The 72,089-nt window shown below is 43.7% G+C and overlaps 1 protein-coding gene across 1 annotated transcript; it reads right to left on the bottom strand.

Moving 5' to 3' along the window:
* Positions 1-48,397: 48,397 nt before the first annotated feature.
* Positions 48,398-57,543, bottom strand: THO5 (THO complex, subunit 5). The gene is made up of 8 exons (XM_039120191.3): positions 57,143-57,543; positions 56,753-57,043; positions 53,550-53,886; positions 51,210-51,547; positions 50,252-50,511; positions 49,280-49,859; positions 49,087-49,200; positions 48,398-48,978 (listed from the first exon to the last, which is right to left on the bottom strand). The coding sequence occupies exons 1-8, from the start codon at positions 57,329-57,331 to the stop codon at positions 48,721-48,723; spliced, it is 2,367 nt and encodes a 788-aa protein (XP_038976119.3). The 5' UTR covers positions 57,332-57,543; the 3' UTR covers positions 48,398-48,720.
* Positions 57,544-72,089: the final 14,546 nt, after the last annotated feature.

Here is a 72,089-nt window from a genome sequence, read left to right as displayed (position 1 = left end):
AGGCCAACCTAACAGCATCTTTCTTCAAAGTAGGCCAATGGTAACCTTACCTTAGTACCTTTTAAGCTAAAGCTCTGTCATCCAAATGGTTACCACATATCCCTTCATGCACCTCATGCTTCATCTATCCTAAGGCATCTCAAGTATAGTAGAGTGAAGGATCTTTTATAGAGGTTCTCCTTGAGAAGCATGTACCTGGAGGCTCAAAGCTTGATCCTTCTGGCTTCCATTTTATTCTTAGGAAGATTTCCATCTCGAAGATAATTGATCAGGGGATCCATCCAGCTTGGCTTGTCATCCACTTGCAGCATGGATTAATTATCCTCCTCAATTCTTCTACTCTTTAATGCCTCGATGTGGATTATACGCATGAGGTCAGTAGATACCGAACTAGCTAACTTTGATAGTGAATCAGCCTTACTATTCTCGAACCTCGGTATCTGGTGGATCTTGAGTACTTCAGGTCGTAGACAAGCTACCGCACCTTGGCCAAGTAGTAGACCATCATTTTTTCTTTGGCTTCATAATCCTCTCTAACTTGGTTCACCCGTTGGGAATCCTAGTGGTCGCATGCATGTATTTTTAAAGATTTTACAGCGAAAGCATGAATTAAACTATTTAATTCCTATGCATGCTAGAGATCATATCTCTACAACAAAAATAGATCCAAGACTTTAAACATTTATCCTAAATAAGTATGCATGATTCTATGTCTAATATGTAGTCATGCAAAATTTCAGCAACCTAGTTGATTTCTAATCCTAATTTTTAATGAGATCAGATCTCATACCTTTTTGCTTTGAGAACTTTGATGATGCCTTGATCACCTTGTGTAGCCGCACACGCATCCGGCCTTTACGGATAGTCTACGCAAAGCTCTAGGAAGATCCACAACTGCAGGAGTGCTAGCTCGTGCAGAGGTGCTGCAGTGGCTGAACTTTTCTCCCTCGAAGCACTCAACTTTTGATTCTTCTTCGAGAGGATGAAGGATGGAGATGAAGGAGAAGAAGGAGGAGAGAGGGCGGCTGGCTCTCATAATTTTTTTAGAATTTAGAACCCTTTCTAAAAACCATCTCTTACAAACCCTAGGCATGGGGGTCCTTTTATAGCCAAAAGACCCCCCACGCCTCACACCTCTTTTGGCCAACGAATTTGGCTGATAAAATTCCTAAAAAATTTTGGTGAATCGGCAGCTAATAGATGAAAAAATTCTCTTTCAATCTTGTGCCATGAATCCCTAAAAATCAGGGGGTTATTGTGCCCCAAACTTCAGCCGCACGCCACCCTGCTTGATGCACCATGCAGTCCCTACAAATTAGGGATTTAATTCCTATCTTTTTAGGAAGATTTGAGGCGCCTTATTTTTCTAAAAAATAGCCCCACGCCTCCTCTTTCTCACGCCAAAAATTGGCCAAAAAAAAAGAGGATAGGCACTACTGCTTTTAGGGATAAGGATGAGGTATCTTTCTTCTCCAAGAAAGAAAGCTAAGGTCCTAAAATTTAGGGATTCTTCTTCTTATCAATTTCTGAATTTTTGAACTTAGAATCCTTATCAAATAAGGACTTTTAATAGGCTTGAGTCAAGCCCAATCCAATTGGGCAAGTCCGATTAATTGGGTCGAGCCTAATCAACTCGGATCGAACCCAATCCAATTAGGTGAAACCCTGATATAGCCCAAATTAAATTTTATTCAATTTGGCTTAACCTAAGCTCAATCATTCAAGCAATTTAGTTCATTAGCAATTTAATTGCTAATTAATCCTTTAATAATTTAATAATTATTTTACTGTAACTTTTGCTTAGGGTAATTTGTCAATCGAATTGACCGATGTACCTCTAGACAATTCTTAATCGTCGATCAGCCATTTGATCAACTTAGAAACTTCTATGCGTGTGACCCTATAGGTTCGAACCTAAGTCGGTAACACAAGAACGACTTTTTGTACTAATCGAAGTGACCATCTAGCAATGGTAACCGATGTTCGGATAGGCCGAATAATTGCAAAGCAATATTCTAGAACCCTTGGACTTGGTTACCGTATAATTCATCCTTATGACACCAAATGCTTAGGATAACTTCAGAGTTCTGTCAACTCGTTAATCAATACATCCAAAAATTTGATTCAAACTTAGAAATTCTGTGACTCCTCACAAGGATTATCCTGGCCAAGGTTTTGCTAAATTGAACACAAGGGCATTATCTTCTATCATCAGGAGGGGTCAATTCCATCTTGACTCACACACCGACTTTGCAAGTACTTGACTGCACCCAGTGATCTTTCGTCCCTAAATTAGAAATTCAGCTGGTCCGGTACCAAAGTACAGTGAGTTGCTTGCTAATCACTGTGGTGATCTCAGATCTGAGGGACATATATACCCATATCCACTTGAAACATCTCTTGACAGCAAAGCGTTCTAGAATGATCACGTTCAGTGAAGTGTACTCCTATACTTCACCTGTGTGACATATCAATGTCTCCACACTTCTTGGTTAAGAGGACAACCAACGTATAATACAACGACCTAATCTTAATAATGCTGTTGTCCTAATAACAACACATCATTTGATCGCGAACTATTTTAAGAACTCGTAGATAAATCTTCCTTTATTATAAAGGAGTCCTAAGAACTTCATCTCATAACAAGAGTTCATTTGAAGATGTATAAATAAAATGACAAATAATGTCAAATAATATTTTATTAATTAATCAATTCATATACAAATTCAATCATCAACAGGCTGACGATTGACTTTTAGGATACAATTTCCAACATCACCATGATCAGGGAGTAATTGTATATCCTAAGTTGTTCTACCCCAAGCTCTCTGGCGAGCTTCAATCCGGATATCAGGGTTTCATACTCAGCTTCGTTGTTGGAGGCTAGGAACCCGAACTAAAGCATATATTCAAATGACTTTCACTTTGGGCTTATTAGCATTAACCCAACCCCATTTTTAGTAGCATTGGACGATCCATCGACATACATTGCCAAGGTCGGGAGGTTGCTGGCCGAGTTGGGTACTTATTCCACAATTTCTTCTCTTATAAGGGTGCACTCAACCAAAAGTCCACAAGGACTTAAGCCTTGATAGCAAGTCAAGGTCGGTACTAAATGCTGAATTCTCCTAGTTCCAAGGACCATTCGGCCAATCTTCCCAATATCTTGGGTTTCTGTAGAATCAGTTGGAGAAGCTAGTTGGTTAACACCATGATGGTGTGTGCCTGAAAATATAGCATTAGTTATCAAGCCGACATGAGCAGGGTATAGACCAGCATCTCCACCTTTTGGTACCTCATCTCGACATCATGGAGCAATCAGATAACATAGTAAACTAGCTTCTGCCTCTTCCCTTCCTCTCAGAATAGGACCAGGTTGATAGCTATTGTGGCTCTTCTCCAAGCTCTAGGCAAGAAAAGAGTGGATGGGATCCAAGAGCCTTTTTGAGCTCATCAAAGGCATGCTAGCATTTCTCAGTCCACTCAAAATTCTTGAGGTTCTTTAGGGCCTTGAAAAAGGGAAAACACTTATCTATTGACCTCAAAATAAATCTACTCAGGGCGGCAACTCATCTTGTGAAACCTCTTTCACTACTTTTGGCATAGCCTTCTCTTGGAGGGCTTTGACGCTTTCAAGGTTCACTTCAATTTCTTGCGACATCACTACAAATCCCAAGAAAGGATACTTTGAAGGCGCACTTTTCAGGATTGAGCTTCATCTCATACTGGCATTGAACCTCGAAGGCCTTTTTTAGGTTGATCATATGCTACTTAGCCTTCAAGCTCTTCACCAGCATGTCATCTATGTACGCCTCGATATTGCAACTGATCTAATTTTGAAGATCTTGTTTACTAACTGCTGGTAAGTGGCCCCAGTGTTCTTTAGGTCGATGGCCATAGCCTTGTATAGTCTCCTCTTTGTGATAAAGGCATCTTCTCCTTTTCCTCCATATGTATCTTAATTTGGTTGTATCCGGAGAAGGAATCAATGAAGCTAAGCAGCTCGTGCCCTAAGATAGCGTCCACCTCGATGCAGATTCTTTTGGGAAGCTATCCTTGAGAGCGGAAGCTATCTTTTGGGCAGGCCTTGTTAAGGTTGATGAATTTGATGCAGATTCTTCACTTTGTGTTTGCTTTACATTGCCATGTTGGCCAGCCATTCCAGGTAGCGAACCTCCTCGATGAAACTGGCTCAAAGAAGCTTGTTGACTTCATTGATGGCTTGCTGCTTTTTAAGGGTATAGCTGCATTTCTTCTACTGAACAGATTTATGGATAGGGTCCATGTTAAACTAGTGGACCATCACTAAGGTACTGATAGCAAGCATATCTATAGTTTTCCATGCAAATATGCCTAAGTTAGCTCAAAAAAAAATGGACTAGTTGAGCTCATTCATACGTTTCAACAAGAAGACAACTTGCACCATCTGAGAAGGGTCTTCTTCTCATAGGGGTACCAAGATCAGGCCCTCCACAAGTGCCCCACTTTCCTCTCTTAGCTCATCTCAAGCATCCAGACCTTCAATGGGGAGTGCTACTTTGTTATACGTCTTAAGGGAGGTTATATAGTATTACCAAGCAACTACTTGATCTTCTCGGACTTTTCCAATCCCATATTCTATCGAAAACTTCATAACCAGGTGGTAGGTGGAAGTGATTGAGAATCAGCCACTCGATGTAGCATTATAAGTAGAGGGGACTGGAATGGCTAGAAAATCTACCATCACCATCACTTGGCGAGGTGAGCGCCCGGAAACAACAGGCAACATGATGATCCCCTCTAGTTGCACCAAGTTTCCTATAAAGCTGACCGGGGCGGCCTTGATTGGTTTGAGCCAATCCTTTGGAATTTTTATTCTCTCTAACACCCTGTATTATAGAATGTCTGCAGAGTTGTCATTGTCTATGAGGATCTTTTCACCTCAAAATTCGTAACGGTCATCAAAACGATCAAAGCATCATCATGAGGAGCTTGGATGACTCAAAATTCTTCATCAAAGAAAGTGATAACTTTTTCTATTCTTGACTTCCAATGAAGCAGATCTTCCATCCTAATCTAGCAGATATAAGCTTTTCAAACTAAGTTGCTTTCTCCTCCACTAGCGGGTCTATCTATTATGACCTCAATAACCCCGACCATGGGTTGGTTGCTTGGAGAGCACCAAGCTAGGGGCACTTTGCAGGTGAATGCTGATCTCCTCATCTGTTCTCCCTTTAGCCATGCTCGATAAACTGGTCGAAGTAACCACACTAGACGAGCTTCTCGATTTCATCAGCTTCTCGATTTCATCCTTCAGCTGTTGGCATTCCTCCATGTCATGCCCATGATTATGGGAAAAAAGATTGAACTTATGTCGGTCTATCCAACATGGTTTGCCTTCATCCTCTTCTTCCATTGAACATATCTCTCCCTCTAGATACTCATAAGAATTTTGCTTTCTTAGGTATTTGGAGCACTATAATTCCCATACCTTCGAGGTGGAGTTCTTAGACAGTGCATGGTCTCCTTTTGCTCCACGAACCTCTTCCTCTTGTGGCGAGCCTTCTCGTCATCTCTGCTCTTTCTCTTACTCTATTCGATCTTCATCACATTTCCTCCGAGCACTCATGGTCTCTTCGGGATTAATGTATTTCTCTACTTACTTGAGAAGCTTGGCAAGCTCCTTAGGGGGCCTCTTAGAGAGAGAAAAGTTGAATTGACAATTTCTTAGGGAGTTCATTAGGACAGCAATGGCCATGGATCGGTCGAGGTCACGAACCTCCAATGCCTTAGAAATGAAACACTTGATGAATCCGTAGAGAGTTTCATCCTTCTTTTGTTTAATGTTCATCAAGGTTGTTGCCCAGTAGATACAACCCAAGAGGGGGGGTGAATTGGGTCTTTTAAAACTTTTATGCTACTTCTAAAACTTTTTGATTAACTATGCTAAGTTGTATAGATGCACAGTGAAAGTTAAACTTAGCAAGGGTTTGATGTATAGACTTCGACTTGATTAAATATGCTTGCAACTAAAGGATGTGCGGATAAGAATTAAGCAAGCAATTTATCTAAGTAAGTAAGTGTGTTAGTTAGACAATAACTAGAGGCATTACAAACACAGAGGACATATAGTGGTTCGGTGCACCCCAGCACCTACATCCACTCCCCAAGACCTCTTGGGAATTTCACTATAATCCTACCGATTACAGCCGGTTGTTTTACAAGCTCACAACCCAACTTGTTGTTTTACGAGCGCACAACGAACTCGGTCGGTTTTCCCAGGCTCACCGACTAGAACCAACCCCGATTGTTTTCCCGGGCTCACAATCAAACCCTTACACATTGGTTTTACCCTCGGCTCACCAACAAACCTAAACCCCGTTGGTTTTCCCTTTGGCTCACCAACAAACCTTAATCCCGTTGGTTTTCCCTTTGGCTCACCAACAAACCTTACACCATTGGTTTTCCCTTTGGCTCACCAACAAACCTTTAACCCCTTGATTCAATCCCTTGATTGAATCAAGTTACAAGATATTAAAACAAAGAATAAAAATAAATCAAAGCTTCTTAAACAAGCAGATATGACAATATAAACAAATAGAGTAAAGAGAAGCCCTCAAACGAGTTTTGAAGATGGAGGAGCTCGGCTTCTTCTTTACTTGATCCTCCTCTGATTTGGCATGAAGTAGAGGATCCCCGAGGCAGCACACGGATGGAGAGGAAGCTTTCGGATTCACTTGGATGCTCTTCTTCTCTCTATTTCGTTTTGGATGGCCCTTTTGTGCTTATGGGAGATTTCCTTTGTAATCTCTTTGAGATCTCTTTCCTAGATGATCTCTCCCACTTCCATGAGTTCTCCCCTAGCTCTCTTCTTGTTTTTATAGCTTTAGATGGCGTGGAAACAAGAATATAGCCGTTAGAGACAAAAATAGAGCCGTTGGACACAGTCTGCACTTCCTGACAATATTACCGTTGGGATCGGAGTCGACTCGCGCGATCAGGAGTCGACTCGCCTGTTGCAGGAGTCGGCTCGTCCACTGAAGTCCGTGGATCCAATTTTGAATTTGATCCACTCGAGTCGACTCGACTGTCCTGGGAGTCGACTCGAATCTCAGAGCCCGAACTCCCGATCCTCTGTCTTTTGGCTCGTCCAGTCTTGGAGTCGACTCGAACTTCCTCGGAGTCGACTCGGCTCTCAGAGGCAGTAACTTGGTCTTCTGTCTGTTGATGGTCGCGGAGTCTCGGAGTCGACTCGTGCAATGCGGGAGTCGACTCGAATCTCAGAGTCCCAAAAATGCTCTCTGACTTTTTCTTTGTGTTCCGCTTAGAGTCGACTCATGCTTTCTTTGGAGTCGACTTGCCAATCATTGGAGTCGACTCGCGTGCCACTGGAGTCGACTCGAATCTCAGACCCGAAAACTACTCTCTGACTTTTCTGCCTGTGACTCCTAGGAGTCGACTCATACTTCTCCGGAGTCGACTCATACTTCTCCGGAGTCGACTCGAATTCCACTGGAGTCGACTCGAAGACTGTTCTTTTGAATTTTTCCTTTGATTTTACTCCTCCAATTTGAATCCTTTGAACTTTAAACTTTGGACCAATAAATTGTAGCTTTCTTCCAACTTGAGAGCTTTGGAGGCCTTCTTGTGTTCTTCCAACTTGCTATGTTCCTTGCAAAATAAATATCTTTCTCCTTGCAACATAAACATTAGTATCTATACTTCAAGGTTTTGTGATCATCAAAATCAATCTATGAATCAATCTTTGGGTCATCAATCTCCCCCTTTTTGATGATGACAAAACTTGGAGTATATGCAATATAAAAGATATTGATTTCTAGAAGTAATACATAGCTAAGTTGCATGAAGTAGAAAACATATATATTTAAAAAACATACTTCATGATAATGCTTTAGATTTAATCAGCTTAACACAATCAACATATTTAAATTTTAAGCTGATTTGTATTCACTTCAAAGTAATAAAGCATTCTGAGTATATAGCATATACTTAGATATTTCTCCCCCTTTTTGACAACATCAAAAAGATAGTGAAACATTAAGTACAAAGATCAGAGCAGAACACATCGAGTGTGAATTCAAGAGGTTTTTTTAATTTGATACCACAGATAGTTTTCTAATCAAGTGTAGGTGGAATCTTCCTTAGGTTAATTCAAGAAGTACCACAAATGATATTCAAGGAAAAATATGAGTGGAAATCTAACCTCTCTTCACTAAGTATGAAAGCTTGTTCATTTAAGACCTTTTGCCCAAACTATTAAGTATTTTATCAATATGAGAGCAATTTAATTAATTTTCAGAGTATAAGATCAAAACTTATATACTTGAAAAACATATCATCATGTTGGATCATTAATTCTTAATGACTTCAAAGTTCTTTTATGATAATAAGAGCATTGGGGCACAAATACCAAAACATGCAATTTTTGATACATCTTAGAGCTCATTTAAAGACTTTCTTTTATTTCTTTAGAAAATAAGCACAATTTGATACATAAAAATGGGAATTGGCACAAAATTGAAGTTCTAAGGAGCAAGCCAATTAGGACTCATTAGTGAATTTCAAAATAGATTTTCTAAGAGATACTCAAGAAAATTTAATACATTGTTCTCCCCCTGTTTCATTAAATTAGAGGCTCTCAAGATTTGTAATTTGGTTCATGAGTGATGCATAAGATATACTAACCAAATAACACGCCTCAAGGTGTATCATAAAGATTTTCAGATTTAAGTTTCAGATGATACATATTGGAGAGTATTAGGATTACTTTTTATTTAGTATTCTTTCTCTCTCCTTTAGCTATAGATTTATGCAATTAAGGCCAATAAGACCTCTCCTTCTGAAATTTTCTTTCTCCCCCTCAATTGATCATTCCATTTAAGAGTTTAGAATCCTAAGATAATGTTCAATAAGATTGTCAATCTCAAAAATATATTTCAGCTTATTTTCATAAGACTCAAGGTTTGAGACAAGACAACCTTTATAGAACTCATCTCAAGGTATAAACTTATAATTAAAGCAAGTATTGTAATATAAGGAGGTTCATTAAAAACAATCCATAAAAAAGATACTGAATATCTGAAGCTCTCCCTCAAAAGATGCATTCTTCTTTAATCATTCTTTTCTATTGTTGAATTTCAGATTTTAATGATAAACGTGAATAAGACTGAAATTCTATGATATCGAGAATGTAGAGTAATCTAGTATTATTCAAAATTTGTGGCAATTACTCTTTCTAATCCTTCAAGAACAAGTTATGCTTTCTCTTAATCTTAGAGAAAATGTATAGAAATATTAAACAGAAAATGATTCATTTTAAGCTCAGTTTCTTTCAAAAGCATTTACATTTTCTTTCTTTTAGAATCATTTGAGTGAGCTGAAATATTTCGAGCTTTAAGATCATTCACTCTATATATATTCTGATGGAAGTCTTGAAGAATGTAGGAGAGAAAAACATATAGATGATCATTGAGGTATATAGATTTATAGAACTCAATTACTTAATCACAGTTTTTCAGCAATGTATACATGAAACACAATAAATCCCTTTTTAATATCAAAATAAAATTATATATTTAGAAATTTTTGTTTGCAATCAAGATCATCGAAAGACACATCATTTGAACCAATATTAGTATACTTTGAAGATAAGAAATGATATGTTTCGGATGCGTATCGGAGCAATCACCAAAGGCATCAAAATTAATTCTGTTTTTCTTAAAGTAAGACTTTATTTAAAAATCACATTTAGTTTAAGCTTTTATACAAAATCAGATTCTGAATTACATAGGATTTTTAATAGAGGCTTTCAAACTCATACTTTGAGATATGTATCTTCCACATTATAGCTCATCTTAAATCATTAAGATTGAAAACACATATTTCAATAACATTAGAGCACTTTCAGAATCTTTGTATTTAATTTTGAGTTTTGATACAAAATGGAGGATATTTTAACAAGTATTAGGATATTATGTATCAAAGTTAGGCAAGTAGAAAGATAGATCAAGATTAATTCATTCTGCCTAAATAGAGATATCTTTCTCTTCTCCTTTTTACAAATTTATTTAACTTTCAGATTTTAAAGATGATTGTGAACGACAAATCTGAAATTTCTTTTCAATAATACCCAAAAATTTATGCAGTATTTCAAACATTCAATTAAATTATCTAAGCATGGAGCATTACAAAATATTGAGAACCCATAATTCAAAACATCATTCCACATGCAACATATATTATGTGTTAAGTCATGCATTAAGAACAAGCATGTCAAGGATCAAAATCAATTCTTTTCAAATAAACTCCCCCTATTTAAATATAATCTTGCATTGATTTCATCCTTAAAGTGTATTTCCAAGTGACAAAGAAATTGAATTGATTCTTCTTATATATTTTCATTTACTTTGTCTTTCATTTTTACTTTCTTATGCTCTATACTGTATTTGCTCCCTATCCGGTGGAGTTGAAAGGGGCACGAGGTACTACCACTAGCCTCCCCATTGGCACCATCCCTATGATAAGCAATATAGAAAGGTTAAAATGTTCACTCCAAACTCTCCATGTTTAAGTGTAATTAATTATGGATTTTAATTTGATACCAAAGAATGCTCACCCAAGTCTCATAAGTGTGCCGAATATATTATGTTTGTTTTGCTTTTTCTTAAGATTGGAGTACTTGCCTTGCTTAGATTTTTCATCTCTTGAATAATGTCCATTTTCTTTTCTTTATCTCTCTCTCTTTTTGTTATTCTCAAGTAATTTACATGAAAGAGTAGAATAAAGAGATAATCTTATGTATCATATAGATGTATATTATGCAAACAACATTTTCATTGTGCTCAAGGATTCATAACTTCTCACAAGTTATTTTACATCAAAATTTTAAGCATATACTTGTGTATTTCATGGTTATGACATAGGCAAAGATATATTTTAGTTTGGGCAAACCATGAAATAATTTCTAAAAGTATAAGTCAGTCAATACACATATAGACATGATATCAAAAATTAATAATTAAAAAATTTAATCATGCCATAATAAGATTTAAGTTACTGACTTTGCTCAATTAATTTGTGAGAAAGGTATCTAAAATTACCTATTCATTATATGTTCTTCAAGCCAAACTAGATTTCTTATGTGTGAACTTTTGACTGAAGAAGATCCTCTCTCTTGTTTGCATGTGAATGTTTAGTGTATCTTACATGAAGATATCCTTCAAGTTGAAATTTCTCATTTTTCTTTCTTGAAGAAAGGTCATTAGTTTCTTTAAGATACAAAGCATTCATCCAACATATATATATATATATATATTTTAATGAGATGACTCAATATGAGATATGACAATAGTTGCATGTTGAGTCACTTTACTCAAGAGATTTCCTAAATATAAGCAAGCACATATCACTTGAACTAAAGAGATAGATTCATTAACCAAGATAGTTCAAGGACAAGCATGTGAGGCAATAGACAGATTTATCAAGGTCAAATCAATTTCTTATTTCCAAAATCAATTTAGTTTAGATTCTATTTGCTTAAGATAATTATCAAAAAGATATATTAGCTAGGTTCTAATCAGCTTATCTTAAACGGTTGTTTCTTTAAAGTTGGATTCAAGTCTTGCATAAGGTCACATAATAAGCATACATTCAGGTCTACTAGCTGTATGATAAAATAATTATTCTATCATGCTTCAATACAGCTTTAAAACAATAGATCTACTTTGCTCATCCTTTTCAAATTCTACAAGATGGGGTCATAGATATACCTTCTTCATGCCAATCTTCTATAGGAGTTTTCTTGTGGACTAACGTTGGTCAATGAAGATCCCCTTTCCTGTTTGTCTTAATTTGGAGTTTGAGAGAAGATGTTAATTCATTCATCATACGTATTTCAAACTCTCCTTACATGAGCTAAGTAAAGTCTTCATATAACTCTTTATTAGTAGAACCAAAAATGATGTCATCAATGTAAACTATGAGCAAGTAAGATATCACAAATTCTTCTTTTTGATGCAAAGATTTATCACTATTACTTTCTATCAAAAAGGTTGCTTAAGCTTTTGTATCATGCTGTTGATGCTTGTTCCACATTATATATTGCTTTAACATATTTGTAATGAGTGTTTTCAAATATGGTGGTTATTTTTCATAGATCTCCTTTTTAATGAAGTAACCACATAGGAGTGAATTCTACACATTCATTTGACAAAATATAAAGCTCATGAAGCAAGCACATGATAATGATGATCTTTACTTCTAATCATGCAAGAATCTTTATCAAGATCTATTTCCTCTTTTCTTGATTTAGTCTTTTAGTAGTCATCAATTTTTCTTCATTAAGTGCATATCTGAAAAATCCAATTTGATTCTAATTATTAACAAGTTTTCAGATTGTTATATATAAAAGATTAACGGTATACATATATAATTTAATTTTAGTATCTTCATAATAAATCATTAGTCTCATAAGGAATAGAATGAATTAATATTTCTACAACTTGAATCTTTTCATTGAACGTTCTATATGCATTGCTTCATGAATGATATCCAAGGATAGAAGTATCTTTATCAGATTTGGCATTACTTTTCTAGAGAACATATCAAGCATAACATGTACGACTGAAAAATATGAGAGATACGCAATAGTTCATTTTCTATTTTTCAGAAGATCAAAAGAAGTTTTCATCAAAAATAGATCTAATAGAAGTCATATGTATGACAAGTATTGATGATAGCTTTTAAAAATCATTTAAGTAGATGACTATCATACAACATTGCCTTTTTCAATTCTTCAAAGATTCTATTAATCCTATTTTACTTATAGTGTTCTTGGTGCTGAAATAATCGAATTTAATATTATTTTCTGTATAACTTTTATCAGGATTTTAGTTTTCAACACTGTGCCATGATACTCATTATCTTCACAGTTTGGAAACCTTTTTCATTTGAAACACTTTTACAAGATTTAGCAAATACAGAAAAATACTTCAGTTTTATTTGCCAAGAACAAATCCAATGTAAGCTTTTGAAAACTTAGAGATGGAAACAACATTTTTAGATTTAGAAATGATTTTTGGTTGTTTCCTTAGTTAGCATGCATAGCAAAACTTTGACCTTTAAGAAGATAATTTAAGTAAGCCAATGGCAAGGTCTATTGAGATTAAGTACATACTAGCATGAGTTGATTTTGTATGCTAAAGATGGTTTCTTTAATCTTAGTATTCATAGTACATATATTCAAAAACATACCAAGTATCCATTATCATATTGATGATCAATAAAAATAATGCCATGGATAAAAATTCTTAATCAAGCATATAGAGGATTCATAGAGTTATTTTTAATGAATTAATTAATCATTTAGCAACTTATCCAATAGTGAGTGGAGCATACAAAAAAAAATGAAGTGATTTGTGTTACGGGGGAATTTAGCCACCATGCCCCACGTGACCGGCACGCGCGCCCAGAAAGACTACGGCAGTCCCTTGATCCAGCAATCCGACCCCGAGTCGGATATCTTCGGCTCTGCAGCCCGACCCCGAGTCGGCTGCCCCTTGATCCAGCAATCCGACCCCGAGTCGGATATCTTCGGCTCCGCAGCCCGACCCCGAGTCGGCTGCCCCTTGATCCAGCAATCCGACCCCGAGTCGGATATCTTCGGCTCCGCAGCCCGACCCCGAGTCGGCTGCCCCCTGATCCAGTCATCCGACCCCGAGTCGGCAATCTCCCGACAACGACAGGCTGTTCCCCTGAGGCACGCCGCGGCCCCCTGCTCCACTACTCCCTGCAACGGTCGCATCCGGCGCTGCTCCACGATCCCCTGTAACAGCCGTACAAAGCGGAGCCCCACTACGCCCTGTCATGGCCGTACCCAGCGCTGCCCCACGACGCCCTGTAACGGCCATGCCAGTGGCAACTCCATCGTGCCACACGATGACCAACCCCCCAGAAAGACCCCCCAGCCTAGTATATATGCGGCTGGGGGGGAGAAGGGGGAAGGTAAGCAAAGGTTTTTCAGAGTATTCTCTTACCTGCTGCTGCTATCTCTCCTTCTCCTTCAATTTCCTCTGACTTGATCGTCGGAGGGCCCCCACTACCCCAGTGGTGGTGCGAGGCTTGCTTGCAGGTTTCCCGGTGGAAGGTGGAGCGCAATCAACCCAACTCCAAGGGAACCCCGTTCACACCGCTGTGCCAATCGTTCTCGGTTTGGACCACCAGCAACAGTTGGCGCTAGAGGAAGGGACGGATCTTAGAGCGATCGTAATGGCACGGCGAGGTGGTCGTGGAGCTTCCAATGCTTCCGGTCGCGGGGCCTCTCGCGCCTCTGGCCGGGAAGCCGCTGCATCTCCAACACGCTCTCAGCAACACTCCACCGCCCCACCGCCCATTCAGACGGTCGAAGTCGCCCAGTTCGACCAGCTAGCCCAGCAGGTTCGCACCCTCGCGGAGGCGGTGCAGAATCTGCAGGGTGCGATTTTCCGGGCGCCGCAGCGGGCTCAGGAGCCGCTGCTGCCTGAGCGTTCGCCTGCCCTCATCAACCCGCGCTCCTTCCTCTCCCACGAGGAGGAGCGCCGGCGCGAGGAGGATTCTCGAGCACGCTCCATTCTGCCAGGACCTTTCCATCGGAGTTGCGCGGGGTACGAGAGGCGGGCCCGGGCGCGTTCCCAGACCCCCCAGTCCTCAAGGAACCCGCGCTCCAGTCGGTCTCCCTCTCGCCGCTCCTTGTCTCCCACCCACCGGTCGCGCTCCCTGGATCGGCGGGTGGACGATCTCCACCGACAACTCCAGGTCCTGAAGGGCCATTCCAAAGATCCCTTCGCCGACTTGAAGATGTTGTGGGATGGGGTTCCCAGTTTAGTCCCACATCGGATAATCAGCGGAAAGGTCTGTGCCTTAAATGGGGGGTGCAAACACCTCTTCTCACCGAGGGCCCTTTTGTAGGACAAAACCGTGAGGGTAGGGGTAGTACCTCCGCGGACCTCCGCGCCGGCAGGGCTCGGGACTGTCATTGGGACTGTCATTGGGCTCCGGCTCTGGGCGACCTCCCGCAGACCCGAAGCGGCAATCCCAGAGCGGACAATACCTCGGCGAGGACGCGGATGCTTTCCCTGCTCGTCCGGTGTGCGGGCTGGTGTCGGGGTTCCGACCCCACATCAGATGGCGCTAGAGGAAGGGTCTCGGCCACGCACAGACCTTCCCGCTCGGGGGGCAGTGTTGTGGGATGGGGTTCCCAGTTTAGTCCCACATCGGATAATCAGCGGAAAGGTCTGTGCCTTAAATGGGGGGTGCAAACACCTCTTCTCACCGAGGGCCCTTTTGTAGGACAAAACCGTGAGGGTAGGGGTAGTACCTCCGCGGACCTCCGCGCCGGCAGGGCTCGGGACTGTCATTGGGACTGTCATTGGGCTCCGGCCCTGGGCGACCTCCCGCAGACCCGAAGCGGCAATCCCAGAGCGGACAATACCTCGGCGAGGACGCGGATGCTTTCCCTGCTCGTCCGGTGTGCGGGCTGGTGTCGGGGTTCCGACCCCACATCAGATGGCGCTAGAGGAAGGGTCTCGGCCACGCACAGACCTTCCCGCTCGGGGGGCAGTGTTGTGGGATGGGGTTCCCAGTTTAGTCCCACATCGGATAATCAGCGGAAAGGTCTGTGCCTTAAATGGGGGGTGCAAACACCTCTTCTCACCGAGGGCCCTTTTGTAGGACAAAACCGTGAGGGTAGGGGTAGTACCTCCGCGGACCCCCGCGCCGGCAGGGCTCGGGACTGTCATTGGGACTGTCATTGGGCTCCGGCCCTGGGCGACCTCCCGCAGACCCGAAGCGGCAATCCCAGAGCGGACAATACCTCGGCGAGGACGCGGATGCTTTCCCTGCTCGTCCGGTGTGCGGGCTGGTGTCGGGGTTCCGACCCCACATCAGATGGCGCTAGAGGAAGGGACCCGGCCACGCACAGACCTTCCCGCTCGGGGGGCTGTGTTGTGGGATGGGGTTCCCAGTTTAGTCCCACATCGGATAATCAGCGGAAAGGTCTGTGCCTTAAATGGAGGGTGCAAACACCTCTTCTCACCGAGGGCCCTTTTGTAGGACAAAACCGTGAGGGTAGGGGTAGTACCTCCGCGGACCCCCGCGCCGGCAGGGCTCGGGACTGTCATTGGGACTGTCATTGGGCTCCGGCCCTGGGCGACCTCCCTGGGCGACCTCCCGCAGACCCGAAGCGGCAATCCCAGAGCGGACAATACCTCGGCGAGGACGCGGATGCTTTCCCTGCTCGTCCGGTGTGCGAGCTGGTGTCGGGGTTCCGACCCCACATCAATTTGAATATATTTTCTTTTCATACCCAAAAAGAATATCACTTATATCACAAAAATAATTAACACTTTCAAGTTATGTTTTAATCAACTAATAAAGTAATTTCAATACGAGAAGATGTAAGAATTACTTATTTCATTCTTTCTTTCATTTAAATCATTCTTTTTAATTACATTTTAAATTCAATTCTTTAACACATGTCTAGAGCACCCATTGTTTAGATAACATCTTTCATTAGAACCTTGGATAGCTAGACATGCTTGCTGAAAGAATAATCATATTTTCAACTTAGGAACCCAAGCTCTTTTGGGTCCTTGTAGGTTAGCTATAATTGTTCCTTTTGGAACCTATATTCTCTTAATAGCTATTTTGTCCATGAATTTACAGATTTTAGGATTACAAGGGATGTATTTCTGTATCCTCTTGTTGAATTTAACACACTTAGATCGAACATGAGTAGTAGGAAAACTTTTAATTTTCTGTTTCTCCCTTTTTGGTTCATCAAATTTGTAATGTATAGATTTAGGAACAACAGAAGAGATTTTACTTAGCTTTTGTTTATAAGAATCTGTTTTAGAGTAATTAAAAACTGTTTTAACAAACATATTCTTAAAAGGTTTTTGGGTGTACCAAGGCTGATATCCTAATGTAACTTTATCAAATTCAGCTCTTTGATTATTTATCATTAGGTTCAATTTTTCAGAGCTGAGGGTAAATCTTTCAACAACAGGTTTTAATCTGTCAACTTCTTTAGTTAATCTTCTGTTATCTTCTGAAAGTAACTCATTGTTTTTCTTAAGTTTATCATGACTTTCAGTGAGAAGTTGATCTCTTTGATTTAGTTCTTGATTTTCTTTAATTAAGATTTCAGTTTTACTGGTTAGTTTCAGTTTTTCATCTATTAGAATTTGATTTTCAATCTTCAAGTTTTTGTTCTTACAAATAAGTTTCTTATATTCTAAATACAAATCAAAAAAGGCATCATGGAGTTCATCAAATGTAAAATTGCTTTCAGTTTCAGCATGTACCTCTTGTGCCAGCAAGCATGGATTTTCAATGTGATACTGCTCTCCTTCTACACATGATGTTTCAGATTTGTTAGTGCATTCATATTTGTCTTCAAGCATATTCCATATTTCTTTAGCAGTCATGCAAGAAGATATGCAATTAAACTCATTCCTATCTAGTGCACAATATAGTAGGTTCATGGCTTTTGAATTTTGTTGAGCCATTTTCTCATTATGACTAGTGTTTGTGTGTGTTCCATTGACTATAACGCTCCATAAATTATAATCAACTGATTGTATAAAAATGCGCATGCGTATTTTCCAATGTGTATAGTTTATGCCATTAAATAGTGGAGGTGTATCAATTGATTGTCCTTCTCCTAGAAAACTATCTATTTGAGTTGTCATGATCTTTGGCTCTAGTCGGTTAAGACTACAAATAATATTTGAGCACCTGCTCTGATACCACTTGTTGCCCAGTAGATACAACCCAAGAGGGGGGGTGAATTGGGTCTTTTAAAACTTTTATGCTACTTCTAAAACTTTTTGATTAACTATGCTAAGTTGAATAGATGCACAGTGAAAGTTAAACTTAGCAAGGGTTTGATGTATAGACTTCGACTTGATTAAATATGCTTGCAACTAAAGGATGTGCGGATAAGAATTAAGCAAGCAATTTATCTAAGTAAGTAAGTGTGTTAATTAGACAATAACTAGAGGCATTACAAACACAGAGGACATATAGTGGTTCGGTGCACCCCAGCACCTACATCCACTCCCCAAGACCTCTTGGAAATTTTACTATAATCCTACCGATTACAGCCGGTTGTTTTACAAGCTCACAACCCAACTTGTTGTTTTACGAGCGCACAACGAACTCGGTCGGTTTTCCCAGGCTCACCGACTAGAACCAACCCCGATTGTTTTCCCGGGCTCACAATCAAACCCTTACACGTTGGTTTTACCCTCGGCTCACCAACAAACCTAAACCCCGTTGGTTTTCCCTTTTGCTCACCAACAAACCTTAATCCCGTTGGTTTTTCCTTTGGTTCACCAACAAACCTTACACCGTTGGTTTTCCCTTTGGCTCACCAACAAACCTTTAACCCCTTGATTCAATCCCTTGATTAAATCAAGTTACAAGATATTAAAACAAAGAATAAAAACAAATCAAAGCTTCTTAAACAAGCAGATATGACAATATAAACAAATAGAGTAAAGAGAAGCCCTCAAACGAGTTTTGAAGATGGAGAAGCTCGGCTTCTTCTTTACTTGATCCTCCTCTGATTTGGCATGAAGTAGAGGATCCCCGAGGCAGCACACGGATGGAGAGGAAGCTTTCGGATTCACTTGGATGCTCTTCTTCTCTCTATTTCGTTTTGGATGGCCCTTTTGTGCTTATGGGAGATTTCCTTTGTAATCTCTTTGAGATCTCTTTCCTAGATGATCTCTCCCACTTCCATGAGTTCTCCCCTAGCTCTCTTCTTGTTTTTATAGCTTTAGATGGCGTGGAAACAAGAATATAGCCGTTAGAGACAAAAATAGAGCCGTTGGACACAGTCTGCACTTCCTGACAATATTACCGTTGGGATCGGAGTCGACTCGCGCGATCAGGAGTCGACTCGCCTGTTGCAGGAGTCGGCTCGTCCACTGAAGTCCGTGGATCCAATTTTGAATTTGATCCACTCGAGTCGACTCGACTGTCCTGGGAGTCGACTCGAATCTCAGAGCCCGAACTCCCGATCCTCTGTCTTTTGGCTCGTCCAGTCTTGGAGTCGACTCGAACTTCCTCGGAGTCGACTCGGCTCTCAGAGGCAGTAACTTGGTCTTCTGTCTGTTGATGGTCGCGGAGTCTCGGAGTCGACTCGTGCAATGCGGGAGTCGACTCGAATCTCAGAGTCCCAAAAATGCTCTCTGACTTTTTCTTTGTGTTCCGCTTAGAGTCGACTCATGCTTTCTTTGGAGTCGACTTGCCAATCATTGGAGTCGACTCGCGTGCCACTGGAGTCGACTCGAATCTCAGACCCGAAAACTACTCTCTGACTTTTCTGCCTGTTGCCCAGATAGACAACCCAAGAGGGGGGGGGGGTGAATTGGGTTTTAAAATAATTTAGATAATTTAAAACGTTATGGATGATTAATTAAAAACTATTGCAAGTTATTTAATTAATTACTATGTGCTGTGAGTAATATGAAATGAGAAGAGGGAGAGACAATCAATCACAAACACAAGTTTTATAGTGGTTCGGAGCTATCCCTTGCTCCTACGTCCACTCCCCAAGTTTCTCTTGGGAATTCACTATAACCCCCTTGGATTACAGCCGGTTGTTTTGCAAGCTCACAACCAAACTTGTTGTTTTACGAGCTCACAACGAACTCGGTCGGTTTTTCCAGGCTCACCGACTAGAACCGTCACCGATTGTTTTCCCGGGCTCACAATCAAACCCTTACACACGTTGGTTTTAAAAACCGGCTCACCAACCAACCTTGAACCCCTTGATTCAATCCCCTGATTGAATCAAGTAAATACACGAGATGGAAGAAAACAGAAAATAGCTTCTCAAAAAGCAGATTTAAAACAATATAATCGTAAAGGAGTTAGAAGCCCTCAAACGCTTTTAAGATGGTGAAGAGGTGTGGCTTCTGGAACTCCGGTCTCCTCTTGAAAGAGTGGTCGACTTGAAAGCAGGAGGAGGAAGCTTTGAATGCTGGGAAGATGTTGGTGGAGCAGTAAATGCAGATCTCCCCTTTTTCTCGTTTAAGAGCACTTGCAAAGCTTGAAAACTCGAATGCTTGGAGTGGAATGTGTATTCTCTGTCTTGCTACAGTCTTCTGTGGCTATTTAAGCCAACCCCCACGGAAACTAGCTGTTACTCTACTTTTTCTGGCTGTTCTGCACACTCTGCGCAGCCTGACAATGTGACCGTTGGTGGGTTGGAGTCGACTCGCGCGATCAGGAATCGACTCGGCTGTAGCAGGAGTCGACTCGAGCTTTTCCGGAGTCGACTCGGCAACTGTTCCAAGTTTGAATTAAAGTTGCCGTCTTGACTGGGAGTCGACTCGTCTTGACCCGGAGTCGACTCGCCAACTTCTGGCGCTGACCTGGCAATTTTGGAGTCTGCTCATCCTCTGAAGTCCGTGGACCCAAATTTGAATTTTGTCCACTCGAGTCGACTCGTCTATCTTGGGAGTCGACTCGAATCTTAGAGCCCGAACTCCCGATTCTCTGACTTTTGGCTCATCCAGTCTTGGAGTCGACTCGAACTTTCTTGGAGTCGACTCGGCTCTCAGTTTCCGAAAGTTGGTCTTCTGCCTTTTGACGTGAAGCTTGTCTTGGAGTCGACTCGAGCTGTCTGGGAGTCGACTCGAATCTCAGAGCCCGAACTCCCGATTCTCTGACTTTTGGCTCATCCAGTCTTGGAGTCGACTCGAACTTTCTTGGAGTCGACTCGGCTCTCAGTTTCCGAAAGTTGGTCTTCTGCCTTTTGACGTGAAGCTTGTCTTGGAGTCGACTCGAGCTGTCTGGGAGTCGACTCGAATCTCAGAGGCAGTAACATGGTTTTCTGTCTGTCGATGGTCGCACAGTCTTGGAGTCGACTCGCGTACTGCGGGAGTCGACTCGAATCTCAGAGTCCATAAAACGCTCTCTGACTTTTTCTTTGTGTACCGCTGGGAGTCGACTCGCGTTCCACTGGAGTCGACTCGAATCTAAGATCTGAAAAACTGCTCTTTTATCCTTCTGTCTGTTTTCAGTCGGAGTCGACTCATACTGATTAGGAGTCGACTCGAGCTCGTGCCAGTGACCTTGATACGCTTGGAGTCGACTCGTGAAACTCGGGAGTCGACTCGAATCTCAGACATTGGTTCATGCAGAGTTCTTAACTTATCCAAAAGGTTATGAACCAAGTCTAGAGACACTGAGCAGGATTTTCACTGAAACACTCAATTGAATTCATTAGTAATCACACGATATACTCAAATGCTTTGAGCTCATCAAAATCAAACGGGGTTTTAATCAATCACTCCACAATCTCCTCCTTTTTGATGATGACAAAACTTTGAGTATATGTAAAATGAATTGCTCAATAAGTAATGAAATAAAATCCATAAATGAATTCAAATGTCTGAAAAATTTAATTTATCCAAGTTTGAAAGGTGTGAAACATTTAAATTTCGGAGTTAAAGCTCCCCCTTTCATTTGGAATTATATAAGCCTTCATATTATGCAATCAATTGTTTGGCTTATATGTTATTAATGATTTATCTTGATTAAAATTCAGATTCTCCCCCTCAACATATGCATTCAACTAGTTTTGATTTTCTGAATTTCCTTTTAATGCTTTGAAATTTTTGAACTGAATTTTTGTTTTTAGAGGGAAAATCTGTCAATTTGTTCTTGAGTACGATTCAGCTAATCTCCGAATATTCCTTGAATAGATTCTGGAGATTACTCCATTAGGAGCTCCAAAAGACAGATAATGAGCCTCGAGGTACCGAATCCACTGAGAACAAATTTGTGTGTGTTTTTAAGAGTTCTTTTACATATTTTATCCATATTTCTCCCCTTTTTACATATTTTATACATATTTCTCCCCCTTTTTGTCATCATATCAAAAAGGAGGCACTCACACACAATCAATGGCACAAATGGCACAATCAAACATCAAATGGCACAGTCAATTGGCACAGAAATGAAGATAAGATGTCTACTCATTGTATTGATATGAAGATGAATACATTTGAGCATACTATAAGTAAAGCAAGAACAATACAAAAGAAGACAAAACACCACTCAAAATCATCTATGACCTCCTCGAGGATGTGGCTCCACCTCTCGAGGATACATCTCCTCCTCTGGAGGATGTAGCTCCTCCTCTCGAGGATGTGGCTCCTCCTCTCGAGGATGCATCTCCACCTCTCGAGGATGTGACTCCTCCTCTCAATCGGCTCTGCTCCATGAGGAGGGCGACTGCCTCTGTCACATGGCCAAGCTGTGTGATGATAGACGTGGTGGCTCTGCTGTGCGTAGTGGAAAGCTCGGTCACCGACGTCTGAAGCCCAGTCACCGAGGTCTGAAGTGCATCCAGCTTGTCGATGAGTACATTCGACAAGCGCTCGGCCCCCTCGGTGGTGGTGTGCATGTCACGGCCTATCTCCTCTCGAAACTGTCGAGTGGTGCTCGTGATCTTACTCATGTTGCGGAACTGGGCCTGCATCAAATCCCTCATATTATATATCTCTTCCCGCACTTTAGCCGTCATGTCTGTTACGGCGGTCAAGGATGGCACCAATGCAGAGGATGGAGTGGGAGCAGGAGAGGGTGCAGGAGTGGGAGCTGGCACGGAACCTCGGAGCTCCCGGAGCAGCTCGTCTCTCAAATCTCGGACGATCTCCTGCCGCAGCTCCCGGAGCTGCTCTGGATCAATACGGACCTCCATAGGTGGTGGAGCTGAGGAGGAAGGTCCGGCAGAGGTAGTAGGAGCAGGAGGAGAGGATGGAAGGTCTGGATGGTCTGGGGAGTCTGGGTAGTCAAAATCTGGCTCAGGACTGGGTGATGGTCTGGTGGTCTGAGCAGTGAGAGTGGACTTCCTAACCCAGATCCCGTCTTTCTTCCGAAATTCCATCCTGTGCATGGTCCCCGTACCCAAGCGATCAGTCCATCGCAAGGCACGAGAGGGTTCCCTCTCAGGAATGGAAATTTCGTACTGCCTGAACAGGAGAGTGAATATCATCCCGTATGGGAGGGAGAGCCTAGGTCTATCCAGGGGCTCACACATATACCTATAAATGAGCTTGGGGAAGTTGATCGGGGTGTCCTGAAGAATGTAAGACATAATAGCTAGGTCCCTCTCATTCACAAAATCAAATCTCCCTGTCTTAGGGAAGATGGACCTGGACAAAATGCTCAAAAGGATTCTCACTTCAATAGGAAGTGAGCTAGCAGATACTTCATCTAGGGGGGACTGAGGTGGCTGCCCTAAGACGATCGTAAGGGCCTCAAATCTATCCTCAGGATGTGCAGGAGCTACCCCTACTAATGGAAGGTGGAGGATATGGGCAATGAGATCCTCCGTGACACGTAATGGGACACCTAATACGGTGCCCTCAATACCTCCATCTCCCCGATGGACGGTACTGTAGAACTCTTGAACTAGGCCAGGATAGGTGGGAAGGTCCAAGGTGAGGAAGTACTCTAGACCCTGGGCTCTAAGCCTATCGCCTATGGTGAATCCTTCCCGGGAGAGGAAGTCGAAATCGACATACCTCCCGGTGGAGACGGCCTTCCCGGCCAATGGTCTAACATGAACCACCCTAGGCGGGGAACGATCCGGAGGTGGTTGCCTCGCGGGATCATGCCGCGCCTTGGAGCGCCGCTCGGGAACGGCCGCGGGACGGGACCTCTTCCTAACGACGGCCTTACGAGGCATCTTGACCTAAATGGGAAGAAAATACCTTGAGGACGATGAAGGACGGACAGAGGAAGCTCGGGACGGACCGGAAATGACCTAGGAACGGACGGAAACTCAATGTCCGGCGAAGAATCGACGGGAGAAGGCCTAGGAGACGATCGGGGATGACCTAGGAGTCGGCTCTAGGGCTTTGTGAACAGTGGCGGCTTGAGGAAAAGTGTTTGCGAAACGACAAACCTAGGGTTAAAAAGTCGGATCCCGACTGCGAGTCGACTCCCCTGAGTCGCGAGTCGACTCGACCTCGAGTCGACTCCAGAATATGCGCGAGTCGACTCCTCCTTTGCTGCCAACTTTGCGAGTCGACTCCCGCAAATGCGCGAGTCGACTCCCCCTTAGGAGCCGGCTCTGAAACTTACTCGAGTCGTCTCTAACCTTGGCACGTATTTAAAAATCATGCTATAGCCGTGCCAAATGAGGGAAAATCACCTAATTAAGGACTGATTTGATGATCATTGAATAGAAACTCTATTTTAACCTCATCAAAATCAATTAATCTAGTGGAAACTCCCACTAGGATGGATCAATCACTCCTAATCCCCTTCTAAGCACACTAAACCTCTCTTCACTTAGGGGTTTTGTGAAAATATCTGCTAATTGATTATCAGTACACACAAAGTGGAGTGACACATCACCATTCAATACATGATCTCTTATGAAGTGATGTCTTATCTCAATGTGTTTAGTTCTTGAGTGTTGAATTGGATTTTTAGTTAGATTTATGGCACTTGTGTTATCACAATTAATGGGGATTGCATCTTGTTTAATGCCATAATCTTCTAATTGTTGTTTAATCCATAAGATTTGTGCACAACAACTCCCGGCTGCAACATATTCAGCTTCTGCAGTGGATAATGCAACCGAGTTTTGTTTCTTGCTAAACCATGAGATTAGGTTTTCTCCTAGAAATTGACAAGACCCGCTGGTACTTTTTCTATCAAGTTTACATCCAGCGAAGTCTGAATCTGTGTACCCTATTAAGTTTAGACTAGATTCTTTAGAGTACCACAGTCCTATGTTCTTAGTTCCTATTAAGTATTTAAAGATTCTTTTAACTGCAGCTAGGTGTGATTCTTTAGGATTAGCCTGATATCTAGCACACATGCACACACTAAACATAATATCAGGTCTACTTGCAGTAAGATACAGTAAAGAACCTATCATACCTCTATAAAGTTTTTGATCGACGGATTTACCTGATTCATCTTGGTCTAACTTACATGATGAGCTCATGGGGGTGCTGATTGATTTGTTTCCCTCCATATCAAACTTCTTGAGCATCTCCTTGATATATTTTGCTTGATTGATGAAGATGCCTTCTTCAGATTGTTTGATTTGAAGCCCGAGGAAGTAGTTCAGCTCTCCCATCATGCTCATCTCAAACTCACTCTGCATCAAATCAGCAAACTCTTCGCAGAGGCGATTGTTAGTAGCACCAAAAATGATATCATCAACATAAATCTGTACTAATAACATATCCTTATTTTGCTTTTTCAGAAATAGTGTTGTGTCTACATTTCCCCTAGAGAATTCATGTTCTAATAGGAATTTACTAAGTCTCTCATACCATGCTCTAGGTGCTTGTTTTAACCCATAAAGTGCTTTGTTTAGTTTATACACATGATTAGGGTATTGATGGTTTTCAAAACCAGGAGGTTGTTCTACATACACCTCCTCATTAATATACCCATTTAAAAATGCACTCTTTACATCCATTTGAAATAGTTTGAAATCCTTAGAGCATGCATATGCTAATAATAGTCTAATAGCCTCAAGTCTAGCTACGGGAGCAAAGGTTTCATCAAAGTCTATACCTTCTTCTTGATTATAACCCTTTGCTACTAGTCTAGTCTTATTCCTTATAACAATTCCATTTTCATCTAGCTTATTTTTATATATCCATTTTGTACCTATAATTGGATATTCAGAAGGTCTCTCTACTAGTTCCCACACTTTGTTTCTAGTAAATTGGTTTAGTTCTTCTTGCATTGCATTTATCCAATTTACATCATTTTCGGCTTCTTCTATATGTTTGGGCTCAAAGTGTGAAACAAAGGCTAGATGATTATTCAAATTCCTAAGGGATGCTCTAGTCCTAACCGGTTGTGATGGATCATCTAGAATTAGTTCCTTAGGATGCCCATGAGCATACCTCCAAGCTTTTGTTAACCCATGATCCGCTATAGGCTCTTGGTTTGATGATTCTCCTTCAATCAACTTTTGATCATCTTGTAATCCCATCTCATCTATCTTTTCTTCAAGTATTTCAATATCATCATCAAAATTAACCTTCTTACTAGATGAGATGTCACTAGAGTCATCAAAAACTACATGTATAGATTCTTCTATAACTAGGGTTCTTTTATTAAAGACTCTATAGGCTTTACTAGTTGTAGAATAACCTAAGAATATTCCTTCATCAGATTTAGGATCAAATTTCCCTAGATTATCTTTCCCATTATTATGTACAAAACACCTACATCCAAAAACATGAAAATAGTTAACCTTTGGTTTTCTGTTTTTCCACAGTTCATATGGTGTTTTCTTTATGATGGGTCTTAATAGAACTCTATTTAATATATGGCAAGAAGTATTAATGGCTTCTCCCCAAAAGTACTTAGGGAGGTTACTTTCACATAACATCGTTCTAGCCATTTCCTCTAGTGTTCTATTTTTCCTTTCCACAACTCCATTTTGTTGTGGTGTCCTAGGTGCTGAGAAATTATGGGTTATCCCCTTTTTACTACAAAATTCATCAAATAATTGATTTTCGAATTCGGTACCATGGTCACTTCTAATAGCTATAACTGAGGATTCTCTAGCATTTGTTACTTCCTTATGGAACTTCTTAAACATAGAAAATGCTTGATCCTTATGCGCTAGAAACATGACCCATGTGTACCTAGAGTAATCATCTACTATAACTAGACCATATTTATTTCCACCTAGGCTTGTTATTCTAGTTGGACCAAATAAGTCCATATATAATAGTTCTAATGGCCTAGAGGTAGAGACACATTTTATAGATTTAAATGAGTTCCTAGATTGTTTGCCAAATTGACATGCTTCACAAATTTTGTTCTTTTCAAATTTTAATTTTGGCAAACCTATCACGGAATCTCTTTTAACAAGTTTAGTTATTGTGTCCATGCTTGCATGACCTAACTTACGGTGCCATAACCAACTAGCATCACTTTCTTTAGTTTCATTAACAACTAAACATTGGTTATGTTTTGCTAGATCTTCTAGGTCTACCACATATACATTTCCATGTCTAATCCCTTTAAAAACTAAGCTATGATCATTAGGATTTGTTATAATGCATAGTGATGGTTTAAACATAACATCATATCCTTTATCACATAATTGACTAATGCTTAACAAGTTATGCTTAAGACCATCAACATATCTAACATTATCTATAAAAGTAGAAGGGGTGATTTGAACTTTACCAATACCAATGATGTGACCTTGGTTGTTGTCTCCAAAAGTCACAGCACCTCCCTTCTTAGCTTTAAGGGTGAAAAATTGATCTTTATCACCCGTCATGTGCCTTGAGCAGCCACTATCCAAATACCAGCAATTTTTGTTGACCTTGGCTGCAAGACACTCCTACACAAGCAAATCATGTCATCTTAGGTACCCAAGTTTTCTTGGGTCCTTCATGGTTAGTCAAGTTGGTTCCTTTTGGAACCCATACCCTTTTAATTTTTCTTTTAGTTTTACTTTTCCTAAAATTACATACATTTGCTTTATGACCTATTGTACCACAACAAAAGCAGGTTATTTTCTTAGTTTTTGTTTCCCCAGCTTTAACAAAGAAGTTACTAAGAAGTTTTTGCTTATTCCTTGGTTTATACCCTAAACCCGCTTTATTAAATACCGCACGTTGACTATTTAGTATCATGTTTAATTTTTCAGAGCTATATGTGAATTTTTCAACTATGGGTTTATATTTGTTAAGTTCTTTGGTTATTGTTTGTTTTTCGGCTTTTAGATCATTAAGTTCTTTAGTGAGATCCTTATCTAAGGTTTGTTTACATTTTTTAAATTCTGAAAATTCCTTAGTTAGTTTTTCATTTTCTTTAGTTAAGGTGTTAGTCTTTTGAGTTAATAGTTGGTTACTTGTTTTAAGTTCTATATTTTCTTTGGTGATTAAATTCTTATCCTTAACTAATTTATCGTATTTATGTAAGTATGATTGATTAGCTAATTTTAGTTCTTTATTCTTAAGATTTATGGCCTTATATTCTACCATCAGTTCATTAAATGCATCATAAAGTTCATCAAAAGAAAAATCGGAATGCGTATCGGAAGTTACCTCGTCTTCGTTGGCCATGAAGCAGAAATTGGCCTTTTCTTCTTGTTCCTCGTCAGATGAGGAGGATGATGAGTCGGAGTCGGATAGTGTAGTGACAAGAGCTTTCTTCTTCTTGTACTTACTCCCCTTCTTCAGTAAGGGGCATTCAGCTCTTATGTGACCCGGCTTCTTGCACTCGTAACACCCAATCCCCTCGTTTTCTCTTTCCTTACCTTTGTCCTTCCGGTAGAAATTTGAGGGCCCTCTCCTTTGATGATAAGACTTCTTGTGGTTGATGAATTTCTTGAATTTGCGCACAAGAAGAGCCTCACCACCATCTTCCTCATCTTCTTCTTCTTCACTGCTGCTGCTGCAAGATAAGTCCTTGTTAGAAGAAGTAGATTTTAAAGCTATTACCTTTTTCTTATGGGAAGACTCTTCCTCGTTGTGTTGTTTCATGGTGAGCTCGTGAGTCATCAGGGATCCAAGGAGCTCTTCAAGTGGAAGCTTGTTCAAGTCTTTAGCTTCTTGGATCGCCGTCACTTTAGCTTCCCAAGACCTTGGTAGACACCGAAGGATTTTCCTGACAAGATCACTGTTAGTATAACTCTTGCCAAGGCTTTTTAGGCCATTGACAATGTCAGTAAACCTAGTGAACATACTAGTGATTGTCTCATTAGAATCCATTTTAAATAGTTCATACTTATGAACCAATATATTAATTTTGGATTCTTTAACTTGATTTGTGCCCTCATGGGTCACTTCAAGCCTATCCCAGATCTCTTTTGCAGAGTTGCAAGTAGAGACCCTATTGAATTCATTTCGGTCTAAGGCACAATAAAACACGTTCATAGCCTTAGAGTTTAGTTGTGCCTTCCTCATGTCATGTTCATCCCAATCCTTTTCTAGTTTGGGTACCTTGACACCATCTATATATATGGACGGGATGTATGGGCCATTTACTACAATGGTCCACATCTCATAGTCTTGGGATTGGATGAATATTCTCATCCTAGTCTTCCAATATGAGTAGTCAGATCCATTGAAGAAAGGGGGTCTTTGGGTGGACTGACCCTCAATGTGAGAAGATCCAAATGGGGTTGTCATTTTGATCTTTTAACTCTTGAGTGGAAGAGTTTTTGGCTCTGATACCATTTGTTGCCCAGATAGACAACCCAAGAGGGGGGGGGTGAATTGGGTTTTAAAATAATTTAGATAATTTAAAACGTTATGGATGATTAATTAAAAACTATTGCAAGTTATTTAATTAATTACTATGTGCTGTGAGTAATATGAAATGAGAAGAGGGAGAGACAATCAATCACAAACACAAGTTTTATAGTGGTTCGGAGCTATCCCTTGCTCCTACGTCCACTCCCCAAGTTTCTCTTGGGAATTCACTATAACCCCCTTGGATTACAGCCGGTTGTTTTGCAAGCTCACAACCAAACTTGTTGTTTTACGAGCTCACAACGAACTCGGTCGGTTTTTCCAGGCTCACCGACTAGAACCGTCACCGATTGTTTTCCCGGGCTCACAATCAAACCCTTACACACGTTGGTTTTAAAAACCGGCTCACCAACCAACCTTGAACCCCTTGATTCAATCCCCTGATTGAATCAAGTAAATACACGAGATGGAAGAAAACAGAAAATAGCTTCTCAAAAAGCAGATTTAAAACAATATAATCGTAAAGGAGTTAGAAGCCCTCAAACGCTTTTAAGATGGTGAAGAGGTGTGGCTTCTGGAACTCCGGTCTCCTCTTGAAAGAGTGGTCGACTTGAAAGCAGGAGGAGGAAGCTTTGAATGCTGGGAAGATGTTGGTGGAGCAGTAAATGCAGATCTCCCCTTTTTCTCGTTTAAGAGCACTTGCAAAGCTTGAAAACTCGAATGCTTGGAGTGGAATGTGTATTCTCTGTCTTGCTACAGTCTTCTGTGGCTATTTAAGCCAACCCCCACGGAAACTAGCCGTTACTCTACTTTTTCTGGCTGTTCTGCACACTCTGCGCAGCCTGACAATGTGACCGTTGGTGGGTTGGAGTCGACTCGCGCGATCAGGAATCGACTCGGCTGTAGCAGGAGTCGACTCGAGCTTTTCCGGAGTCGACTCGGCAACTGTTCCAAGTTTGAATTAAAGTTGCCGTCTTGACTGGGAGTCGACTCGTCTTGACCCGGAGTCGACTCGCCAACTTCTGGCGCTGACCTGGCAATTTTGGAGTCTGCTCATCCTCTGAAGTCCGTGGACCCAAATTTGAATTTTGTCCACTCGAGTCGACTCGAATCTCAGAGCCCGAACTCCCGATTCTCTGACTTTTGGCTCATCCAGTCTTGGAGTCGACTCGAACTTTCTTGGAGTCGACTCGGCTCTCAGTTTCCGAAAGTTGGTCTTCTGCCTTTTGACGTGAAGCTTGTCTTGGAGTCGACTCGAGCTGTCTGGGAGTCGACTCGAATCTCAGAGCCCGAACTCCCGATTCTCTGACTTTTGGCTCATCCAGTCTTGGAGTCGACTCGAACTTTCTTGGAGTCGACTCGGCTCTCAGTTTCCGAAAGTTGGTCTTCTGCCTTTTGACGTGAAGCTTGTCTTGGAGTCGACTCGAGCTGTCTGGGAGTCGACTCGAATCTCAGAGGCAGTAACATGGTTTTCTGTCTGTCGATGGTCGCACAGTCTTGGAGTCGACTCGCGTACTGCGGGAGTCGACTCGAATCTCAGAGTCCATAAAACGCTGTCTGACTTTTTCTTTGTGTACCGCTGGGAGTCGACTCGCGTTCCACTGGAGTCGACTCGAATCTAAGATCTGAAAAACTGCTCTTTTATCCTTCTGTCTGTTTTCAGTCGGAGTCGACTCATACTGATTAGGAGTCGACTCGAGCTCGTGCCAGTGACCTTGATACGCTTGGAGTCGACTCGTGAAACTCGGGAGTCGACTCGAATCTCAGACATTGGTTCATGCAGAGTTCTTAACTTATCCAAAAGGTTATGAACCAAGTCTAGAGACACTGAGCAGGATTTTCACTGAAACACTCAATTGAATTCATTAGTAATCACACGATATACTCAAATGCTTTGAGCTCATCAAAATCAAACGGGGTTTTAATCAATCACTCCACACTGCCTGTGACTCCTAGGAGTCGACTCATACTTCTCCGGAGTCGACTCGAATTCCACTGGAGTCGACTCGAAGACTGTTCTTTTGAATTTTTCCTTTGATTTTACTCCTCCAATTTGAATCCTTTGAACTTTAAACTTTGGACCAATAAATTGTAGCTTTCTTCCAACTTGAGAGCTTTGGAGGCCTTCTTGTGTTCTTCCAACTTGCTATGTTCCTTGCAAAATAAATATCTTTCTCCTTGCAACATAAATATTAGTATCTATACTTCAAGGTTTTGTGATCATCAAAATCAATCTATGAATCAATCTTTGGGTCATCAAAGGTCATAGGGGTCTTCTAGCAGTTGCGACTACTAGTGAAAGGGCCCATGCATCTCTAACTGAGAAGGTTAAACAAGCTAATCGAGTATGGCTAAAGGTTGGAATACCATGTTTGGGCAGCCTTCTTCAGAGTTGCTATGAAGGCTCAACACATGATGGCATCAGAAGCTCCATGAAACAACATAAGAGCCTTGAAAGACTCTAGGTGGTCAATAGGGTTTGTAGTTCCATCATATGGATCCACCATGGGCATCTTGAACCTTGGAGGAAGGGGTTCCGTCATTATTTGCTTTGTGAAGGTTGGCACATTGCAAAGGTTTGGTTCGTTTGAGTTGCTAGCCTTCTTCTCCCTCACCTCCTCCATAACTTGAGCCAGGCTCGTTCATTTCACCGAGACGTCGAGTCAAATAAGTCTCCTAATCTCCTTGGAACCATCTCCCCTCTCTTTGAGCGAGCGAACCTCGCCCGACATTGGAACTCCCCTCAGACCCTCTCGATTTATTCTCAGAACAGGAGCTCTTTCTGCCACTTTCTTAAGACCAACAATGGTGAAGTCGATCATCCCTTTGGCTAGGAGTAGACCACTAACCTGATAGTTCTTTGGAAAGTTCTGCTGACTGGATCTTTTTCTCTAGTACCAGCCCCTGACTAGATCATCCAAGGCTTGGACATGCTTACTAAAGCCGGTCAAACTGCTCTACGGTCACGAGCATCCTCGAGGGTTGTTGAAGCGGTAGAATTGACCACCACTACTATAGAAGATGGGACTCTCTCATGGTGCCCTCTCTTGGGCTACCTTGAGGCTTGATGGGGGATGTTGTGTATTGGTTACTCCTTCTAAGCGGCATAGCTCCTTATTCAGTTTTCCACAGATGGTGCCAATCTACTGCCACTTAATCTCGGGATAGTGATGCGGATATCTCCATACACCTACAAGACAATAGATAAGTTCAGAGAACTCGACGGAGCTTTACTCTGGCTGGGCCCTTTGATACATCAAAGACGTATCTTTTTTATGGGAATGAAGGAGGAAAATGAAGAGATAGAGCCTCACCTAGTTAAAGTAAGTTACTTGTTACCTTTTTGTGGAGGATCTTTTGATTTCTTTATAGTTGGAAATCTGAATTTTTCTAAGATTGCATCCTAACAAACTTGGTCGTGTTGTAACAAAATACTAACACGACATAACAATTTGAGAACGTGCTGTAACATCCTAGCACATGAGAGAACTTCCAAAGCCTCATGTGCATTTGGGCAAAAAGGCTGGTCCTCTTCTACTATGAGGAGTCTCTGCTTGGCTCGGACTAATCACCAGGCTAGTTGGTTGTTGGGTCGAGCGAGGTTCCTTGGCTCTCTGGATCGGCTATTCTAGGTTTGCTCTTCTCGGCTCTTAGGTTGGCAAAAAAAGAGAGTTCTAACCAAGGTGCCTTGAAAAATTCTGAGTGAGAGAGGGTTGCCGCATAGATCATGAGCTCTACTAATATGGTCACACCATATCATTGTGCTTATTGAGTGCCACATCAGAATCTTTTGTCTTTGATATAATATTTAGTTCCTCAGTGGATAAATCATATTATGAACGTATATTATATGGAAGGCTTTGTGGTACAATAAAATCAAAGTATAGATGAAGTCATGGGAAATCTTAGGAATCAAATAAAAGCTAGCATTATGATTGCCTTCAATCATAGAATGACAATTTTTTATGGGAGAGGAAATAGGTTGAAGCTCAAATTCATTAAAAAATGAAATGATACATCATCTCAAAAAGGAGGCAAGGAAAATAGCAATTACAACTTCTCAAAGGTAGATATAAAAAAAATGCAGAAAGACTTGAAGCTTTTAAAAGCATTACACATCCATTCCTTGATGAGGACAACTTAGCCAACAATGCATCCTCTATTTCTTCCTCATCTAAAAAATGTTCATGTGCTACTTTTAAGCCAAATGACAATCTAGGATAACCGTCACTATATCCCAACTTTGCAGTGTTTTTCTTCTGACAACAATGAAGGAATAAAAGAAACACCCGTAGCAACGGTGAACTTCCATCACAGTCTTCTTGCAAAGAGACATGAAGCAAGTAAATGGTTAGCAGTGTCCCTTGTTGTCTACAAAGAGAAGAAAAATGAACCCTCATGCTTAGAGGGTAAATAAAAATTTGTTAGAATTCGCATCATTATTTCTATTTTGGAACTATTGCTGTCATATATGACCATTGATTTGTTGCACGCTAGCATGAAGCAGATGTATTATGCCACTTGGCTTAATTGATTTGAGTTTACAGGAGTGAAAAACTGCAGGCTATATATCAGAGAACAGTGTCAATTCATTTGAAAATAGGAGAGAGTCCATTCTATAATTAATCGAAATATGTTTGTAGACATGTTCTTATTACCTAAAGAATGGTATTCATATTATTAGAGATTTTAAGTCAACAACAAGAGCCCTTGTGCGACTTTGTTATATAATACATGCCAAAAGCTCTTCGTGGCGGCCTAGTGAGAATTTTCACTTGAGGAACTGTAGCAAGGAAATAAATGTATAACGGGGTAATTCTCAAAGCAACTTCACAAATTACTTTATATGTGTTGGGGGAATACGGTTTTCCCCCAGTAATACAATAATCCTGCCACCGGAAGATTACGCAGTCGACAACTCCGGACGACTGAGGTCGGCGCCCGACCCCAGAGCGTCCGATCCCGGATCATCCGACCTAGAGGACTTCCGACCTCAAAGGCGGGTCTTTGTCGACCACCTGCCGCGGCCGTACCTCTCCGAGGTCCGGTCAAGGGCCATATCCTGCCACTGCCCCAGCATTTATTACACATGATCCCGGCAAATCCTCAGTTCACGCAACAATTAATGTGAATCTCCGGCTTACGCAACAATTAATGTGAATCTCCGGCCTACGCAACAATTAATGCGCGTGGCTCCTTTCATCTACGGATCCTCAGTTCTCCACGGCAAATCAGCTCGGCAGAGTCCTGTCCGCCATGATAAGTCTGACCCCAGCCTCACCGCCGACATCAATGCAATGATTCACCCGATCGCGTGACGGCTCAGGTCGTACGACGGCCTTACCTCCGACATCAGTGTAATTATTTACTTGTCCGTGCACCGGATCAAGCAACATGCCGAGCTGTACGACGGCCTTGTCCGGTCACATCGCAGGTAAACCCCCCTATAAAAAGGGGGGGGAAGAGAGAAGGGAAGAAGACTACTGCTCCCATTTTCTTTAAACACTATTTTGCCCCCTCTAACTTAAGCATCGGAGGGCCGGCGCCGGAAGACCCGGCCACCGGCTTTTCTGCAGGCACCCCGACAGAGGACGCCGCCCGCCGACGCATCATCACTCCCTCGCATCCGCCGACAGCTCCCCCTCCTCGACGGACGATCGCCCCCGGGTCCAATTTCCAGCAACAGTTGGCGCTAGAGGAAGGGCCCGAGTTGCGATCATGAAGTTGAGAAGTAAGGGAGCCTCCAACATCTCCCGGCGTCCCCCACAGAGTCCTGGACATTCCGTCCAGAATTCACCTGCTCCGGCTGACCCGGTTCCTCAGGTCCAGCCGGAGCAATTCAATGCCCTGGTGCAGCAAGTCCAGGCCTTGGCGGCCGTCGTTCAAGGCCTGCGACGTGAGGAGGCCTTACCAACGCTCCCCCCGCAGGCCCAGCTCTTGCCGGAGTCCCCTCCCAACGGTCCGGTCCCCCAGGGCCAGAATCTTCATGGCTCTTCAAGGGCCAACAATGAAGGGCGGACCTCCCCCCGGAGAGAGCTGCCTGGGGAAGGTCCCAACGGAAGACCCCAACCCTCTGAAGCCGAATCTGCCCCAGACCACCGTGAGCCGGAGCAAACCACGGCGACGGTTCCTCGGGATAGGAAAGTCGAGCACTTGGAGCGCCAGATTGAAGCGCTCCACAGCAAGAAGGCAAGACAAGATGGGGATTTTGAGTTCACCACCAAGTCCCCCTTTTCCCGCCAGATCGAGGATGAGCCGGTCCCCTTGAGGTTCAAAATACCTCAAGTGGAGCCCTACAATGGAGTCACCGACCCCCTCGATCACTTGGAGAGCTACCGAGCTCTTATGGCCCTACAAGGATCCTCGGAGGCTGTGCTTTGTAAGGCCTTCCCGGCGACTCTTCGAGGGACAGCTCGACTCTGGTTTTCTGGGCTAAAGCCGAGCACAGTATCTTCCTTCGAGCAACTTGGCAGACAATTTGCCACCAATTTTGCCGCCAGCCGACGCCAACGGCGGACGTCGGATTCCCTCCTGGATGTCAAGCAGAAGGAGGGAGAGTCCCTGAAGGAGTATCTGGACCGCTTTACCGCCGCCACATGGGAAGTTCGCGAGCTGGACCAGTCCATAGCCATGTCGGCTTTAAAGACTGGGGCCCGCTCTTATCGATTCCTTTTCTCCATCGAGAAGAGCTTCCCGGCCGACTTCACCGAGATGCTGGCCCGAGCTCGGAAGTACACTAAGGCCGAAGAGGCAATCGCCTCTAGGCGAGGCGCAATCGAGCCCGCCTCAAGAAAGCAGAAGAAACGCCGCGAGGAGCGCGGCCGCCAAAGAAGCCGATCCCCTCGCCGAGAGAAGAATCTCCCCCGACTGAGAAGCCCGCCTCGGTAGCGGGGATAACCTCAACGGAGGACCTCACCACGACCAAGGTCCCCACCACGGCCTCGGACACACCCAGGGAGGTACGAAAATTACACCCCTGTCAACGCTCCCCGGGCCGAAATTTTGATGGAGATCGAAGGCCGGGATTTCTTCCGACCTCCACCTCCCATGCGGGATACGGGATTCCCGCGCAACCCCAGGAAGTACTGTCGCTTCCACCGAGACCGCGGACACGACACGGAGGACTGTATTCAACTCCGAGACGAGATCGAGGCGCTTATTCGCCGTGGGGTGCTCAATCGGTTCGTTCGGAACCGACGCGAAGAAAGGAGGCCAGTGGAAAACGCAGCACCGTCCGAGAATCCGGATGACAACAGGCCCATCGCCGGCACCATCAATGTAATCGGAGAAGCCTCGGCGGGAGGACCAGCCCAAGGAATTTCCCCGAAGCGCCAGCGTACTGCCGAAGTCATTTCGTTCTCGGACGAGGATTTGGAAGGGGTTGAGACCCCTCACAATGACGCTGTGGTCATCTCCATGATTGTCAATAAATTCAATGTAAAACGTGTCCTAGTTGACAATGGAAGTTCAGCCAACGTTTTGTACTATCATGCCTACCAAGAAATGGGGTCACCAGAAGGACAACTCCGAAAAATTAATGCCCCACTTATCGGGTTTACCGGAGACTCGGTCCCGGTCGAGGGCGAGGTCAGCTCTCTTGTTACGGTCGGCCTCGCTCCTCGAGAAAGCACTGTGAGGACGGACTTCCTTGTGGTCCGTCTACCCTCGGCCTACAACGCCATCCTGGGGCGACCAGGGCTAAATGCCCTCCGAGCTGTGGTCTCGACCCGACATCTACTCATGCGATTCCATACCAACCGAGGAGTAGGCGAAGCCCGCGGGGATCAGCTGGTCGCCAAGCAGTGCTACATGGCGGCTCACAGACTGAAGCAGCCAAACGAGGCGCCGGCCCAGGCAACGGGTCCCTCGTTACCCATAGAAACCCTGGACGCAAGGGATAATCCCTGGAAGAAGCAAGTAGAGCCTGGTGAGCTGCTTGTTCAAGTTCCCCTACGAAAAAATCTTCCCGAGCTAACTGTGCAGGTCGGCTCTGGCCTTGGCGTCCGCGAGAGGGGTCACCTCATCAGCTTCCTACGGGACAATGCTGATGTCTTCGCCTGGTCGCCCGCTGACGTACCGGGAATTGACCCTGAGGTCATAGTCCATCGACTCCAGGTGAAGCCAACCAGCCGACCTGTGAAGCAGAAAAAGAGGGGCTCCGCCCCGGAACGACAACGGGCCGCAGCCGAGGAGGTAGACAAACTCCTCAAAGCCGGCTTCATCCGGGAGGTCTCCTACCCAGATTGGCTCGCCAACATAGTCCTTGTAAAGAAGGCCAATGGGAAGTGGCGCATGTGCGTGGACTACACTGACCTGAACAAGGCCTGCCCGAAGGATAGCTTCCCCCTCCCAAGTATCGACCAGCTCGTGGATTCTACCTCAGGACATCAACTACTGACATTCATGGACGCCTTCTCCGGATACAATCAGATCCGGATGGCGCCGGAAGACGAGGAGAAAACGGCCTTCATCACCGACAAGGGCACCTATTGCTATAAGGTGATGCCTTTCGGTTTGAAGAATGCTGGAGCCACGTATCAGAGGCTGGTCAGCCAAATATTTGAGGACCAGATCGGCCGAAATATGGAGATCTATGTGGACGACATGCTGGTGAAAAGCCAAGTGGCGGAGCACCATGTGGTCGATCTCAACGAAACATTCTCCAAGCTTAGGAGGTACCGAATGAAACTCAACCCAGCAAAATGCGCCTTCGGAGTCACCTCTGGCAAATTTCTGGGCTTCATAGTGACCCAGCGTGGAGTTAAAGCCAACCCCGAGAAAATTCGAGCGCTGCAGGAGATGACGCCCCCAAAGACAGTCAAAGAAGTGCAGCAACTCACTGGACGGGTCGCCGCCTTGGAGAGGTTCGTCTCCCGATCGGCCGAGCGCTGTCTCCCCTTCTTCAAGATCCTTAAGCGGCCAAAGGACTTTCTGTGGTCAGAAGAATGCCAGCGAGCCTTTGAAGAGCTCAGACGCCTTCTGGCCTCTCCCCCGCTGCTCACCAAGCCTCAGCGGGGCGAGGTCCTCTACTTATACTTGGCCGTTTCCCCGACCGCGGTAAGCTCAGTCCTGGTCCGGGAAGAGGACAAGCTCCAAAAGCCAGTCTACTACATCAGCCGGGTCCTCAGGGATCCTGAGACCCGATATTCTAAACTTGAGAAGACAATTTTCGCCCTTATCATCTCGGCTCGGAGACTCCGCCCTTATTTTCAAGCACATACAATAGTCATACTGACCGACCAGCCTATGAAGCAAATATTGCAGAAGTCGGACCGTGCAGGGAGGATCGCCAAGTGGGCGGTAGAGCTCGGAGAATTCGACCTCGAATATCGGCCCAGGCCGGCCATCAAAGCTCAAGTTCTCGCCGACTTTCTTGTGGAATGTACCTTGCCGGACGACCCTGAGCCACCATCTGCGCCTATGGATGGAACCCCGAAGCAACCGTGGGTTCTATATTCGGACGGGTCTTCAGCTTCGGGGGGTAGCGGGGCTGGATTAATCCTCACCAGCCCAGACGGAGTGGTGGCCAAGCAAGCCCTCCGCCTCGAGTTCCCGGCCTCAAACAACGAGGCGGAGTACGAGGCGCTTATTGCTGGGCTTAAATTGGCGAAAGAACTGAAAGTGGAAGATTTGAAGGCCTTCAGCGATTCCCAGCTGATAGTGAGCCAAGTCCAGGGGGACTTTGAAGCGAAAGAGCCATCAATGCAAAAGTATCTTCAAAAAGTGCGGGAACTTACGTCCGCCCTAGGTTCTTTCAGCATCCAGCACATTCCCAGAGCGGAGAATCTCAGGGCGGACCTGTTATCCAAGCTAGCGACCTCCCGCATGAGCGAGCTTTCTAAGGAGATGACGCTCGAATATCTTCGGACACCCAGCACGGAGGAACCCGAACCCACCATGTGCATCGACTTCGAGCCGAGCTGGATCGACGGGCTCGTCCGTTATCTCCGGGACGGAACCCTCCCTCAAGATGAGATTGAGGCTCGCCGGATCAGGCGTCAAGCTCCACGGTATGTCCTATACGAAAATAGGCTTTATCGTCGATCATTCACTTCCCCCCTCCTCAGATGTCTCCGCCCTTCTGAGGCGGACTATGCCCTCCGAGAGGTCCATGAAGGAATTTGCGGAAACCACCTGGGAGGTCGGTCGTTAGCCCATAAGATCCTGCGACAAGGATATTACTGGCCCACCCTCCAGAAGGATGCGACGGACTTCGTTCGGAGGTGCGATCGGTGCCAGCGGAACGCCAACATCCAACGCCGACCTTCGGCCCTGCTGACCTCAATCACCGCCCCCTGGCCGTTTGCCCAGTGGGGAATCGACATTCTGGGACCCTTCTCTCTGGCAACCGGACAAAGAAAATTTTTGGTCGTCTCCATCGACTACTTCACCAAGTGGGTCGAAGCTGAACCTGTGGCTCGGATCACCGAGCATAAGATGCGGGACTTCGTGTGGAAGTCCATTATCTGTAGATTCGGACTCCTCCGTATCCTTATATCCGACAATGGCCGGCAGTTCGACAACGTCCACTTCAGAGAATTTTGCTCTGAGCTCGGCATCGACCACCGCTTCACCTCGGTCGCCCATCCCCAGACGAACGGAGAAACTGAGGTAACGAATCATACTATTTTGCAGGGACTCAAGGCCAGGCTTGACCGATCCAAAGGACAATGGGTTGAGGACCTGTACAACGTCCTCTGGGCTTATCGGACTACGTTCCGATTGCCCACCGGCGAGACCCCCTTCAACCTGGCATACGGCACGGAGGCTGTCATCCCACTGGAAATCGGCCTCCCTTCCCCAAGAGTGGAGCATTACGATCCTGACTCCAACTCTTCTCGGCTCAGAAACAACCTGGATCTCGTCGAAGAGACACGAGAGGTCGCCCGGGTCCGTATGGCAAGATACCAACAAAAAACGGCTCAATACTACAACTCTCGGGTCAAGCCCAAGCTCTTCAAAGTAGGGGACCTCGTCCTCAGGAGGGCCGAGGCCTCTCAGCCAACTGAGCAGGGAAAGCTCGCCCCGAATTGGAAAAGGCCGTATCAAATCGCCCGAGTACAATGACCCGGAGCATACAAGCTGAAATCTCTCGAAGGGACCCCCATTCCGCGAAGCTGGAATTCCGAGAATCTACGAATGTACTACCAATAAGACCCCTAGGGGTTCAAGACAACCAAAAACACGGATTCGGTCTCCTTTTTACATATGATCCGACCATTCCAATAATTACAGTTATCTCTTCTAACCTTGGGTCGTTTGTGATCCCCAGATTCCTCGGCCAAGGTCGGGATGCCTCGAGGCTCGACCGTAGAGTCCCAAACTCCCTCGACCTCGGAAAGCGTCGCAGGTCGGTAGCGCGTTCCCAGACCCACCGACCTGGCGCACGATCCCTCGACTAAGGTCGAGATGCCCCGAGGGTCGACCGTAGAGTCCCAAACTTCCTCGACCTCGGGAAGCGTCGCAGGTCGGTAGCGCGTTCCCAGACCCACCGACCTGGCGCACGATCCCTCGACTAAGGTCGAGATGCCCCGAGGGTCGACCGTAGAGTCCCAAACTCCCTCGACCTCGGGAAGCGTCGCAGGTCGGTAGCGCGTTCCCAGACCCACCGACCTGGCGCACGATCCCTCGACTAAGGTCGAGATGCCCCGAGGGTCGACCGTAGAGTCCCAAACTCCCTCGACCTCGAGAAGCGTCGCAGGTCGGTAGCGCGTTCCCAAACCCACCGACCTGGCGCACGATCCCTCGACTAAGGTCGAGATGCCCCGAGGGTCGACCGTAGAGTCCCAAACTCCCTCGACCTCGGGAAGCGTCGCAGGTCGGAAGCGCGTTCCCAGACCCACCGACCTGGCGCACGATCCCTCGACTAAGGTCGAGATGCCCCGAGGGTCGACCGTAGAGTCCCAAACTCCCTCGACCTCGGGAAGCGTCGCAGGTCGGTAGCGCGTTCCCAGACCCACCGACCTGGCGCACGATCCCTCGACTAAGGTCGACATGCCCCGAGGGTCGACCGTAGAGTCCCAAACTCCCTCGACCTCGGGAAGCGTCGCAGGTCGGTAGCGCGTTCCCAGACCCACCGACCTGGCGCACGATCCCTCGACTAAGGTCGAGATGCCCCGAGGCTCGACCGTAGAGTCCCAAACTCCCTCGACCTCGGAAAGAGTCGCAGATTGATGGAGCATCCCCAAACCCCCTCAACCTCGGCGGGCGCCATAGGGCTCATGAGAAGCCCGAGCTCCTCAAAAGTCAAAGAATGACTTCGAAAGTTGGCGAGGAGATAAGGCCACCTACTCTGATACGAGGGGCGCAATTTTGGAGACACAAAAGGTACATCCTATTTGATGCTCGCCTTGTTATATTTATCTACGTATTGACAGTGAAACCCCGATTGAAATCGGGACCTTAATCTGGCCAAGGTCGGATTGCTTCTACAAGTCGGTGTAAGATTAATGTCCCGCTGACCTTGTGCATGCTTCGTCTACCGACGATCTCCACCACAACTCATATAAACCCTTATGGGCAAGGGCCAAATTCAGCCCCCATGCCCAGACTCCGATGTCAACCTGTGAAGATAACCTCAAAGGCCGAGGTGTTCCTTACAGGCCCCAATCTCGCTCGCCTGAATCTCGGCAGAGTCCGAGGGCAACGACTGCGAAAAACCTGGCGACGATGTGACTATTGGCCTAAGCTCCCCTTTGGGGGACAACTTTCTTACGGGCCTGCGCCCCAAGAGCTAGGCTCAAAAGCTTGGCCGAGCACCTCGGTAGCGACCTATGTAGGTCTAGCGCGGCCCCACTTGGGGGCCCGAAGCCCGAACCCGGAGCCATGAGAACCTAAAAGCCAAACTTGGCAACCTCTGCGACCTACGAATCCGAGCTACAAGACTTGGTGAAATTTCCTAAAGTCTAAGCTCGGAGCCCCCCCTAGCTAGCGTAATCAGAGTTCGGACACTTATACACACCAGAAGAAAGGTAAGACATAGCCAAAGAACATGTCTTTATTAATATTATCCGAAGGCTCGGATACGAAGTCGAGAGTCGGCAGAAGTACCGACCTCGTTTCCGAGTGAAAAAGACAGAGAAGAAGAATAAATGTAGAAGTGAAAGAAAAAGCTTTCATTGATGAAACGCCAAAAGGCTAAGTACAAAACTAGAAGCCGGCCTTTTACAAAGGTGTAGGCCGACCTCGTTTACAATGAACACCTTTCGAGCCAGTTCCTGTGGGAGTTTCAATGGGGTAGGGCTCCAGTTGCAGTGGCAGTTGAAATTGAAGTGGGAGTCCTTCTACAAGGGAGTTTTGCTCCAAGGGCTATGAATCGGGCAGGCTAGGCTCGAAGGTTCTAGGGCAGCAAGTTAGTAGAGAAAAAACCGAAGTCCTAAGAGGCGGCGGCTTCATTAGCATCACCCTCATCGTCTACAGGAATGACCTGCGGGTCTTCAGTAGGCGCGGGCTCAAGGTCTACGGCGGGGGCCTCGGCTGGCGCCGCGGGAACAACCTCGCTGGTTTCACGAGGTATGGCCTCCGCCCTCGCCGGTTCAACTGCCTCGGCTTCGACCTCAGCAAGGTCCTCCTCGGACACGAGGGCAGCGGGGATATCGTCGTCGTCGTCGTCGGGGCCGTACCCGAACCTCATCCTCGGACGGACCGTCGAGAGGTCGAACTGAGGGCACATCCGGGCCATCTGCTTCCGGAAGTTGTCAAAGCCCCGGAGGAACCCGTCCACAGTCTCCTCCTCTAACATATCGCGGAACTCTTCTGACTCCTTGAAGAGTTCCACGGCGTTCTCGGCCCGCTCGAGCGCCCTCTTCTCCCGGGCCTCGAGCTGCTCGATCTTGAGGCGGAAGACCCCAGCCTCGTACTTCAGACCCGCGACCTCGGACTGGGCCTCCCCCAGGCGCGCCTCCGAAGCACGCAGGGCCGATTTCGTCAACGAATGGGCGGCCCTCTCCTCTTCGAGCACCTCGACCACGGCGAGTCGCCCGGCCTCGGTGGCTTCCCTTCGCGCTTCGGCTTCGGCCAGCGCGGCCTCCAGCTCAGCAACCCTCTTCTTGGCCGGCTCCAACTGCCGGCTGAGTCGTCGAGTCTCCGCCTGGCAACTTTGAGCAATAACACCAGGGAGTCGACTTCATGGATACGCTGCAAAAGAGGAAAAAAGAAGAAGAAAGCAGCTATAAGTAAAAAGCAGGCAGTGTATGCATAAGTTAGTAGCCAATGAGAGGTTAAGGCAATAGCTCACCCGAACAGTATTACAGTAGGTACTGTCGACGATCTCTTCCAGCGACGCCCTCCGGAACTCAGCCCGGTCCGCTGGAAGCATGGCGTGCCGACATACCGCGCGCGCGGTATCGGCATTGTGGAAGGCCGAGCTCCCCTCAAGGATTGGGGACCCCGGCTCGGCTGACCTCCCCGCCTGATCCCTCGGGGAGCTCGGCTCGCCCGAGCTGGGGACCTCGGGGCCCCTGCTCGGCCCAGGCTCTGAAGGCCGTAGTCGGATCACCATCGGTCCTCCCCGCTGGGCGACAGGGGTAGGACGGAGTGGGGTTGCCGAGCCCGCATCGCCGGTATCTGGCGCCCGCCTTCGGGCGTCCGCAGAGACCCCCGCCTCCGGGCCTCCCATCCCGGCCGAGGTGGAAGCAGCGGCCGACTTCGACTTCTTCCGGGGCTGAGGGATGGCCCCGCCGGCCTCGGCCTCCCGCCTCTTCAGCCGAGAAAAGAGGGATGTGCTGCTAGTCGGCATGTGGGGGATGTCTGAAACCAAAAAAATTTTCGAGTGTCAGACCAGTGTTAGCGAAAAGAAGAAATAGGTAAAAATAGGACGAGACAACTATTCTTACCCTCGGGGCGCGCCGAGCTCAAACCCACGCTCGCCAAGGCGCCCTCCCGTAGGAGCTCGGTTAGGTTGAATCCTTTCCCGAGGGCCCGTAGGGAGTCCAAGACCCTCAGCTCCCTCCCCGAGGGATCGGAGAGCCTGTTGAGAGTCTTCAACCGAGGATGCCCCCACCTCGGGTTGAACCCCCACGGCGCCTCGAATGCAAGAAAGAAAAATTTCCCCATCCACTCATGAATAGAGGAAGGGGTACCCTGGAAGAGCGACATACCGCTCCGAAAGGCGAAGTATAGCCACTCTGCATCCGCCGGATTTTTCTTTAATAAAAAACACCGGCGGAAAATGCTCACCGAGATCGGAATCCCGTGCGCAAGGCACAAGGACAAGAACCCGATGATAGTTCTCCACGAGTTCGGAGCAAGCTGTGCTGGGACGAGTTGATACTCCACCAGCAAGTTGTTCACGAACTCGTGAACAGGGAACCGCAGGCCGACCCAGAGCGTCTCGCGGTAAATCGCGATCCGACCTGGGGGCGGCCGCGTCACCCTGTCTTCCGGCCCTGCAGTTTCGAAACGAAACCCAGGCTGGAAGAAGAACCGGGAGCGGATTAACTCCAGCTCCTCCCCCGATAAGCTTGACCCTACCTCCTCCGGACCAAGACCCATTTTTTCAGAAAATTGAAGTAAACTAAAAGATGAGAGGAGTAGGTAGGAGAAGAAGGAGGTAAACCCTAAATAGCACGGGGCAAGAATCTACGGAAAGAGTTGCCGGAAACCGCTCCGGGGACCGTCGGCAAAGTATCGTTGGGAGAGAGAATGGAGGTAGGGACGACAAAAGCAAAGGGCGACCAAATAGGACTATTAGGGCAAACTCGAGGGGCTTATATAGACCCCCCTGACGGCCCGGATTGGCGGGCTTAGTTTCCATCCCCCGTCCAGATCGCGCCAGGTGTCAACCTCGGAACCCGAAGCACCGCATTTACTCCGGATCAATATCCCGGGTACGCAACCGAGGCGCCGTCCCATCGGATCTCACGGCCTCATCATAGGCCCACTAAACCGGATCACCTTAAAAGACGAGCGGACATCACCTCCACTCCCTTCATTTAATAAACCTCAGGGACACGTGGAGCGCCGAGATAACCCCAGCCTCCCAGATCGTTATTCCGCCAATACGAAATCGGAAATGTCCGACCTCAGATCATGCCACGTGCTCATTTCGAAGCGCGAAACGGCGTGCCTATTTAAGGAGGCGGCGTCGATTATAAGGTCGAGCCGCCACCTCATCAGGCCCGGGGAGCCTCGTTATGAGCTCGCCGTTCAAAGTGATCTCGGAGATCTAAAGGGCGTAATCATCATCATGGCTGCTTCGAGATACGTAAGGGTGCAGACCCCGTCATAAGTCCGCTGTATAAAGCGATCTCGACGGGCCAAAGGGCGCAGCCCACGCCATAACTACCTCGAAATGCCTAAGGGCGCGGACCTCATCATAAATCCACCACATGAAGCGACCTCGAAGGTTCAAAAGGCGCGGACTTCGTTACAGAAGCTTTAGGGGTGCGGGCGTGGTCCCCTTCGACCTCGATAACCACGATAACAACTTCTACTTCCCACGTCCGAGCCTGCAGCTCGAACTCGGAAGTCGGGGGGTAGTGTTGGGGGAATACGGTTTTCCCCCAGTAATACAATAACCCTGCCACCGGAAGATTACGCAGTCGACAACCCCGGACGACTGAGGTCGGCGCCCGACCCCAGAGCGTCCGATCCCGGATCATCCGACCTAGAGGACTTCCGACCTCAAAGGCGGGTCTTTGTCGACCACCTGCCGCGGCCATACCTCTCCGAGGTCCGGCCAAGGGCCATATCCTGCCACTGCCCCAGCATTTATTACACATGATCCCGGCAAATCCTCAGTTCACGCAACAATTAATGTGAATCTCCGGCCTACGCAACAATTAATGTGAATCTCCGGCCTACGCAACAATTAATGCGCGTGGCTCCTTTCATCTACGGATCCTCAGTTCTCCACGGCAAATCAGCTCGGCAGAGTCCTGTCCGCCATGATAAGTCTAACCCCAGCCTCACCGCCGACATCAATGCAATGATTCACCCGATCGCGTGACGGCTCAGGTCGTACGACGGCCTTACCTCCGACATCAGTGTAATTATTTACTTGTCCGTGCACCGGATCAAGCAACATGCCGAGCTGTACGATGGCCTTGTCCGGTCACATCGCAGGTAAACCCCCCTATAAAAAGGAGAGGGGGGAAGAGAGAAGGGAAGAAGACTACTGCTCCCATTTTCTTTAAACATTATTTTGCCCCCTCTAACTTAAGCATCGGAGGGCCGGCGCCGGAAGACCCGGCCACCGGCTTTTCTGCAGGCACCCCGACAGAGGACGCTGCCCGCCGACACATCATCACTCCCTCGCGTCCGCCGACAGCTCCCCCTCCTCGACGGACGATCGCCCCCGGGTCCAATTTCCAGCAACAGTATGAACCCATGTTGAAGCAGTTCCCATGTTGTTCCCTTACCTTTATTAGCATGGGAAAGGAATGATCCTATTACCTTCATTGGCTAGTTTGATCCTACTACTCAATGTCTTAACTGCCTGATATAAAACACAGATTGATCATAGGTCTCAAAATATGACATTCAAACACAACCAATCTAAACAGGTACTAACTTGAAAGCAATCTAATATTTTAATAAGCATCTCTTTTTTCCTTTTAATTTGATCATCTTTGAAGGGCATCTACATGCCAAGAATTCCTTCTTCACCTTTGACAATGAATCATCAATAACAACTAATAGTACCAGTGGTTAATTGGTGCAAAAAAATGATGTCGAAATTTAATTGATTATGATCCACAACTTAACAAATACCAGCATATAGAAGCATTTTAATCTACTTTTTGAACAAATGCCATCAATCTTTGGCTTTTGATAATCTTTATTTTCATGTCATATCTTTTGCTTTTATGTGGCATAATATGATTCTAACACCAGCATATCAGTCTGATTTGTTTCCATAGGCTATTCTGCTGGAAACTATAAGAACAGTAGGGTTTTGGCACAAGAGCGAAGTTCCAACCATGAAATCAAGACTGTTCCCTCATGAGTTTTTGGATTTTTTCTGGCTTTTTTTCTCACTCTCTGCAACTCTTATTTTCTTAGTACAATATTAAGATGTCATGCTCATTGTCTTGCGTATCGCTAGTACATTTGATTAAATTGAAATAGAATGTCACTGTGGAGCCAGAGAGTCAAGTACATTTGCAAATGTAACCATGGATTTAATATTTGAGATGGTCAATACTAGTGAGGAATAGCACGACGGAGTCAGCTGCTTTAGTTGATGAGAAGTTTATTATTTTCTTGTTCTTATCGTCATTTGATTTTAGTGAATATTATTTGACCAAGAATTCTGATTTGAAGTAACACCATCTTTTTCTATGCAAATAATTAGAAAAGGAGTAACGAGCTGTTACTATCTCTAGTTTCATTGTTCTACACAGATCCTCTACTGGCATGCTAAGCTATTTTTCAGCGTAGAACTTTTTAGTTTCTCATGCATATAGATTTATATGTAACTATTTAGGCGATAAAAATTGATGCACAAAAAGAATGTGCTAGGGGAAATTGAATGAACCTAACTGTGAAAATGTTCAACTAAATACCAAAAAACATCCTATATGGGGAGTCACTTATTTAAACCCCGTAAGCAGATAGCAGGGAAAAAAGTCCAGAACATGTTTCACAAGGCCCCTAGCACCCTGAACTTGTATTGACAGTTGAGCATGTTTGCCAAACTGGAATCATTTGGAGAAAACATAACCGGTAACGGCTGTTATTTTCAAAGGCATCCCAATGGGTAAATGTTCCAATATTTGGCATTGGACCAAGTTTTTACAGGGTTTTACAATGCCATCACGGTCTCTTTTTCGAGTATGAGGAGCGTGAGCCTTCAATAGTTGCAGCCTAGTGTGGAATCTGTTAAACCTCAAGGGTGGAGCGGAGCAGAACATTACACACCCTGCCTAATGCATAATGCACTGCAAAATCCGGAATCTAATTGCTAACATCAGGAAAGCAAATTCCAATCTTTAGAATACAGATTATAATTCTGACAAGAAGTGAGAGCACCACTATTGCATAAGTCCACCAGAAGCAGACGCCAAATTTTCACTTCCCCCATATTTGTGTATCACATTTGGTTCATGATTAAATATCTTATAAAAACAGCACAAAACAAAAGGCACTTTTAAATAAATGAACTTATAACATATGATAAGAAACAGCAAGAACATCAGTTATGGACTGAACTATAAGTATTTCAAGATTCACCAGCAATACAAATGTCCAAGCAACCCTCGATCACAAGGGAGTGAGTTCAATACAAATCAGCATACACTATTTATATGATAAGCTCAAAAGTCCTATAGCTGGGAGACATACGACATGTATAGGGAATAAAGTAACAACAAAATCATCCAAGTTAGTTTACTGATTATGAAATTTTGAAAGAAAATGAAGATGATTCATCAAAGAAAGGGAAAAAGGTTCAGGCGGAGAGCAATGAAGTACCAGCTTTACCAAGAAGCTAAAACATATCAACAACCTTGAAATGCAACAAATTCTAGCAAGGATAGCCTGGGGTGCAGCTCATGCCCTTCCAAGAAATCATCTTTCTCCGATCCCTCCCCCTAACAGATCTCGCAAGTATTGTTCCGCTAACAGGCTTGCATAATCCAACGTCTATTACGGAAGTGCTCTTTCTTTTTTCATGGCGCGCATCGAAATGGAAATCAAAGAGCATAGCCAAGCAACGTATTTGGTGAGCTAAGATGTAGTTTTCATGTTCCAGAGGCAGGACCTTAACAATGTGAAGATTAACCTATAAAATATATATCAGGAGGGAAAAATTTCATTCCAGCTCTGGATGAAGATTAAATAGAAGTAAAATGAAATAGAGCATCAAATGGATTATTCCATTGCCACATACCTCTGCTTCCATGGCTCGAAGCTCATTGTACCATTCAAAACCTTGAGGCCCATCAGAAAGCAAGCTTAAAGTGAAAAGTGGAGGCCTGAGAGGATATTCTGTGCTGATTTTTACCTGCCAAATTTCAAATGCAGTTTTAGAAATCAAGCATATAAGAGCGAGCAAATGAAGAAAGGCACAGAAAAGAAAGTACCTTGGAATTCAACTTTGCAGTTCTCTCATTTTCGTAAGTTCTTGTGAGAACCAAAGTGAATTCTTTTGCAGCATGGTCTTCCCACGGTTTGCCAACAACTCTGACATTTTCAATTTCTTGGTCAATGCATGTTTGCTCCTCCAGTTCACTTTCACTATCTAGTATGAGTTCTGAATCATCCTCACTTTTCCTCAACATTTGAGATTTGACCTTTTTGGAAGGTGTCACACTCTTTGTAATTAAAGCCAGGCTTCTAGAATGTGCAATATACTCAGATGACCCATTAGCCATATTGACCTTTGAATCATCTGGCAAGTTTGCAGCTGGTAATGCTGTCGGAAGCTCTCCATCTTCTCTTGCACTCTCTAGTTCCCATGATGTCACAGATCTTCTGTCCAGATCAAGGTCAATAACATGTGCAACTTGTCCTACCGCAACAGCAGAGAAAGATGAAGATTCAGGGATCAGGTTGGATGAAGACCAGTTTTGCAAAGTCCACAATGGGTCATGCAAAGCCCATGGAATGTCTCCATAGGCTAGTAAGGGCCACCTGAGCTTCATCAAGGAATCAAGCTGCTCCCTGTAAGCCAATAAATGATTCCAAACTTTCAAATAAGACATGCCATAACGATTGGAAGGGAAAAAAAAAGACATCTCTGGAAGAAAAGCAAGACCATAGATAAACTAGTTTATAGTCTAGGCAAAGCTAGTGGAAACCATGCACAACCATAGCATCAGATCTAGGAGATCGGAAGATCTCTTAGAGGAAATAATGCGCAAAATACATTAAAGAAAATTTGCATCCAAAATGTGCTTTATGCATAAATCGCTTCCAGTCTCCCTGCATAAACAGCATCCAAGAAAAGGGACTCTGAGCTCAGAAAAGGTCAGCTAGTGGGACATTGCTGTACTTGTCCAAGCTGCTGGAACTCAACATCCCAAGACTCCAAAATTCACAGAACAGTGACTCACACAAGAGCCATCTGAGCCTTTCTCCTGGAGCGAATCCTTTGCAAAATGTTCTGCACACGGTTCTGATGACGGTATATGTTAAGTCCAGCTGCAACATCTAAACCTTTCAAAGCTTCACTGTTCAAAGTTTCATTGCACTCATGCAGAAGAGGCACCTCTGGCAAAAAATCAATTCCAGCTAGATGTTGTGCCCACTTGTACGGACGTGAAGCTCTTCTTTCACCAAAAGCTAGAGAATCCCCAGCATATAGTTTAGCTGCCTGCATGACAACAATTTAAATTTTTTTATCAGAAAGAACACCATACCCATCTGCATAGTCATTTGACTTTTTTTTTTTATTCAATCAAAGAACAAACGGAGGAAACTCTCCAGGAAGCAACACAATTCTAGTGGATTAATTGGTTAGCAGCCTTCAAGATCCATGTGTGATGTATCTGGATAATTGGTTTGGACAACTTTATGAATGAGCTTATCATGTAGATTATATGTAGCTAAGGTATTATAGAATAGGAGTAAAACAATCCCATCAATCAGCGGGTTATGAGAACCATCAATTTTTATGCAATGGTCCGGAGGCCATAATGTTAACAGAAGCACTAAATCTTTGCTTCTTTCAAACATCTTTATCTGAAAGGAACCAAATTAACTAGATATTCCAGAATCTTTATCCATAATGCAGCACTATAAATGTGGTTTGTGCCTTCTGCTGTATTATCTACTAGAAAATTTAAAAATCATGATCTTTCAATAGGTAGGATAATCATCAAATACTAGCATAGATTTTCTCGTAGCTTATGGACCAGTTCTAGCAGGTAATATGAATGCCATTTATTATGTTTGCCTGACCTAGTGAAAGGCCAGATACAGTTTCTAGACTAGCCATGACTTAGAGGATACCAACTCTTAAATTACTAAATAGTCAGCAGGTGCAAAATTACTCCAAAAACACAGCTGTACCTGGTGGGGAAGCTCAACGCCAGTATCATTGGGAAATAAGTTACATAAGATATCGTTGTCAGATCCTTCCTCTGAATCTTCTACTCCAACACATACAATGTTTAGCTTTACCAAGTACTCAAATCTCAGAGTGATTAATTTCGAAGGTTTAGCCTCAGATTCTTCATCATCATATATATGAAGAATGATCTTGAGTGGATGAATCTGGCACACTCGTGCTTGGTCAATATTCTCCTTGACCTGGTTCTTCTTTGGCCTCTTTCTTCTTCTCTGGACATCTTCTTCCTCATCAGGTGCATCCTCTTCCAACCTATTGTTTTCAGTATTTGATGATAAACCTGTCATAAAAAATTATTTCGGTTAAATATTGAGACAGCTAAAGGAAATCAAAGGACTCATATTTGTGAAGATTTTCAAGGACACATTGTTCATCCCCTTTCTTGCTTCAATTGCAAATGCAAGCATGAAACTTATTAAAGAAAATGCTAGCAAATGGAAGGCATACACATTAGGATGAACATACTCCCAATAGGAACATAACTACTGATCAATCTCAACTTGAAGGTTAGCAGAAAATAGTTGTCCATTTACATGAATTGTAGACAGAAAAACATGCCTCAGATGGCATCTATTAGTTATTCTAACAAATCCTGAAAAACTTTACTTTGATGATAATTCTCCAGCTATTTACACCACCTATTTTGGGGAGGACCTGAATTGCAGGTCAAGAAAATGGATGGTGCGATATGCCAAATAGTTTTGATAATACTAATAGATTAACATCAAAAACAATAGGTTAACAAGAACAAGCTTAGGTAATAGATGGATACAAAAAGGGATGTATCACCTGGTCTTCAATTATATAAAAAATAATTCTAGTTTATAATATATATAGCAAGATATTAATGAATATACATCTGGTAATTATGTAACCTCTATTTTTTGAAAAAAGAATACACTTTTGTCCAGCTCCCTGAAAGAAAGAAAAATATCAGGGCCATCTCAATCTGCAAAAGCTTTCTCAAATAATTTCTCTAAATTGGGCTGAAGTTTAATGTCACTCACTCTTTATCTATCTTCCCTATTCCTCACTTTAATAAATTCAAAAGAGAAAATTGAATCGCAATCAAATACTTCTGGGCCTTCGCTCATTTTCAACATCATTTCGCTTATATAGCATTTTATATACTTAATATAAATTATTCTTTCTCTTATAACTTATTCATCAAAACTTTACTCCATCTCTACCCTGCTTCTTGCCAGGGACTGTGTTGGTCAAGAATTGGACACCAATTCAAAGGGTTAACATCAGATTTTGAGACAGCCATTAAACTTGCTAAGACTTCAATGCATCACATCTTTAACCATTAAGCAAATCTTAAAAAGATGGATTAAAACTTGCTAGTCAAGATTAAGGCTAATTTTCAAGGTTGAATCCACAATGCCAACTTAGCATCCAATAAATTTCTCATTAATTAGCATTCAATCCTCTGCAAATCATTTACACCATAATATCTCATTGAAAATGTCAATTCCTCAATCACAAATAAAACGAGATACCCACTTAAGGTGGGGCAGGGCCTTGGTCTAACACTATAGTTGGAAAATGAACTCATTTGATTTACACTACTAATGCTCATCATTGTTCCAAAATGTCTTGAGGGATCCCAACATACTCTTTTTTTCTTTATTTGCTCATACTACCAAATCTATGGTACTATATCATGGGCTTTCTCCAAGTCAAGGATCCATGTGTCAAAACTTTCTCCTCTAAATCTTTCAATCATCTGTTCATACAAGAATATAGGTTCTATGGCTACACTTTTTTAGCATTTTCCTTGATTCGTAAAATTAGTTGTCATTATGTTTTTCTTTCATCACCATCTCCCATTATTAGATAATGTGGATCATAAGTTTCATTTCATGATAGTGCAATTTAGAATATCCCCCTTTTCCATAAGTAATTGCAGTTTTGAGACAATTTCACATACATGATTAGCCCAAATCACTACTCTAATTGTTTACAATATTTTGCTGCTTTTATCACATCCCACAAATTTTACCACTATATTCACCAAATTCATCACATATTCTTCAAATTTCAATTGATATAAGATTTGTTAATGCCTATCACTTTCTCATCCTCTCCAATTTCTCTACATTTATCTTTCCCAAACATGACTATGAAATACATGCATCTTTTAATAAGGATGATTACCCATGTGAAAAAAGTAATTACCCATGTGAAAAAAGTAACTGCTAAACATAGTGTCCGCAAAAGATAACAAACAATTAGTTTAATTACATGTGAAACAATATATTTTAAAGGCTGTCAATTACCGCTGTCCTTATTAGCTTGTTGTTGAGCAAAAATTTGAGCATCCTTTACACTTCCTAATATCTCCATTTCAATCCTCTCCCCAAATGCTTCTTTCTGAGCCAGTAACTGTGAGTAGACTATGTAAAGAGGAGGCGGAAGCAACTCTGCTGCATGGTGCTGCTTTAGCTTCTTGGTATGCAAAATCCCTAATTGCTGTTGTACTGGTAAGGTTGCTTTCTTCAGAGATTTCAGATGTGATGGAAGACTTGTGAGGAACTTTTTCCGGTCTGCTATGGTATCCAGAAGACTTTTTTTATGATGTTCCAATTTCTCATGAAGTTTGTACAGCTCCTTTCTCTAGAATACAGAAAATTAAAACATAGATTTAGATATACGACATAAAAATACTGGATAAAATAAATGAACCATGGTTCATAAACCATGCATAAGAATGTTGCTAATAAGTAATAACTAGAGATAAGATACATCTTGATACATAAAAGACAGCAAGAAGAACAAATATCCTAGTAACAACAAACAAAATTTTCATATGGAACTTAAGGGCTCGTTTGGTTCGCGGGAAAAGAAGGGAGGAAAGTGTGGTCAACAGGAAAGTAATGAGATGCCTCTTATTTGATTGGAGTTTTCAAAAGAGAGAGATGGAAAAATTGTATTCCCATGGGAATATGATTCCCATGTTTCATGGGAAAGTCTTTCCCATAAGAAACATGAAAAAGTTACTTTTTCGTGAGCCGGAAATTACTCCATTTTTATTTTTTTCCAAAAAAAGCCCTTCAGCATTAAAGAGGCATTAAAGACCTAATTTTTATTAAAGGTATAAAAGGAATTACACAACTTTTTCAGAAAAGTGGATAGTCAACCAAACATAAGCACTCTGAAAATCTGTCACTTTCCCATTGTCAACCAAACATGCCAAAAGTACTTTTTCAAGCATCCTCTTTCCAGAAATCTACTTCCCAGGAATCATATTCCTAGGAGAAAAAATGCTTCCTGCGAACCAAACGAGCCCTAAAAATCACACAGGCATAGATCATTAGATTGATGACACAATGATACAAGTAACAACATTTCAACCCTTGTCTCAAATTAATCAGCAGAATCAGCTCTGATTGTGAAATTGTTGAGAATCTGATAATAAGCATATCCAAATATTCTGGACAGCTAAAGTGTCCCAGCAAATTGTCTACACAACCGTCAGTGTGTGGCACTACATAACAAAAAGAAGAATTGAAGCAATAGGAAGTAGGAAAGAAGGGATATAGAGAAAAGAAAACAAAAAATTTTACATAGAAACCAATGAAAAAGAAAAAAACCAATATCTTAAAAAGCTACATTATGGTGGCATTTAACAAGTAACATTTAGCCACACATGCAAATGCACTAGATATGGTCATTCCAGAAAATTCATTTAGGTGGCATGATAATACATGCATATGTGCACCACTACATTCAACAATCAAAAATTTGAAAGTAAGATATTGGACACTTATCTGCTTGTATTGCATCCATCGACTAAACCATGAGGTTTCATGTTTAAGTCAACATGTATATGTAATTTCCACAGTATCTTTGGAAACAAACTTGGGCTGATGTGAACACATGGAATATCCTAGACATAGCTGTAATGTTTAAAAAGGCCTCATTGAGGCTATCATATACTTCAGGATATATTTGAGTTTGATCTCACTTTATGCAATAGGATAGGCTCTACATGAACACTTTGAGGCTCAGTTGTGAGAGTTTCATGTGTTGTCCAAACCTCATACTTTCCATCTTATAGAATCAGGCTCTAAGGGAAGAGCAGGATCCTGCCATGTTTTTCATAACATGATTTCGTGTGCACTTATACGCTATAACTAAGTATGGAAAATATATTTCCATGACGAATAAGTGATATAGTGCAATTTCATATATGGAATAAGTGATCTTCACCAAAAGTTCATAATGAAATGCAAATGCATCATCTAACATGCCTTAGTTTCTTGTTTCACATTATTCTTCTTCGGTTTAAAACCTTTGAGAATATGCCAAAAAAATGTCCTTACGCCTCCATCTTATTAAATATTCCAATGTAACAACACCATCTGTTTTGAGTATTGTCATATTAGCAGCACATCTTGTTTTCCCCAAAGATAGAAAGAACAGCCTTGGAGATCAGGAAGTTTACTAGAAATTCTTTCATCATAATCTCCATATAATTAACTGCCAAAAGGCTGTGTCAAAGAATTAAGGCACTAGTCTTTTAAGTGGTGACCTACCTTACCAAGGCCCTTTGATTTATCCCACAGTACCTGCACCAGACTTAGAAATGGGGATCAATATGACACTTGGGTATGGATCCAGCAGAAAAATTTCCTATGGACAGGAGTTTTCACAATGACATAATCACACCTAACACTAATGCCCATGTCCGCATAATATAGTGGTGTATACAGAGCTTATTGATATGATGTCATGTTAAGTGGGGGAGGGGGGCACTCAGATTGGCATCATATGAGCAACACAAGAAAAGCTTAATATGAGGGTGCATCATAAAATAAAGAACATCTCTGGCAAAAATATGGAGGTACGCAACATCTCCAACAAAGGGATGACGGAAAAAATTCAACTTTGCTCAGAAGCACAAATGATTATCATTAATAATCTGACCTGGCAACTAGAAATCAGTCAGCAGGAACATATTAACTGAGATGAAACGGGTCAGTACAAGGATCTCAAATAAAAAACTAATCTAAATCAGGAAAATTCACATCAGAAATCATAAAATGTTAATTAGATTGCAAAACAGTAAAAATGTGCCAACAATGTTTTACTAGATGCAAGTAAAGACACACATAACCAAATTGGATATCTATCTAGATTCGCAGGAAATCAAATTCCTTGTCGCTACCATGGCAACTTTCATGAGGGACCAAAAAATTGCTTCTTCGCACGCCAATTAATCAAACCTTGCTATGTTATCGAAGCAGAAATGAAGCATCTTTTCTACTATAAGAGTACTAACTTAAAACTAGGACAAACATCTTCTTTGACACTGCCAACTTTCATGTGTCGAATTGCAGGAAATCTATCCTGCTTGTAAACTTCTCCAGCCCCTTTATCAACACTAATATGAACATATAATAAGAGTAAAAAGTGAATTGATTAGTATACAGTAAAACAAACATTCTACCAATTTAACCCCGTGCAAACAATAATCTACCTGGTAGAGCTCAAAATTGAGCCTCTTCAACATTAAATCATGCGCCGCATCGCTCGCCAAGACCTTCCCTTTGATGTCCTCGGGCGCAGTACTGAAGAACTCCTCCTCGGGGACAAGCTCAATGTCCGGATACTTGGATCGGAAATCTTTGCAAGCCTTGATGGCCTTCAAATAATGATTCTTCTCGTACATAAGGTTGTGGAGCTGGAGGGTGGTGAAGTCCACCGGCGCCTTTGCGCTCTCCGTCTCCGCCTTCACCCGGTCCTCTTCCATCAATATCGATCGATTCGCCTAAAGAGAGAAGAAAAGAAGAAGTTAGGGTTCGGGTTTTGCCGATTGATGCTAGGATGAAGTCGAGCTCGAGATCGTAACCGCAAGCCGAAGCCTAACCTGGCGGAGGGAAAGGAAGAGGAGGGACATCTGGGTGATGAGCTCGCGGAGGTCGGACTTGGGGCGGCCTTCTTTCTTGATGAAGAGCATTTTCGCGGCGATCTCCTCCATCGCCGTGCGGGTCTCCTCAAGAACATCGTGAGGAGAACGCTTGGAGTTGGGAATCTCCTCCACCTCCATCGCTTGCATGCTGCGCCAAGCGCTTTGATCTCCTCGATTTGCTTCCGCTGCGCTTCTCTACCATGCGACCGCCGGGCCTCCGGGGGAGCTGATCGAGAAGGAGAGGGGTATGCGGCGCCGCCCTAGATCGTTTTCCTCTGCGCGAGAACACGTACGACGCACGTGAGCGATGATGTAGAGCAGTGCAATGCCCTGCAAGCGAGGACGACCCTCGACCCTTATGGGCTCGTTTGGTTCGCGGAAAAAGAAGGGGGGAAAGTGTGGTCAACGGGAAAGTAATGAGATGCCTCTTGTTTGGTTGGAGTTTTCAAAGGAGAGAGAAGGGAAAGTAGTATTCCCATGGGAATGTGATTCCCACATTTCATGGGAAAGTCTTTCCCATGAGAAACATGGGAAAGTTACTTTCCCATGAGGCGGGAATCACTCCATTTTTACTTTTTCCCAAAAAGTCCCTTCAGCATTAAAGAAGCATTAAAGAGGCATTAAAAACTTAATTTTTATTAAGGGCATAATAGGAATTATATATAACTTTCCTAGGAAAGTAGATGGCCAACCAAACATAAGCACCTTGGAAATTTGTCACTTTCCCATGGTCAACCAAACATGCCAAAAGTACTTTCCTAGGCATCCTCTTCCTAGGAATTTGTTTCCCAGGAATCATATTCCTAGGAAGGAAAATGCTTCCCGCGAACCAAACGAGCCCTAAGTCTCAAGCCCGACCACCCCCGGTGCAAAGTAATAAGGTCGGGGGCCCGAGACGGATTGGGCCTGTCCATGCCGGACCAGATTGAAGAGCTGAGAGGGCGGACGGGTAGGAACGGCAAAAAATAGGGTATCTGGAAAAAAAATTGCACTTTGTATATTTAAACTTATTTAAAATTTTACTATCCAAATTTATTCTAAATTTAATTAAAAATATATCCAAAAATTCTAAATCTATTCTATCAAAAAATAGTAATTCCGTCGGGTATCTGAACCCACCCAATTAATCTTTATTCGAATCGAATTATTCGAGTTGGGTCAGCTATCTAACTTAGAATTACAAAAACAAAAAAGAAAAGATTTCGAACGGAGGGAGGGGAGGGAGAGGATAGAAGGAAAGATATTTACATAATGATCTAAATATAACTAATATTGTTGCCATTGAGGATCGGCCTTTTCTAAACAAAGAGCAGGAGAGATGCTGGATGTTGGTGGACAGTTGTAACCGACGTCTCGGTCCACGGTTATGCTCCCACATGAAATAGCAAAGACAAAGAACTCCTCTTTATCGAAGTGTGCTCAGTGGAAGACCATCTGATGCCTAAGTGAAGATGATACTCAAGGAATAGAGGAGGTTCTCAGTAGTTTGTCAGGAGAATTCAGCACTTACCTAGAAGGTCTTGCGGAGAGTGGTTTGTATAGGCGAAGGCAAAAAACTGTCGTCCCAAAATTTGGACATGTAAGTCACTTGGATTGTCAGGCCTCTGCATGTTCCAAGAATCAGGCACAGGCAATTCGTACGCAGATCACGTCCTGTTTGTTTGGCTGGCGTGATCTCAAAGACCGTTCGAGATTTTGGCCAAGGTGTTGCCACGTGTAGGGAGTCTTTAAAATTCAAATTTAACCACGCACTTCTGGGCATTGATAGTCAACTTTAAAGACCACGCAATAGCACGTATCTGGTAGGATAGAGATTACGGGTATCGATCCACAGGGATTGGGGTATAGTTGTTTTCTTAAAAATAAAAATATTTAAAAGGATGAATTTGTGAAACTAAGCAATTTAATAAAAGAAAATGCAATTAAAGGGATATCAGTTTAGGAGAACCTAGGGTAAGAAATTCACCACTAACATCGGAACAAGGGTTATTTATATTTTATTTCGTTCTTGGATTAACATGCAAATTGGCTACAAGCCTAATAAGCATTTAAATAAAAATTTACAAAAGTAATTTGGGCATAATCCATCTTCAGTTGGCATGAAATGTCTACCCTAATCTAAGGTGGTAGCACACTGCATCTTCCTTAAGCATGGACTATCTTATATTTACTTAGTGATCATGAAGAACAGTTGTACGAACATCATACTTAAAATCACAGAAATTAAATATGATTCAAAAAAAGAAATTCATTAAAAATAATAAGTTCATACAACCCCAAGAATATAAAATAAAATATAAAACCCATGTTCCTTTGTTAGGGCTGCATCCAGCCCTGGAGAAGAGCTCAAGCTTCCATGCAGTGGTGGACGGCGGCAGCAGCACAGCAGCAGCAGGTCCTTCCTTCTTTATTTCTTCCTTTGGGAAATATTCCCAAAATACCCAAAAGGTTTCTCTCTCCTGGCTCTATGGGATTCGGCCTGTGAACCCAAGCTTCTTCTTCTCTTGGTGAACTATGTGGGATTCCGCCTCTGAGAAGTGATGATGGGAGCAGCCCCCGGTGGGGGAAGAGGGAATGCCCCCCGGTGGGGGAAGAGGGAATGCCTTCTCGGTTCACGCCTGGGCCTTTTATAGGCTGCAACTCCTCTCTTTCTCTTCCTTTTCTGTGGTTGATCCGATCGTTGGATAAACTCGTGGAGGCTTCCTCTCTTCCGCGGATGATGGGAGACGTTGTATGGTTACTGGTTTTCCTCGGAAGGAGGCTGGGGACGTGGACGAATGGGAGCTAGGATCGGAATGGGATGAAGTCGGCTTGATCCTTGGCTGCAGGGGATGAAAGTTGGATGGATCTGTGAGCAGGGGATGAGCTGGGAGATCCGTGGGATAAGGATGAACTCTGTTTCGAGGCTGGGATCAGGGGGGTGGTGTTCTCGGCTGAGAGGAGATGCTGGAAGAATTGGATTTGGGTTCATCCCGTGGATCATGGGATTCTGCTTTGGGATGCAGGGAATCACAAGCGGGATGAGAGTTGGTTCTGAAACAGGGGATAAGCTTGATCTGTGGACGTGACGTGGAAGGAATCCGTCGCGGGTTGGCTTGGTTTTGGATTTGGTTTGGAAAGGATGAAGTCGGATCACGGAGAAGATCCGAAGCAGAGATGAAAGCGGGTTGCTTTGATTGTGGAAGGAATGAAGCGGAGAGGATCTCGGCTGTTCTGGGAGGAACTCACAACTGGGATGTATGTGAAACAGGGGAGAATCACAGCATATGCGAACGGGAGATGAGGATGAATACGGTTGCTGGATTCATGTGGACGGAAGGGGATGAGGATGCTGGGATAAGGTTGATTACAGGGGGAGTTACATTGTGAGATTTGTTGGACTTGATTCGTGAGCTAAGAAGAAGTCGGAAGAATAAGATCACGGGATAAGATTTGTTCCGCTGGAAACAGAGGAGCTGGGAGGTTTGGGATGCTCACGGGATGAGAATGATAAATCATGAGCTGGGAAGGACGTGGAGATCTCGGCTGAGAGATGGAATACAATCCATGAAGCCGAGAGGATGGGAGGAAGTTGGGATTCGGATGGCTTGGTTTGCTTCGTGGAAGACTTGAGAGGATAAGCGTGGGAAGTTCGCTGGGATTAATCTGGAAGGCGTTATGGCTATGGTCTTTGAACGGGAGATCTAATGCAGTCGGCCGAATGTGGGATATGGGAGGGTAAGATGATACGGTTGGAACACGTGGGAGATAGGAGAGGATAAGAAAAATGTGGAAGGGAAGATCATGCACGAGATGTAAAGCAGGGGAATTAATTCGTGGATGATGGAATGACTGTAATGGCTGGTTTCAATCGGGATGAAGTTTAATGAATGTGATACGGGTTTAAACAGTGCAACGTGGGAAGTTTTGGGACAAAATGTTAGAACATGAAAAGTCGAGCTCAGTTAGATGTGAAAGAAACAATAAAGTTGGGATGAACGGCTGAATCGAAAATCTAAGAGGATTTGAATCGTAGGGTGCATGCGATTTGGATTCAGGGATCATCCCAAATGAGTTTGACTCGACCTGCATACATTAGACTCAATCAGTAAATAAATAAGTAAAACTCGAATTACCTTTAATAATTTATTAAAATGCAATGATGAAGGTAACACATTTTTTTTTAGTTAAATTCACAAAATATATGAATTAAAATAATAATAAGTGCTATGAATAAGATATTAATTTATGCTTTATTTAGCACTTATCACACCCCTCAACCTACATTTTGCTAGTCCTCGAGCAAAATAAAAGCTAACTCACTTTCGCAGGAATCGCGATTGCATTTACCGTATGCAATAAGGCTTTAAACCCCTAGGTGGCCCTAGTGGACGAGTTTTGTCGCGTGAGGGTTTCCGGCTCAGATACCCACAAACTGCTGTCGAAAGAATTTATTTTATTGTTTTATAAAATCTAATTGCATAAGTGCCAATAATTTCAAAAGCACACAAAGTTTTAATTACTAAGTCAGCCCAAATCCTAAATCAGTATGCAATTTAAGTTGAAGTCATTAAGTTTCTGTTAGAGAGTTGTAAGGCTAATTTATACTTGGGTGCTCGGTGATGTCTGGACCATACACAAGCTAAGGCTTTAGATTCTCCAAAGTACTGCTAAAACTAGTAGTTTCCAAGAATTGGTCGGATAAGACCTAATCACTGATTCAAAATCATCTTACCTTGCAGGATTTCGAGAGTTGTGGATGTTTACTTTAATACCTCATGGGCTTTATCTGTAATATTCCAGTTTACTCGAATTTTTACAACGACGGCTTTCACACTATCGTCTTTTTCAAGGTCAATATTATTTTCTCTTTTTCTCTTTTTTTATTTTTTTCTCTTTTTTTTATTTTGTATTTATAAATAAATTATGCACTTTGACTCTTGTAATGATTCCGCCGTGTAGTGAGCATTCAGTCAACACTCCCACACCAGATGGCATAAGGTGTTGGGCATTAAGACTCCCCTACGGACCTATGCTCGGGTTCCTCATACAAGCCCGCTGACCTTTGACAATAGGTAGCCCTTTTCGATGTACCTGACTAAATTCACTTTTCTTTTTTTTTTTTTTTTTTAATAAATATGGGATAATAGTGAATTAGATAGGAATGATTCTTCAGGATTCAAGGTTGCTACTACGCTTAACAACATAATGTTGAACCTAACCCTTAGAAGTGTAGGCCATGTGTGTTGTGAAGTTCCAAAGTAAAAATTATCTTACAACTCACTAAAAGAACTTTTAATAAAAAGAACTCAAATTGACTTACTTATGACTAGTCATTGGGCTTTTTAGATTTTATATACTTTGTGTGTTTATTATTTCAGCACTAAAGCATAGAAATTAGTTTTTTTTTTTTGAGATGAAATACTTATTTAAAAATACGAAATAGGAAAAATTTCTTCAAAAATTCGAATCATGTACCCCCCAACCTAGATCAGACATTGTCCTCAATATTTTTTTTTTAAAATTATATTATATTATAATAAATTTTTTTTGTGTTATTTTATTTTGGACGAAAATATGATGCATATGGAGGATAGAAGCATTGTACCTTAGTTGCATCAGTAATATGAGGATTCCTGAAAAAAATACGACAAGAAAATATGCAAAAATAACCTATGAAAATTGGGTTGCCTCCCAACAAGCGCTAAGTTTAACGTCTTCAGCCAGACGCAGTGCATCCTTATCAAATCATACCGGGTTCATGCGGGGTTCTCCAAGGAAGAAAATTTGTGGAAGACTGATTGTTGGGCAGGAAGTTAACTGCTTCTATGGCCTTGTCTATATCAAAGTCAAAATGGGCCAAGTATGTTTTCAGAGGATTATCTGCCAAAATATAGGGAAGGGTTTCTTCTACAAGATCGTCCATTTTGTCTTTTAGGAAGCACTCAACTTCCTTTGCAGGTTGATCAGAGGCACAAAATATATTTAACTTGACCTTCATATTTCCAAAGGATATATTCATCACCCCAGTTCTACAATTTATACTCGCATTTGCTGTAGCTAAAAAGGGGCGTCCAAGGATCACGGGGATTTGTTTCTTAGGATTAGGCTCATGTTCCATATCAAGAACGATAAAATCTACTGAAAAGTAGAATTTGTCTACCTTGACAAGAACATCTTCAATTATCCCACGTGGTGTTTTTACAGATCGATCAGCCAATTGAAGGGATACCGAGGTTGGTTTTAGCTCACCTAACCCAAGTTTCTCGTAAACTGAGTAAGGTAAAAGGTTGACACTTGCCCCTAGATCTAAGAGTGCTCGATCAATGAAATTATTTCCTAAGACACAGGAGATGGTGGGAGCACCAGGATCTTTGAATTTTGGAGGGGTGTTGTGTTGGAGAATAGAACTCACTTGCTCAGTTAGGAAGACCTTTTTAGGCACATGTGTCCTAGATTTTTGCTTTTTTGAGTACAAAGGTCTTTGAGAAATTTGGCATAGGAGGGAACTTGTCTAATAGCATCAAGAAGCGGGAGGTTGATTTTGACTTGTTTGAAAACCTCCATCATCTCCTCTAGTGAAGTTCCCTTTTTGCCAAAAGGAGAGGGTGAATTGAGAGCATCAGGAAATGGGACCTTTGGAATGTGAGTTGTGATAGATGGTGGACTAGCTGAAGAAGAAGAAGGTTTTGGATTATCATGTGATACATTTCTCTCCTCCTCTTTACCTTCCTTATTGTTATCCTCCCCAATCTTATTGTCTACTACACGTCCACTCCTTAGGGTAGTCAAAGCATTGGCTTGTTCATGATGAATTGTATTTAGTTGATTTTCTTGAGCCATGTATTGTCCCCTAGGATTACTTACTGGTTGGCTTGGAAGCTTTCCTTCCTCTCGCTTGTTCAGTGCATTAGCTAGTTGCCCCATTTGGGATTCTAGCTTGGCGATAGATTGCGTGTGAGAGTGCACTAATTGTGTAATGGTTTCCAAACCTTGAAGGGAGGTCAACATTTTCTCCTCAAAGGCTGTGTTTCTATGGGGTGGAGGAGAAGTGTGTTGAAATTGAGTCGAAGGACGGTAGGGATTAATATTCTGGAATGGTTGAAAGTTTTGGGAATAAGGTTGCGAAGTATTGGGAGTCTGCTGCTTCCAAGAGAAGTTTGGATGGTTGCGCCATCCCGGGTTATAAGTAGTGGAATATGGATCATTACCCGGTCGAGACTGTGTTTGAGCAGCGTTGACTTGTTCTTGCATAAATTCAGAGAATTAAGCTGCCGAAGGGCATTCATGAATAGGGTGAGACGGGCTAGAACAAAGAGCACAGACTTGTGCTTGGAAAAAATTTGGAAGCTCTTCTCTAGACATTAGCTGGTCCAACTTGCGGGATAGTGCATCTACTTTGTCAGATAGACCTATGGACTGGCTAACTTCATATATGGTCCCTTTTCTTTGAGAACTCGGGGGTGCTTGACGAGCGGAGGAGGCATGGTGGAGGAAATTTTTATTAAGGTTCTCAAACAATTGCCATGCCTCATGTTCACTTTTAAGCATGAAAGTACCCCCACAAGAAGCATCAACCATCTGACGGTTTCGTTCAGACAACCCGTCATAGAAACATTGCACTAATTGCCATTTGGGTATTTGATGATGCGGGCATTTTCGGAGTAAATCTCTAAATTTTTCCCAAGTTTCATGAAATTCTTTCCCATCAGATTGGGAGAAGCTCGTGATAGCACGCCTAAATTGGTTTGTTCTTCCTATGGGAAAATATTTTTTTAGAAATTCATGTTGCATTTGAGCCCATGAAAGAATGGAATTGGCTTCTAATGAATGTAGCCACTGCTTAGCTCTATCCTTAAGGGAAAAAGGAAACAGCCTAAGTTTCAGAGCATTATCAGTGAAGTTCTGAATTTTAACAGTAGTGCAGATCTCAAGGAACTCATCTAAATGTTTGTATGGGTCTTCATTGTTGAGTCCATAAAAAGAGGGAAGCATTTGGATGACACTAGACTTAATCTCAAACTGTACAGCAGCAGTGGTATCAGGTAGTCGGATACAAGATGGAGAGGTATAAATGGAAGGAGTGAAGTACTCCTTTAACAGCTTGGGTTGTTCTTCAGCCATCTTGATAGGTGAAGCAGATCCTAGGATTTTATAAGTGCGGATTTTAGCTCGAAGGGTCCTAATAGAACGCTCTATTTCAGAGTCAAAAGGTACTAATTCAGGAGACCTGGAACGACACCCTAGCATACACTAAGACTCCTCTGATTAGTCAAATACAGTCAAGCATGCACTAAAAAGAAAAACACATCAATTCCTTAAGTTCACCCTAAAATCACTAGACAGCTCCTAACTGGTTTGAAGAGGGCACCTAAGCCTCCAATCCGGTCTAATGACTGAGCTGACCAGGTAAGCTCCCAGGTAAGTGGGGGGGTCACGATGCGTTGCAAAGGTCCCACTTAAAAACCACTTGCCTCGAACAGATGAACTGTCTCCCTTAAAGGGACAAAACTTGCCTAGACATCAACTGAGCCACAGAGCGAAATTGGTGCAACTTTCGGTGATCTTCGTCCTATTGAGCTCGAATGTCCCTAGGGGCCAACGTCTAATTGATTTTAATTAATGTGATAGTTATGTGAGAATTGATTCACCTAATTTGGGCAAGAATCTGGTGATGAAATCCAGTTCTTATCTTATTGGGGTGATTGTCCTTACTATGTGCGGATTAATTGGTGTATGTGTATCAAGCATGCATTCACACTTTTGCTGAATTTAAAATCAAACAATCACCTTAATATTTCAGGCTAATTGGAAATCAATTTAAATAAGAAAGGTTCAGATGTTACCAAAGAGAATTTTCCCAGCAATTTTTTTATTTTAAAGCAAACCTCTACAGCCTCCCTTTTCCAGCAGTTCTCTTTTTGATTGTCCCAGATGCTCTCTTTGATTCCTGATCAAATCATACAAAAAAAATCCAAAAATTAGTAAGAGAGAAAAAAGGGATAAGCAAAGTAACAAAAATAGAAAATATTTTTATTATTATTTTTTTAGATATATATATTTATTATTATTATTATTTTATTTTTATTTATTTTTTTTTAAATTTTTTTATGAAAAGAAAAACAACTATGCTAGCAATCTCCGGCAACGGCGCCAAAAATTGATAGTCAACTTTAAAGACCACGCAATAGCACGTATCTGGTAGGATAGTGATTACGGGTATCGATCCACAGGGATTGGGGTATAGTTGTTTTCTTAAAAATAAAAATATTTAAAAGGATGAATTTGTGAAACTAAGCAATTTAATAAAAGAAAATGCAATTAAAGGGATATCAGTTTAGGAGAACCTAGGGTAAGGAATTCACCACTAACATCGGAACAAGGGTTATTTATATTTTATTTCGTTCTTGGATTAACATGCAAATTGGCTACAAGCCTAATAAGCATTTAAATAAAAATTCACAAAAGTAATTTGGGCATAATCCAACTTCAGTTGGCATGAAATGTCTACCCTAATCTAAGGTGGTAGCACACTGCATCTTCCTTAAGCATGGACTATCTTATATTTACTTAGTGATCAAGAAGAACAGTTGTACGAACATCATACTTAAAATCACAGAAATTAAATATGATTCAAAAAAAGAAATTCATTAAAAACAATAAGTTCATACAACCCCAAGAATATAAAATAAAATATAAAATCCGTGTTCCTTTGTTAGGGCTGCATCCAGCCCTGGAGAAGAGCTCAAGCTTCCATGCAGTGGTGGACGGCGGCAGCAGCACAGCAGCAGCAGGTCCTTCCTTCTTTATTTCTTCCTTTGGGAAATATTTCCAAAATACCCAAAAAGTTTCTCTCTCCTGGCTCTATGGGATTCGGCCTGTGAACCCAAGCTTCTTCTTCTCCTGGTGAACTATGTGGGATTCCGCCTCTGAGAAGTGATGATGGGAGCAGCCCCCGGTGGGGGAAGAGGGAATGCCCCCCGGTGAGGAAGGAGGAATGCCTTCTCGGTTCACGCCTGGGCCTTTTATAGGCTGCAACTCCTCTCTTTCTCTTCCTTTTTTGTGGTTGATCCGATCGTTGGATAAACTCGTGGAGGCTTCCTCTCTTCCGCGGATGATGGGAGACGTTGTATGGTTGCTGGTTTTCCTCGGAAGGAGGCTGGGGACGTGGACGAATGGGAGCTAGGATCGGAATGGGATGAAGTCGGCTTGATCCTTGGCTGCAGGGGATGAAAGTTGGATGGATCTGTGAGCAGGGGATGAGCTGGGAGATCCGTGGGATAAGGATGAACTCTGTTTCGAGGCTGGGATCAGGGGGGTGGTGTTCTCGGCTGAGAGGAGATGCTGGAAGAATTGGATTTGGGTTCATCCCGTGGATCATGGGATTCTGCTTTGGGATGCAGGGAATCACAAGCGGGATGAGAGTTGGTTTTGAAACAGGGGATAAGCTTGATCTGTGGACGTGACGTGGAAGGAATCCGTCGCGGGTTGGCTTGGTTTTGGATTTGGTTTGGAAAGGATGAAGTCGGATCACGGAGAAGATCCGAAGCAGAGATGAAAGCGGGTTGCTTTGATTGTGGAAGGAATGAAGCGGAGAGGATCTCGGCTATTCTGGGAGGAACTCACAACTGGGATGTATGTGAAACAGGGGAGAATCACAGCATATGCGAACGGGAGATGAGGATGAATACGGTTGCTGGATTCATGTGGACGGAAGGGGATGAGGATGCTGGGATAAGGTTGATTACAGGGGGAGTTACATTGTGAGATTTGTTGGACTTGATTCGTGAGCTAAGAAGAAGTCGGAAGAATAAGATCACGGGATAAGATTTGTTCCGCTGGAAACAGAGGAGCTGGGAGGTTTGGGATGCTCACGGGATGAGAATGATAAATCATGAGCTGGGAAGGACGTGGAGATCTCGGCTGAGAGATGGAATACAATCCATGAAGCCGAGAGGATGGGAGGAAGTTGGGATTCGGATGGCTTAGTTTGCTTCGTGGAAGACTTGAGAGGATAAGCGTGGGAAGTTCGCTGGGATTAATCTGGAAGGCGTTATGGCTATGGTCTTTGAACGGGAGATCTAATGCAGTCGGCCGAATGTGGGATATGGGAGGGTAAGATGATACGGTTGGAACACGTGGGAGATAGGAGAGGATAAGAAAAATGTGGAAGGGAAGATCATGCACGAGATGTAAAGCAGGGGAATTAATTCGTGGATGATGGAATGACTGTAATGGCTGGTTTCAATCGGGATGAAGTTTAATGAATGTGATACGGGTTTAAACAGTGCAACGTGGGAAGTTTTGGGACAAAATGTTAGAACATGGAAAGTCGAGCTCAGTTAGATGTGAAAGAAACAATAAAGTTGGGATGAACGGCTGAATCGAAAATCTAAGAGGATTTGAATCGTAGGGTGCATGCGATTTGGGTTTAGGGATCATCCCAAATGAGTTTGACTCGACCTGCATACATTAGACTCAATCAGTAAATAAATAAGTAAAACTCGAATTACCTTTAATAATTTATTAAAATGCAATGATGAAGGTAACACATTTTTTTTAGTTAAATTCACAAAATATATGAATTAAAATAATAATAAGTGCTATGAATAAGATATTAATTTATGCTTTATTTAGCACTTATCAAGCATGCCATGTGGCAGGCTATAATTAGTGGTTCACAGGCGTCGTGGTGAGCTTTGACTGGTCAGCCCTTTGTATGAGTCGTGGTCACTTCAGAAGTATATCACTTGCCCTCCACTTTCATGGCCGAGTTGAGTCTACTAGTTCAGGTTGCGGAAATAGCTCCTTTGATACGGTCAATCAGCAAACATTGCTTGTGAAGCCAAGTGATTATCTGGGTCACTCTTTTTTTTTGGTATATTGGCGGCTCACACCCGACGGGTGTGGATACAGCCAACAAAATTAGAAAACAAAATATTACGTACAAGCATTGGCACAGCCCCGTGGTCTGTCCAGGTGAAACTTTCAGAGTGATTAGCCACGAAGGAAGCAACCCAGTCTGCAGCACCGTTCGTCTTTCGATATACGTGCATGACCTAGTAGGAGTCAAACTGTTCCAATGCACTACGAATATCGTGGAGCAGCAGCTGATCCTCGACTGAGCACCTCCGACTCTGGATCCATTCAATCACTATGGTCAAATCCCCCTCGAGAAGAAGGCGATCCGCGCCCAGTATCGATCTCATCCACTTGAAAATTCGTGTAAAAGTTGGTCATTCTACTTTCTAATAGAGTCTGCCTCGCGTAGTAGACAGTCTCCCAAGCCGCTCTAAGCTCAATGCATATTACTGATGAGTCGAAGATCCATCGCCCTCATGCTGCCACTAGTCTGGCATCATGGTCCCTGATGATAAATCCCACACCTCCGCGGCTCTCATTCTCTACTACGCTACCATTGAAGTTCACCTTGAGAAAGCTAGAGGTGGGGGCACCCAGAAGATTAATACCATCCTGGATGCTGTAAGAGCAGAATGGAGGCCCCAGATGTCCCTGACCACCTAGTAGGTGAAGCCTCGATAGTGTCGGTGATCTCCGCCACATGCAGTAGTGCTCGGCCCGCCACCACCCTCGGGGGAGGGTTGGCGCCCTCGAAAACTCGTGCATTCCTATCCAGCAAGCAATGGTTGGCCAGGTAGGCATCACGAGTCCCCCTCTCCTTTCGTCCGGACCCCCGAGCCGAGTCCTCCAAATATCGCAGGAACTCCTCGGTGGATGCCTACATCTGCCCTTGGTCGGGCTGGGCCAAGGCAAATCTCCATATCTGACTAGATCTCGAGCATCCGAAAAGAGCATGGTAAATGAACTTCTCCATCCCCTGGCAAGTCTCACAGCCGGCAGGAATCCTCACTCCCCGCCTCACCAGCACCCCTCTGATAGGTAAGCACCCCCAAGCCACCTTCCAAAAAAATAAGGCCACCCGAGGGTGAATGTGCATCCTCCATATCCAGCTGTCATCCATCTGTCGCACCGACGGCCCTTTAGCCATCCTCGAGAGGTCCTAGATGCTCACCGTCGTCCTCCCAGTCCTGCTCCACACCCTCCTATCCGCCACCTCCCCCTCTGAGATCAGCAAACCTAGAACACGCTCAGCAAGCTGCTCCCCGAATACTTGCCTTACGAGGTCCTCGTCCCACCTCCGCTCTCCCTGGGCAAACATGTCCCACACTCTGCATCCCTCCAGCTAGCCATGGTTAATCATAGTGGACCAACCCCGTAGTACCACCTCATATAGCCACTTGTCCTTCAGAATGCTAATCGTCCGACAATCCCCAATCTTCCACCTGATCATTAGTATCATCCCTGGGATGCAAGCGTAGATCTCTCTCTAGATAAAAGAGGCTCCTCGACCAGCGTGGAGGGCAAATGGGGTGGCTGGGTCCCCGTACTTCACCCTTAGTAGAGAACTCAAGAGTCATTTTAACTCCAAGGGAAACCTGGTTGTCAACCTAGTCGCAAATATCTCCCTGCGCTCAATCAGAGAATGGACTCCAAGCCCCTTGCTGGTCGACTAGCATATAGTCTCCTAGGCCACAAGGTGAACGCCCCCTCTATCTCCTTGCCATCCCCAAATGAAGCTATGGAACATTCTTTCCAATCCACGGATTGCAGCAAACGAAACCAGGGTATTGGATAACAAATAAATAGAGATGGAGCTCAATACTGATCGTACTAGAGTGACTCTGTCCATCATTAACAGTGCACCCACCTGCTAGCTCTCCAATCTGCATCCGATGCTCAGCTCCATGGATGTGCACTCCCCCCTATGCAAGTGTCGTCCGGTGATTAGGATCTCGAGATATTTAAGGGTCCCCTCCTGCTCGCCGATCCCCAGAATGCTCATAACAAAATTCTTCACCCTTAGGTCAATCTTCGGACTGAAGCAGATGGCAAACTTAGTCAGATTGACCTACTGACTCGACGCTCCGCAATACGCCCCCAAGACTTGGTCACTCTTTCATAGTCGCTTATTAATAGTAGCATAGAGATTTTCCAAATCCTGCATTTATGAGAGGTGTGGTCGTTTTTTGTCGCTTCCAAAGCATTATAATCATGGAAGGGATGTTTGCATGCTGAATGGAAGTTTGGAGTTCGACGACGATCTGTGAGGTCGCTTAGGGGTAAACGTTTGAGCGATACATGGCCGAAGTTGGTGAGAGGCCATATTTGCATAGGTCACCTAGGTCTTCTAGAACTAGAGAGGGCGACCAGCGTAGCACTTTTGCTTCGTCCCTTCTTGCTCCAAGATTTAGAGAGAGAGGGAGAGAGCAAGTGTGGGGTTTGTGGGCTGTTCATTTTACGTCTCCATACAATGATTCATCTCTTTGGTTCTCTGCTAGAGCTTTTCTTTGATTTTTCAATGGGTTACTCTGGTCTTCGTCTTCTCTTCGTCTCCTTTATTTTGCTTACTGCTTATGGCTTCGTCCACCGAAGGCTGGTCTTCCAACGTAGAAGAGGTAGGTCAAAGCTTCCCAAACTGGGCTTCTGTGGCCTCGAAAGAAACCCACCCTGAGGTGCCCTCAAGTCTAGATACTGAGATAAGCATCTTAGGAAAATCAGATCTTGATCGTATCTGGGTTGCATTCTTTATTCTGTATAACTTTATTCTTGAACGACCTGATCCCTCAGATCGGGTGACTTCGACCAAGGAGAATCGGGTTGCCTTGTACGAGGAATCTTTGAAGGCAGGGCTATGGCTCCCAATCCCGATGATTGTTGCCAAGGTGTTGAGCCAATACTAACTTGTCGTAGCACAGCTCATCCCCAATGGTTGGAGGATAATAGTTGGCTTTTCTTATTTTGTTCAGCTCTAAGGAATCGTCTCCACTGTAGGAATGTTTGGAGCTTTTTTTCAAGTGAAGGCTCACCCCAAAATAAAAGATGGTGGTACATTTCTAGTAGAAAG

Source organism: Phoenix dactylifera, chromosome 7, assembly GCF_051530095.1.
Source record: "Phoenix dactylifera cultivar Ajwa chromosome 7, Ajwa_hap1_PhDact_Kaust_v1.1, whole genome shotgun sequence".
NCBI lineage: Eukaryota > Viridiplantae > Streptophyta > Magnoliopsida > Arecales > Arecaceae > Phoenix > Phoenix dactylifera.
Note: the sequence above shows the minus strand (reverse complement) of the source record. Positions and strands in the feature narration are given on the sequence as shown.

Excerpts from the sequence above, each read along its gene's own strand:
- THO5 (XM_039120191.3), bottom strand. The coding sequence starts at position 57,331 with ATGCAAGCGATGGAGGTGGAGGAGATTCCCAACTCCAAGCGTTCTCCT. Across the intron at positions 53,887-56,752 it reads TCAATTTTGAGCTCTACCAG|AGAAAGGAGCTGTACAAACT; the intron begins GTAGATTATTGT and ends TCTGTATTCTAG. Across the intron at positions 48,979-49,086 it reads TTCGAGCCATGGAAGCAGAG|GTTAATCTTCACATTGTTAA; the intron begins GTATGTGGCAAT and ends TATATTTTATAG.